The sequence below is a fragment of the Rattus rattus genome, chromosome 10 (genome assembly GCF_011064425.1).
Source record: "Rattus rattus isolate New Zealand chromosome 10, Rrattus_CSIRO_v1, whole genome shotgun sequence".
Lineage (NCBI taxonomy): Eukaryota > Metazoa > Chordata > Mammalia > Rodentia > Muridae > Rattus > Rattus rattus.
In genome coordinates this window covers 23,894,555-23,966,643 of record NC_046163.1, presented here as the reverse complement: position 1 = coordinate 23,966,643, position 72,089 = coordinate 23,894,555, and the positions used below count along the sequence as shown (strand labels likewise).

The window sequence follows — 72,089 nt, the reverse complement described above, 5'->3', positions numbered from 1 at the left end:
CAGTTCCAGATGACCCAGGACCCTCTTCTGTGGGTTCCAGACACACATGCAGAGCACATACATATATCAAGGCAGAACATTCATACACATAAAAGAAAAATAATAACTAAATTTTCAAAAATTTAAATAAAAATTTAAATAAGAAAAGAAGAGATTTTCAGTGATGTAATTACCTGTGAATGATCAATGACCCTGAAAGCATCCTCAATAAACCCATTGGTTCACTAAGCTATACTTAGCCTGAGTCACTCATATGACCTGTTTTCAGTGCTCTACCTGGGGTGAAAACACATGCGTTCTCGTCTCCCCAGGAAAAGTCACAAGGCAATAAGACACAGGGACAGTATGACTTAGTATGTAAAAATGATGTGAGTTGGGTATGGTGTCATTCATCTGTAAAATCCCGACACTCCAAAGGACTTCTCCAGGAGAATCACAGTTTAGAGGCCAGCCCAGGCTATACAGAAAGCTCAACACCAACATGGATTATGAGATTATATCTAAAAACAATCAAACAGGCATGAGTATGTGGCATCATATGTCTATTTTCTTTTTTATTTAAATTTACTTTTAATTCAATGCTTTAGTCTTATTCCAATGTAAAAATATAAAATAGAATGGGAAAAACATAATTTTATATTTAAGCATGAAAACTATTTCCTACCCTCTCTGCAACAGAAAATTTAATTCATAAAGAATTAATTTTAAAAAGTTATGTATATCGCTTCTTAGCCTTTTGGCTAAGATCAAGTGTAAAAAGTTATTTATTATATGTGCATTTGTGTTCTGACTACAAGTATGTCTGCATGAGTATGTCAAATCTTGGAGTTACAGACAATTGTGAGCTTTCATGTGGTTGCTGGGAATTGAACTCGGGTCCTCTAGAAGACCAGGCAGTGCTCGTTTTTAAATTTTATTTAATTTTTTTTTACACTCCAGATTTTATCCCCTTATGGGTCTACCCTCTAACTGTTCCCCATCCCATACCTCCTCCCCACAACCCTGTCTCCACAAGGATATTATTCCCAAAGCTTGGGATACATAAGAGACAATTCAGAGACCATATGAAGCTCAAGAAGAAGAAAAACCAAAATGTGGATGCTTCACTCCTTCTTAGAAGGAAGAACAAAATACTCACAGGAAGAAATACAGGGACAAAAATGGAGCAGGGACTAAAGAAAAAGTCATCCAGAGACTGCCCCACTTGGGGATCCATCCCATATGCAGACACCAAACCCAGTCACTATTGCTGATGCCAAGAAGTGCTTGCTGACAGGAGTCTAATATGGATGTCTCCTGAGAGGCTCTGCCAGAGCCTTACTGATACAGATTAAGATGCTTGAAGCTAACCATCGGACTGAGCACAGGGACCCCAATGGAGGAGTTAGAGAAAGGACTGAAGGAGCTGAAGGGGTTTGCAACCCCATAGGAAGAACAACAATAGCAACCAACCAGAACCCCCACCCTGAGCTCTCAGGGACTAAACCACTCACCAATGAATACACATGGAGGAACCCATGACTCCAGCTGCATATGGAACAGAGGATGGCACTGTCTGCCATCAACAGAAGAAGAAGCCCTTGGTCTTATGAAGGTGTGTTTCCCCAGTGTAGGGGGATTCCAGGGCTTTGAGGTGGGAGAGGGTGGGTGGGAGTAGGAGTATATTCATAGAATTAGGGAGAGAGGAGGAATAGGAGAGGGGAGAAAAGGATAACATTTGAAATGTAAATACATAAAATATCCAATAAAAAAAAGAATAGAAGGAACTATTGAGACAATTGATGGTTGTTAGCTGAAGTTAAGAAATTAGTAGTGATTATGAAGAGACCAGTATCACTGTCATGAAATAAGGGAAGTATTTTCTGAGAGCACAAAAAACCTGTGCTCCTAAGGGGCCAAGGTTGTACCTAATGCTGGTAGCCAGATTTGGTAATATATAATAGTTACCCAGGTGGTACAAATAAAAATAAAAATAAAAACAATGACTTCATGAAATTCTAAGGCAAATGGATGGAACTAGAAAATATCATCCTGAGTGAGGTAACCCAGTCACAAAAGAACACACATGGCATGTACTCACTGATAAGTAGATATTAGCCCAAAAGCTCAGAACACCCAAGATACAAATCAGAGACTATATGAAGCTCAAGAAGAAGGAAGACCAAAGTGTGGATGCTTCAGTCCTTCTTAGAAGGGGGAACAAAATACTCATGGAAAGTAGGGTGTGAGGGACTTGGGAGGATGAATGGAGGTGGAAGGAAAAAGGGGGAGGCAGGATCAGGTATTCCAGGAGACAGGGGTGATATACAGAGGGTCAGGAATTTGAAAAGAGGTGTGTAGCAATGTGGGGTGGAGTGATGGGGATAGCCACCAGCAAGTCCCAGATGTCAGGAAAGCAAGAGGCTCCCAGGACCCAACAGGGATGAGATTAGCTGAAATGCCCACCAATGAGAGGGAGAACCTGTAGAGACCATATCCAAAGTTAGGCAAGGCCTCAGGTTGAGGAATGGGGCCAGCCACTCATCTCCAAATTTTTAACCCAGAATTGCTCCTGCCTAAATGAAATACGAGGACAAAGTGTGGAGCAGAGACTGAAAGAAAGGCCATCCAGAAACTGCTCCACCAAGGGATGCATCCCATACACAGACACCAAATCAAGACATTATTGCTGATGCCAAGAAGGGCTTGCTGACACGAGCCTGATATAGCTGTCCCCTGAGAGGCTGTGCCAGAGCCTGACAAATATAGAGGTAGATGCTTACAGCCAACATTTGGACTGAGCATAAGGATCCCAGTGGAGGAGTTAGAAAAAGGACTGATGGAGCTGAAGGGGCCCTTGGTCATGTGAAGAATTGATTTCCCGGTATAGGGAATACCAGGGTGGTGAAGTGGGAGTGAGTAGGTGGGAGGGAGAGCACCCTCATAGAAGCAAAGGGAAGCAGGATAAGACAGGGGGGTTCCAGAGGGGAAGCCTGGAAAGGGGATAACATTTAAAATGTAAATGCATAAAATATCCAATAAAAATTAAAAAAAAAAACCTATCAGAAATATGCTGGGGGAAAAAAAGAAAGAAAAAGAAACAGAATCTCACTGTTGGCTTGTTACTCTCTATATAGATCAGACTAGCTTCAACTTATAACGACCTGTCTGTGCCTGCCTCTCAAGTGCTAGGATTAAAGACAACATGCTCCACCACATTTCACTCACCTTATATCTTTGTAGTATATATCAAAACTTTAATTGTTTTTATTTTGGTGCTCTAGCATTCTCATTTAGCATGCTTATTGTGATATTATCTGTGTTTAATCTTTCCCATTGTTAGCTGCCCACACTGCCAGGCCTTCATTTTCAATGGCTTTTCTACTGATTTCCACTTCATGAAATTCTATGCCTTCCATTGTGGCTATTATGTTTTACATGACATTTACATAAAATGAATAATTGTTAGTTGCCAAAAGTAACCATTATGGTTGGAATACAAAGTGTCATCCTGAATCTCATGTGTTGAACACTAAGTCCCTTAACTTTAGAGCTGTAGTAAGTAGGTTACTGGGAATGGATCTTTGAACAAATCTTGTTCAACTCTCTCCCTCCCTCTCCTTCCCATCCCCTGCCATGTTGCTCAATCTAAGCACATGAGCCAAGCATCCTCATACTGAACCCTCTGATAAATGATCTCTCCCTTTGTGTCATGTATTGTGTCGTGGTGATACAACATTAACATAGAAAACTTACAGTCTAGAGTGCTGTAAGTTCAAATTATGACAATTCAGTAAGAGTTGGGGCAGCAGAATACTAACAGGAAGAAGGCTTCAGATGGGAAAGAAGGCTCTATTAAGAGACTACAGTGGCTCAAATTACATTACTGCAAGGGATTTTTCTGCATTTTCTAAAATATTTGGTAACACCAAACCCATAGCCCATATGGACATTATAGATGATTCTGGCTACTTTTGGCCTGGTTTATACCAAATTTTTGAAGGTGAAGAATTTGGAAAATAATCTGGCCAAAAAAGGTATCAGACAGAAAAAGTTCCAGTTGTAGACCAAGATGGCATGGTGGTTTATAGTCAAACAGGCAAAGTCCTGGGGGAAAATGCTATCACAGAACATCATCCTTGAAGTAGCTTTTATAACGTGCCATCTAGATATTCTAACGGACTAAAAATAAAGACTGGAGTGAAGTCACAAATCGTAATTGAAAAAAGAAGTCTTTGCAGTCAAATGAAGACAAGCACTTTGTGGAGATAACAGGAAAAGTTCTTGGAGACCGTCTTGGGAATTTGGCAGACCTCTTCCATTGAGAACTCTATCATAAACTCATTTTAAAAGACTTTCCTTTGAGTAAAGATCAGTATGGGGTACCCTGCTCATCGCACAGGGTTACTGAAGAAATGTTCCCCTGTGCTCAACTGGTCAGGCCCTAAGAGGCTTTTGCAGCCACCATCAAAAGGGTCCCCTACAGTCAAAAGCCAGCAGAAGACATTGGTATTATTCATGTGATACAGAATCCAAGAGTTTCAGGTCCACAGAGGCCTAGAAGATCACAGCGTGTATAGCAGGGTCTCGTTCCAGGTCTCTGTAGGCCTTCCCTGATGGAACAACACGTGAAGCTGCAAAGATGGGGTGCATACTCCAATACTGAAGAAATAGCAAGAATATGGACCATTTGCTGAGGAAAGCCACGGGCAGCAAGTGACATCAGCCTGGGGAGGGACCATGTGGGCTGATAATGAAAAGGCCAGAGAGCTGGAGTTACTTACCACGTCGAAGCTCATGTTCTACCACCACACGTCCCGGATGATAGACACAGAGGTAAAAGAATTTAATGATTCCTTGTTGGGGTTAGTTTTGCCCCAAATTCTATTTGATATTCTTCAATTTTTCCCTTTTGGAATGGGGAATGATTACTAACCCATGAGAGCCTAGGAATATGTACCTTTCTGGTTATGTGCCAGCCGGTCACAGCTAGGGTTTTTGTCTTCAGACTCAGGAGATTTTGAACTTTGACTCTTAATGTTGGGTTTTTGAGAGTTGGAAATTCTTATTAGAGACAGGCCAATGCTGAGATGAGATGCCCAGGACCCTTTGGAGACCAGAGATGGAATGTTATGGCTGGACCGCAAAATCATACTCGCTAAATCTACATCCGCTGGCGCTCTTTTGACAGGTCTTGCACCTAATTGTAAGAAGTAGACCTTGGGTTCTTTGGTCTCTCTTATCAGTGGACCCTCTTCTTTTCCTATTGTTTTCTGTCTGCCATGTTCCCCTCTCCATGCAGGATGAAATAATGCTATGGGCTAAATACTCCGATACCACGAGCTAAACTAAATCTCCCCTTTGTCACAATGATATGAGAGTAGTTGGTATATTAATATCGAGTTGGCAGAGGGATTTGAGTGGGAAATCTATTGGCTTTACATTTATCGTGGAATATGTTCCAAGTTTGCTGACTGTGGGTCCCAGCACACTAATTTAAGGTCCCAGATGATGAATGATCCTGTGAGATAAACATCCCACGCCTCGTTCAAAAGGTTATTTGTGAGAACAAAAAGGAGAGCGTGCTTAGCGTACAGCACACCTCATACTAATCTTCATTTCTATTTTGAAATTGAAGTGGAATATCTGAAGCCACCAGGCAGAAATGGGAGCTCTGAAAGGAGTAATTGATGATGGTATAGAAGACATTTCAGAGAGAAGCCAAATAGGCAGGGACTGAGTCACCAGCGTGATGGATGACCGTAGTCACTCCAGCTCCCAGCATTGCTGAACCTGAGCTTCAGGCTGGCATTTCCTGTCCCCCCTTTCAGAGTTTGCCTGGTCGTGACAATGCACCACAGTCACCTAATGTAACCCGAGAAGATGTCAGCCCTGGAATAACCAAACATGCCAGTGGATTCGTTTATTAAGTCAACAAGATTTGCTTTTGAGATCATGCAAAACAAGCATTTCCTTCACAGCCTGACAGAGCCTTTTCTCTTGTGGTGTAACTGCACATCTAAGCTCTTCTTACCCGAGACCCCTCCCTGCCCCCAGCTCCCTGTTTGACGTGTGGTCCATATTGCTGTTAGACTCACTAGCCCACCACAGTTTCCCAAGTCCTGAGATCGCAGGCCTGTGTCAAAATATAAAAGACCTTTTTTATTTTCTTTTTTACAAAATGCTTTGTCATATCCACAAAAAGAAGGTGCTTAAAAGAAAGCTTTGCTAATGATATGGCAAGTAAAAAAATTTCAGTTTTACTGATTCCTAAATGACTATCAATCATCTTTTAAAAAAAAAGTACATGCATGCATGCATGAATGTGTGTGTGTGTGTGTGTGTGTGTGTGTGTGTGTGTGTGTATGTCTGGGTACTGCATTGTATAATATGTATTTGAGGAGAGCAGAGATAAGTCTCAAATGTCCTTCTTTATGAGCCACCTACCTTGTTTTTGGGTTACGATAAACTATGCAGGTTGACCAATGAATGAGCTCCAGACATTCACTTGTCTCCCAGTCCCCACACCTGGCTTTTTATGTGGGTCCTGGAGATTGAACCTGGGTCTTCCTGCTTGCGTAGCAAGGACTTTCACTGACTGAGCCATCCCCCCAGCCCTGGATCATCTTTTTAATTATTTTTTAAATGTACACAGTGAAAGTCAAAGTCTAGTCTTACCTGCTTGGGTATATCTACATCTCATCTGAAACAATGTTGAGGTTAGGAAAGTTCTTCAATCAACCACGCATGCTGGCTCTCTTAGGAAACTGGGGAGGGCAAAGGCTGTGATAACATAGAGTCGTGGTGATTGTCATCAACCTGTAAATTCTGTTTAGTTCTATTCTAACTCTTCTAAATTTCTGTTCTATTCGAAAATTGGAGTTTCTTAAACATCAACAGATTATTACTTTATTGACAAAAACAAGTTCTGCAATACAGCACTACTTCAAAAAGAGACCACAAGTTTGATAAGTGGATTATCACATAAGTTCAACAGTCCAATTTTACTATTTAGGGTTTTTTCATAAGATTTTTTTAAATATTGTGCATAAATTTTCAAGAAATTGAATACTGAGATGTAAGGGCAAAGCTTGTGCTAGTGAGATGCTCAGCAGATAAAGGGTTTTCTGCCAAGCCTCAGGGACTTGAAGTTCATCCCCAAAGCCCTTAGGGTAAAAAGAGAGAAACGATTTGAAACAGTTGTCCTTTGACTTCCATTATGTATGACACTCATATAGAAAATACACACTGAGACACACACAATAAATACATATAAATGTTTAAGGAATAAACTATATAAAATTAACAGTTATTTCATTCTTTCATATAAGTTGATATTTAAACCTGAAATCTCTATTTGAATTCTTACTGAAATGATAAAAATGTGTTTATACTTTGTTTTGTTGGTATGTTCATTTAAATGTATGTATGCATGGATGGATGGATGGATGGATGGATGGTGAATACAGCTACTGTTTTCTAATACACATACTGTTCGTATGGGCTAGCATATCTATTCTAACTGAAATACCTTAAACGAGATACAAAAGAATAAAATTACTTATATAGTTTTCAACCTCAAACAACTTTTGAGAAAAATGCTCAACATTTTAAGATCTGAGAACAAAATATGAATGCAGAATTTAGTAAGATTACATTTATTTACATAGGAAGATACATATGCAGTACATATGTCTGGAAATTTATAAGACAGAATATCTATTCTAAAATGTATAACTATAAATTTTTTGTATATCACAATATTTTAATTAACAAATACCAACCTTCATAAATTGTAGTAACTTTCCTGCAGTCTATTAAGAGTACTTTATGTTTAGTGGGAAGGGGAGATAAGAGAAGGTAGTGGAAGAAAATATGGGGAGAGATTACCAAAACTAAGGGCATTTGAGGGGTTGTGTGGAAACTTAATATAACAGAAATGTCCTAAAATATAAACATATATGAAGGCAATCTAAATGAAATCACCAAATAACGCGGAAGACAGAGTCATGACTGGCCATCTCTTGTCACTGAAGGAAGCTTCCAGTATAGGGATTAGGACATATCTAATGAGTTGTTAACCAAAGTGATAGCATAAAAATCCCCAAATAACTCAAATTGTTGCCAAAACTGTAGGTTGTTCTCCACAAACTGACAGTAAGACCACATTGCTAAAGACCACACCCACACAACTCATTGAAGATAGAGATGTTGACCTGGCGCCCACATGGAACCTCCATCCCTACATTCCAGTAACTTCGCTACAGGAGGTACTCTGCATGCTATCGAAAGAGGAGAAACATAAACACCAAGCTAGCCACAAACCCTTTATCTACAATGATGCAATGATACTGACTACCCGCAGGATTTGCTAAGGCAATGGTGGTGCAGAGCTTGTAGGAGTAACCAAAAAATAACTGATTGTTCTTAAGACCCATTCCACAAGATGGAACCCACTCCCGACCATACCTAGCTCAGGGACCTAGGACAGACCAAATAATACTGTTCTAAAAACGTAAAACAATGGGGGATAAAATGACCTAACACCATTCGGCTATACTCATAGATCAGTGCCTCATTCGACCACCAACAGAAAAGCTCGCTCCTGTAGCAGATGGGAGCAAATATAGAGGCCTGCAGCCAGATATTAAGCAGAGAGTGAGAGACCCTTCAAATATTCAGCCCTAAATGAGATGTCTCCATTAAATCCTTCCCCATCCTCCTAGAGCTCAGGGAACCACTCAGAAGAGGAGAGGGAGAGTCAGGGGTGATGGAGAAAAAGAAAACGAGACCCTTTAGATCAACATGAGCAAAGTTTCTATGAACTCACATAGACTGCAACACTGTGCATGGGGTCTGCATAGGTCTGCACCAGGTCCTACGGGCTTATATAATAGCTTTCAGCTTACTGAGTTTAAGGGACTCCTAAGGGTGTGAACAATTCGGTCTCTGACACTTGTACCTTCTTTGGGACTCTTTTATTTCTGTTCATTTGTATTGTTCAACTTCTAGGTGATAGGTTTTGTTTTATCTTGTAATATTTTATTTTGTTATTTTTTTTAATGAATGATTGGGTGAATGTAAAACTAGTTAACAATAGAGCTATCACTTATATCTCCTGAGAAAAGGAAAATCAGTTTTCTCTAATAGAATGACACTAGTATATCAACTACTCCTGGGTAGGTTTAATTTTCAGGAATAGTTCACCGACCAATAGTGGCCTCAAAAAATGTCTTTATAAGGATGTTCTCATATTAAACACTAGCTACTAGTATAGAAAGAAGTGTTTCATGGGCAGCCTGCAGACATCTGTAAACTTCTATATGTACAAACATAGTAACTAATAGCTTTATACTTCGAAAAAAGATCTCTAATTTTCATTCACGAATTACTAATATTATCTGTAGCCTTTCTATGAAGAGCTACTTCACTATTGTTTTTTAACAACTTCAGATTCAAAATCAAACAGCGCATCTGACACTGGCTTTCACTAGCATAACTCTTTCTTCCTTAAGAGAATAAGAGAGAGTTTATTCTGGAGACAAAGCTGAATGACCATGGCCCAGGACCACAGATTTAGGCTACCCCAAATTCCATGTTCTAAGCTGGAAGTAGCTTCGTGAAACTTTAGAGTTTCACAGAACGAAGAGCGCCAACGGAGAACAATCAAGGCAAGTTTAAAACTCATGAGTAGGTACATCAGAGGGGTGATTAAAAGAAAAAGAGGGAAGCGTTTCTGTGAGTCCCAGATGTTACCTGACAGCATTCTTGGCTTTGGAATTGGTGGGATATAGTGGTCTCCTAAGTTAATAGATTTCAAAAGGGTTTTATCTATTAGTCACAGGATATTAGCTATGACACAGAGGTGGGCAAGGAATAGCTAGCGATAGCTACTCATGGGGCTAACACTAGCCCAAGATAAGATAATTAGCCTCTGGCCCTGCAGCATTCCAACCTCTCCATATCACTGCAATCCTAACCGGTCAGTCAGTCTCTGTAGACACAGCTGGCTTCCAGAGTCTGGGGCTAGTTCTCATTGCTGGTGAGACATCACATTTCACATATCTGAGGGGGCCACATACTTCTTCACTTATTTCTTTACATTTGTATAAATCCTACCATATATCATATGTAAATGTTACATCAGATACAAAGGGCATTGTTTTTAAAAGTCAAATCAGGATCATGAGGGCTTTTTTCTTAAAGTCCTTGATAGCTATTTCTCTCCTGAAGACTGCAGTCCTGCCCACTATCTCACATGCTAGAAATAAGCCTGCTAGCTATGAGGAAACTTATGATATTTAATAACTAGCTTGACTTTTAAGGTCAGCCTTTCAACGAGCAGAATCACACAGGGTCCTGAGAAAATCTTTTGGTGACAACTCAAAAATTACACATGTAGAGATCAAATCCTAGATCATCCATGACTATAATTCGAGGCCGTTTCTTCACTTCTCCAAAGAGCTGTAAACTGGGGACAATGGCTCCTACCTTAATGGTATGCCATGATTTAGAACTTAAGGGTCCCCCAAAGACCCTATATTGAAGCATGAAGATTGCCAGCTTTTGACTCTACTGGGAAATGGTGGAACCTTTAAGAGATGGAGCCCAGTTGAAGGAAGTTAGGTCACTGAAGATGTGGCCTACCAGAGAGATGTATCCTTGAAAGAGAGACAAAAGCCTAAGCTCTTCCTGTCCTTTATTGATGCCCAGATGCCATAAGATGAGTCACCTTGCCTCTTTGTAACCCCTGATACTCTGAGACATGATAAACTTCTCCTCCTTTTAGGTAGATATTCTTAGGTACTTTTGTCACTGGCTGGCATGATAAGCACGGGGAATAAGAAATGGAGAGAATGCAGTTGTTGCTTGGTTAACAAAGCCTATTAGAATTAGTATTGAAGTCAGGGGTGGGAGGGAGGTGTGACCATTGGAATTAGTGTTGAGGTGGGAGAAAGACAGTCTGTTCTCTAAAGAATATCCTTGGAAACCTCAATACCATGTTATTGTCTTCCCATTCTCAAGTAAGTTAAGCCATTCATTCTTGTTTTGCTTGCACCTACATGGGACTGACCCGAGCAAGTCCCTAATATTCAGAAAGAAAGAATCTGTACTGAAAGCACCTACCAGCTCAGAGAGGAAACAGCAGAGTGTCACCTGCCCACATGGCTTTGTGGGAAAGCACAGCACAATGAGTTCATTCTGAATGCTGGACAGTGTGGGTGTCTGGGAGGCTCCCAAGGGGAAGTCTTAGCTGACAAGGGAGGAAGTACCCTAACTGAAGGTGGTTAATCATTAGCAGTCTGGCCTTGAAACCAAATCGCAGTCTCCAAAGCCAAAGTGGACTTCTCACTGTAACACAGCTTCTTTGATTAGATTCATCCACCAAGTATTTTCTTGGCACTGTTTTATGGAAAAGTTTGTCCTAGGTGGTGACAAAGGTGAATAATTATAGCTCTTATTTCACGAGAGCAAAGTAAAACAGGTCAGCCATACAGGTGACCAATGCAAGACATTAAGAAACAGAAAGGAGCACACAAGAAACCTGCTGAGGTCTGCCTTAGCAATCACCTGGCCCAGACTTAGGGTCACAATGCTACTATTGTCTTGTACTCTGTGTGGGAACAGGTGAACAACAGGGACACACTCACACATTCCATCCCACAGCTAGGGGCTAGCTAAAGATATAGCTAGGTGGATATTATCAGTCACCTTATCTGTAAATCATAGCACTCTAGCTTACATTTCTCCTTGTCATAAGCTAAAAAAAGAGTTTCATTTAGCACCAGTACAAGGAAGGAATTTTATATTCCACTATAAAAATATTATTACTTACTTTAAAATATTTACTGGTGGGACCCATTTGAAAGTATTTTAACACTTCCACAGCTTTATAATTAAAATTGGTCTTCGGTTCTCTCTTGGGTGCTTTCTTCTTTAAGCTGTTGACTTCAAGCAGTAATTGAGACTATCACTCTGCTTAGCAGCAATGTGGGAATTGTTTGACCCTGAATGGCTTGATACAGCTCATCTAAACAACCCACTGAATCCTGATGTCAGAACTCAGCATCAGCCATGCTCCCTGCTCAGCTCTGACTCAACTTCAGAATCCTTAACTCAGTCCTCCCCCAAGCATTACACATCAAACATGTTCACTGATCTGTTTTCAACCCTTTTCCTTGAAGAAAAGAAAATTTTTATTGAATTGTTTTCTATATATGACTTTGACCCATCTCAAAAGGTCATGTGCAGTACAGTACCTCACTTGTTACTTCTAGCTACACTTTAGGTTTTATATTTACATCCCCTTTAACTCATAAGACCATTTATCACACTCTCCATGTAAGGTCAAACCTAATAGAAATTTCTCTGGTGAGAGTTGAGGACTGCATTAATCAATGGGTAAAACAATAAGTCAACAGGAGTTAGTTTAACACTCCACGTCCATTTAGCAAAGTAAAAGTAATAGATTCCCCTCCGAGCTCTATAACCAGTCTAGTCACATGCTGTGAGTACCGAGAAGCTTCTATTTGCAGTAACTAGTAATTAACACAGATACCCATCAAGAGGCAAGGTGCAGAGACGACGCTGTAGGATGCTCAGCCCTAAAACACTCCCCCCTCTCAAGCCGCAGGAATCTTTGTAGAATATTAGGTAGAATGAGTGCAATCGCCAGAGGCATTTGATGATTTCAAGAAAACAGTATCTTCCAGACAAAACAAGACAGCAGCACTTAGGAATTCATACCAGTTACAAAAGCTTTCTCGAAACTGTCATAATCTCCAGCCAGACTAAATCTCACCCGGAACCTAGAAGGTACTGGCAGTTGAAAGCTTCTGGGAGAGGGTTGATTTCCCCTATGAGCTTAATCCTTTCTAAGTCCACCATGCTCCAGTGAAAGGCCACACACCCAAGTCTACATGGGCAGTACAAATTTGTCTTAATGGGTGGAAAAATAAAAGCGGACACAAAGTTGTCTGGGGAGGGGAAATGGGGGACCTGGGAGTCATGGGAAAGGGGAAATGTCATCAAATTGTATTACACAACATTCTCCAAAAACTCAAAAATAAGTTTAAGTAAAACGTAAGCAAACATCCTGCATGTGCAGACATTACCTCAAAGTCTGAAATAATTTAATTTAACCCTTGCTTACTGCCAAGGGCTCATATTTAAAATACTATCCAAGCCCTTACAGGAACCACTGAAGAAACTACCTGCTTACATCAGAAGAGACTCTGTGTGAATTTCACACTGACATATCAAGTCAGCTCTGTTTTGCTAAACGTTGGTCCCAGAACTCTCTTTCTTTATTCCAGGATTTCTATAATTTTATAGAGATCAGTGATCCATCTTCCCTCTTTTCCACTAGTTCTATAGCAGTTTCCATCTTTCTTTCCCTTATTATATTATGCTACACTTCCAGGGTTTTTTTTTTTTTTCAATAGAAGGGGAAGCAGGGTCAAAGAGGTATACAGAGAGAGTTAAGATGTGATCTTAAGGAAAATGCAGATTCTTATGTTTCATTGTCTCATGAACAAGCCAGTTGACCACATTTTAAATTTGTTGTCATTTTTTGAATCTTGGAATTTGGTCAAAACTAATAATTTCATATATTGTGGCCATTATAATAAACTTTTTCATCTATATTTGTATAAGAACAGAACCTCAACAATTAAGAACAATAAATGAAAGTCTTTTATAACTATAAAAGCTGAAATTTCTAGGGACTGTTCTAGTCTCTTAAGATGTAATGTATTAGACCTCCACCCATTTACCTGACAAAAACGGTATATTATATAGTGGTCCAAAATGGAAATCTCCTAAACATCTAAGCAGCAAGTCATGTTAATAAAATATTTTTCTTATCCACAAATTTTTTTTATTATTAACTTGAGTATTTCTTATATACATTTCGAGTGTTATTCCCTTTCCCGGTTTCCGGGCAAACATCCCCCTCCCCCCTCCCCTTCCTTATGGGTGTTCCCCTCCCAACCCTCCCCCCATTGCTGCCCTCTCCCCAACCGTCTAGTTCACTGGGGGTTCAGTCTTAGCAGGACCCAGGGCTTCTATCCACAAATTTTATATGTATGTTTTAAGTATATTTATATATAGTTTATATAGTAAGTGTATATAACACTTGACAGTGGAGTAAGAGGATTAAGAACTTTGTTTTCATTAATAAAATAGAGGCAGAGAAATTGGAAAGTGAAACTGGATAGAAAGAAGGAAGCATTCAGGGAGGCGGGAGGTAGTGGGTAGGTAGGTGGGAAAGCATCCTCATAGAAGCAGGGGGAGGAGGGATGGGATAGGGGGGTTCTGGAGGGGAAACCGGGAAGGGAGATAAAGTTGAAGTGAAGATTTAAAAAAAAAATCCAATTAAAAAAAAAGAAGTAAAGTACAATGAACCAGCAGGATAGACTCAATACAGAATTAGAAAGAATAAACCAGTGGTGGCTATTATCTACCTCCCATATTTTTCTCTAAAATTTTAGATACTAGTATCACTCAGAGAAGTAGTTTGAGGACAAAATAAGAAGGAACGAGTTCATCTAAATTGCAGAATGAACTAAACTAGGATAATTAGCCATGAGCGACTGAGATGTGATGAGAGCTCAGCACAGGGATTAAGGAACGTAAACAATGAGAACAGATGCAGAACGAACATAGAGCAAAGACCGCATCTCAGTAATGTCAGTGTTTACAGGACAAAGAAACGCATGCTGCAAAAGAGGCTGGGAAACAGCTCTTCCACACAGAAAGCAAATTTAATGTTCCACAAAGACTCTGACGTAGATCTGAGACATTTATGGGCAAAGTTTTCTGACCATCTTGTATTCAGCTCAGTGAGATGTATAACCTCCCTCTCATTTACCCTCCTCCAGGTCATGTATACAAAAACATACTTCTTCCTTTACATGAACCAGAGTTGTTCTTCTGCAAACCAGATAGCAGTCTCCAGTAGCTCATCAGCAGATCACACATTTAGATGAGCATAGCCCTGAGTCCAAACCTGAACACACACACACACACACACACACACACACACACACACACACACACACACACACAGAGAGAGAGGGGGGGGGGAGCAGTCTTCCAAATTCTAGTCCCAAGAATGTCTCTTTATGTTCCATAAGGTGAAAATAAACATTGAATACTTAAACTGCAAAAGAAAGAAACACCCTCTAAGTTTCCCATTTATCAGTTAGGTAAAACAAAAAGTGCTTCCTCCTGATGTTTCCCAAGTTTTATCACAGACAACCCATGCTAAGGAAGGACCATAGTGTTCTCCGAGGAGCAGAAACCCAGCACCTAGTCAGCTTAGAAACAGAAAAAAGAAGATGACTGAAATTCTGGAGTTCTCAGTCACTGTTGGTATTTCAGAACAAAAATTAAAGACATCATCTCATCTCTGAGTAATCTAGTAGGAAGGATGATAGGCTACATTTTTCCTTCTTCCTGAAAACCAGTATTGATTTACTCTTCCTAGAACACCAACTGCAGAACCAGCCCCCCTCTCTAATACACACACACACACACACACACACACACACACACACACACAGACAAAATATCTGAGTGCTGCCCCATCAGATTTAATTTGTGCAATCTATTCGTACATTTCCTCCTCATTAGAAAAGAAAATGAGATTTGAGAGTTTGAAGGGAGTCCTGGAATCCTCCAGCTACTCTGAACAGGGCACTGCTGTATCAGCATCTTGACCACCTCATCTCTCTAGACCGTGTACCATGGAGTTTCTGCTTCCATGGTCAATAGATTATAGTAATTTCCCAGCCTCTTTTGCAGCAGCATTTCTTCATCCCATAAACATTGACATTACTGAGACATAGGCATCTCTGAGCTGAAGTTTACTAGGCTTTAACCCTTGTTGTGTCAAACACCACAACTATTTTTCACAATGAATGATGAAAGAACTCATGCAGATGGACAAAATGGGCAAATTTGTCACCTGTTACTCTGTCTCTGTCTCCCTGTAGAAAAATATGACTTAACAAAATGGTAAACGTAACATGTTGGCATCTTGTAGTCAAGTAAACTTTGCCAAATGCAAACTATGTAACTGCTTCCCACTGGCTGTCTTCTGCCTCTAACATTAACATGGGAAGGAAAGATGCATCTTTTACCTGGGTTATAAGACAAGGATGAAAGTCACATGGAGCAGGCATGGAGTTGCACAAACATGTACGGGCTGACCTCCATACACATGAGAAATCCCAGTTAAGACCTGCAGAGCCAGCCAGCCTTGCCAAATCCAGATTGGCCAACCTTCAAAAGATTTCAGATGCTTTCATGAGCCTACCCCAACCAAAACGTAATGGTCCCCCAACCGACATATATTCTCATTGTTCACATATTTAAGTTGCTAACTGAGCTAAGCCAGTGGTCTACAAATCAGCCTTGTTGACAACAGTTGACCCCAATAGCTAAAACACCCAGAGACGATCATTCTGAGCAGAAGCACCTAGAACAACTTTAGTAAACCTTTCATCACATGACAGAAGAGTTTGAGAATGACAAGCTTTTCTGGTTGGCTAGACAGTATTCTCTGGACATGCGAAATAAATTTTAAATTCTACTTATTTCACGTTTTTGTTTTTAGATGTGAAATTGGAAAAATAACATGAAATCTTGTTTAGGGCCCTGCTAAAACAGTTCCATGGCATTATTAATTTGATTCCAGGAACAAAAAGCTCACTGGTATTCTCTGATAGATTTTGTAGCTATCATTGTCCTGAAACCCTAAAGTAGTAGTCTAGAAGACTTGATGGGATCTCCTCATGGCTGGGAGGCTCTGCAAACCACAATTCTAGAGGTTCTGAACCAACCAAATGACAACCCCATCAGAAAACCTTAAAGTTTTCACCATGGAAGAGATGGTTTTGTTTACAGTCCTGGTAAGTATTTTAATATTTTAAAACCCATCTTATGCAAGTAAAGTAAATCTAGACACTGGGTGCTGGGGATTTAGCAATTGCCTGGGGTGTGTAAAACCACCCTGAAAAGTCTTCCTGTCCAAAAGAGAAAATCATAAAATTTCTAAACAGTTTAACCTGCCAAAGAATTTGAAGGACTTGAATCAATTTCAATGTAAGTCAAGCAGATGAAGATGTTATTGAAGAGAAAAACCTGGAGGCCATTGATAAGGAGTCAAGTCAAAGCAGTTTTATAGTGGACTTAATAAGGAGAAATCCAAACATTCAGAACAAGTTGAGCCTGACATTACAAGAAATACTCATCTTTATAAAATACATCAAAACAATCCACTATCAAGCATGGACAAGCAAAATGGCTTTCAAAAATCCATCAGAAAAAGGAAGAACACTTTCAAAAGGATGCTTCACATGAAAGTTCCCATCTTCAAAGGTAGGAAATTTTATTTCTGGTTAAGTATAAAACTGTTCTTATTTGATGGTAAAAAGGAAATGAAGTGAGAAAACTTTTTAATACAGAAAAAAACTTTACTAAACAAAACTAGTGCATATGGAACAAACCCTAAATGATGAAGTTAGATCAAACGCATAGGAAACTGTCATAGTTTGTGTTGGTAATTTGACAGAATCTATAATCACCTGAGTAGTAGGCCTCTGGGAACACCTTTAAGAGATGATCGTAGCTAGGTTAACCAATGTTAGAAGAGTGGTCTCAACTGTGAGTGGAATCATTCCCTTTGCAGGGACCCTAGACTATATAAAATGAAGAATGGGAGTTGAGCACACATATTCATTCATTGTCCTCTGCTTCTTGATTACAGATAGATTGTAACCAGATACTTCCAACTCCTCCTTCCATCTTGAGTTCCCACCCTAATGGACTGGGCCCTGAAACAGTGCGCCAGGATAAACCTTTCTTCCTTACGAGTATAAGCCTGTGTGAAACATGAGAAATAAATCCATCTGTAGTTTCATGAAGAAGACAACATGGTTAATGAAAGCTTGACATTGAATTTAATAAACGTGTCAGAAAATGGGCCCCTCTAGAAAAATGAATCCAAAGACTCTTCTTTTGTTTTGTGAAACTAACTGATGTTGCTTAGTTAAATACAGCTTACCTAGACGAAGATTGACAAGGTTGTTAATGCGTCCTCATTTGCTTGCTTTAAAATTTCTCTTAAAACTCTTAAAGAAATGAAACCAAATATACACTATAAAATAGTCACTGAAGGAGACAAAGGGGTTGATGCACTGCATGACCCCAATGAGAAAGATTCAGTACAGTGTGACAAGGTACAGGTAGAGGACAGTCAGAGACTCCAAGTCCTTACTAAAGTGCATTGAGAAAAAGAAATGATGCCTTGCGTGATGATAAACGCCCAGCATTTGGGGAACTGAGGCAGACAGTCTGTCAGAGTTTAAGGCCATCCTGTTGGGCATGGAAAGTTTATAGGCTTGCCAGAACACAGGGAGATTCTGTCTTAAAGATAAACATAGACAGGCAGGCAGGCAGGCGAGCCGACAGACAGCCATTGTAAGCATTTGCTAAACATGAGAGATTCATGTGGTTCATGAAGAAGACAACATAGCAGGCAAGCAGGCAGTCAGACAGTCAGAAAGATAGACAGACAGAAAGACTGTGGTTCATGAAGAAAGCAATAAGGTAGGCAGTCAGACAGTCAGAAAGATAGACAGACAGAAAGACCATGCTTCATGAAGAAAGCAATAAGGCAGGCAGTCAGACAGTCAGAAAGAAAGGAAAGGGGGGTAGGAGAGAGAAGCAAAGGGAAAGAGAGAAGGAAATGAGAAAAACTATATTAATTTTACCAAGTGCCCACTACACCCTAGAAAAATAGTGAATAATTTTGTTGAAAATGTTAATTCTATAAAAAGTTGGACATTACTAACAAATATTTGAGGGATAAGGGATAGCTTAAATATTTCAAAACGTAACTACTTTCCAGAAGTCTTCAAAATGGAGCACAGATCTAAATGTAAAGTATAAATCTGTAAGATTTGTAGAAGGTAATGTAAGAGAAAATCAAGATAGTTTGGGGTTTGACAGTGACTTTTACATTTAAGAGCCAAGGTCCAGAAGAGTGTGCAGCAGTTGGACTAGAAGGGGTTTCAGACCAGTGCAGTCAGCAGACACCGATAAGTCTGCTACATTAATCCATGTAGGTGCTTCAACAATAGGAGGTGCTGATCGCCGTGCTAATATAGGAACAGTCTCTGGGGGTCTTGGTGTTGTCCAATATGCCAGGAACCCTTTGATGAAGCAGCAGTACCTTTAATGCACTATCCTAGAATTTGCCTTGGCTGAGTCTCTTTCCTTGGACAGTTGCTGTCTTGATCTCGTCTGCCATGTAACATAAATCCCTGAGTGAAATGTTGGCACTCGTGGTAATTATGAATGTAATTTTCTGGATCATAGCATGCACCTGAAAATGTAGCATAGGTGTCACAAAAATGTATGTAATTTTCAAAGTCATTTCATTCCAGACGGCAAAAATGATGAAATACTAGGATGAACTTATCTGAAACTAAAGTGTTCTGCTCCACAGAAGACAAAAGACAAAAAAAAGGAGAATAAAGAGAAATGTCTCACAGGCTTAGAGGAAAAACAAGCAAATGCATTTATTTTATACAGGATTGTCACTTAAAAATGTAAAAAACTGGGTTGGGGATTTAGCTCAGTGGTAGAGCACTTGCCTAGCAAGCACAAGGCCCTGGGTTCGGTCCCCAGCTCCGAAAAAAAAAAAAGAATAAAAAAAAATATATAAAAAACTTAAAATATGTATAAAAAACTGTAAAACTCAACAATAGGAAAATAGTCTGATTTAAAATTGGTAAAAAAACAAAAAAAAAAAAACTTTGATACCTTATGAAATAAAACAAGCAAATGCCAAATATTCATACAAAAAGAAATTATGCATCGTATGCTTCTAGATGGCTGAGAATTAAAACCATGACATCGGTGCACACCTTTAGAATTGTCCACATGTGTGACACTGAGAGCATCAGGTGCTGCCAGAGATGCCGAGGAACAGGAGTGCCATTTGGGATTAGAACTTGATAGGTAAAGCCACATTTCGAGACAAGGTAATGTTTTCTTACAATGCTAAACATGTTCTTGTAATTAAGCAACCCAATCCTGGGTATTTAATCAAGGAGTTTGAAAACAGGCCCATGCAGAACTTAAAGCTGCTTTACTCATGTTTGCCAAAACCTGGAAGCAACCTAGATATCCTTTCACGGGTGAATAGCGAAGTACATTACAGAAACTTCAAATAAGGGACTATTATTATATGATATTAAAATAGCTATCAAGCTATGAGGGGAAAAAAGCAATGGAAGCAACTTAGCCAAACTCAAAAGCTCTGTATACTCTAGATGCCAAACTCTAATTGAGATGGCATTCTAAAACAGGCAAAACTATAAAAAAATGGTTTTAAAAAAAGCCATCAGGTGCCAAAGGTATCAGAGAAGGAGAGATAAATTCAAACAGAGAGGTAATTATGGCAGTGAAAGCACTCTGCAGAATACTTCGATGACTGATACTGGTCACTGTACCTGTGGCTAAGCACACAGAATGTACACCAACCAGAATGAACCCTAATGTCAACCAAGGACTCTGGATGGTAACAGTGTGTCAATAAAGGATCATCACATGTGTCATTTGGGTGAGGTATGTTGATAATGGGAGAAGGTAGGAATGAGTGGGAACAGGAAACCAAAAGCTATTCCTTTACCTTGCTTGTCTTCAATTGTGCTGTGAACCTAACTTTGTTTCTTTTTTGTTATTTGTGTTTTAAAACATCTTTTAAATACAGAATCTTTTATCACTAATAATCACTGATGTATCCAACACAGTATTTGTCAGAAGTCAAGAGGACCACCAGGAAGCCCAGAGAGGAAACAGATCACCAATCGCCCAAGAAAGGGTGATAAGTCAAAATGAGATGGCGGGGCACCAAGGGCCAGAGTCAGTTTAAATGCAGATTCAAAACATCAGTTTTCAACACTGTGGAAGGAGAAATCCCATTAGAAGACTTCAGTCTCTGACACACCGGGTCCTCGGTACACCAAGTATAACTTGTCCTGGTGCCCTTTAAACTGGCAGCCACCAGTTTTGATTCATTCTTTCCACCTGAAAGGGAAACGTGCCACCCCAGTAGTTACACCTAACAGTGGACTCTGTTAAAACACCAACGGTAAGAGTAAAACTCGAGTGTCCCAATTATGGACAAGAAATCCATCCAACCTGCTCTGTTAAACATATGAAAAAGAAAGACAGAAGTATCTCACTTTTAGAAGCTAGGAAGTTTGCCGGGAGCTCTGGTGCCATTATCATTGAGGGTTGGATCGTTACAGCACAGCTGTGTCAAATTCTGTTCACCTCTCCGCAAAAGCATCCTCTGTTCAGCTATTTCTATTGGGACTCTGGGATTTTTTATTTATGTGTTAATGTGATCATAGTACCTGGGTGAATGAGGTAACAAAATCAAGAGTTGGGAGACCAGCCTGTGCTACACAGTAAGAAGAGAGAAGGGAAAGGGAAGGGAGAGAGGGAGAGAGGGAGAGAGGGAGGAGGGGGAGGGAGAGAGGAGGGAGGGAAGGAGGGAGAAAAAAAGAGTGAGGAGGGGAGAGAGGGAGGAAAGGGAAGAGAAAGAAGGGATTGAAAGAAAAAAAGGGAAGAAGTCAAGAGGAAGGAAGAGAGGAGGGGAAGGTGAAAGAGGAAGGGAAGGAGAAAACAGGAAGAGGCAGGAAAAACATGAGAAAAAGAAAATGAAGGAAGAGAGCATGTGCAGGGTTATCTATGATTATAAAGGAGTCCATGAATCAATGGCCTCGGACACACATAAAGCAGATAATTGCTCCCTACTCCAAAGTCCTCAGTATACTGAGGATGGGGAACAGTGAGTCAGACATCTTGTTGCTAATGACCCTTTCATACGGAAGGAAGTCACATCCCCAGTGACCGGCAGCTTCTAAGCCTTTGAAACCTAATATGTCCTTAACCAAACACATCAGATTTGAAGACAACAGTAAATGCACTCCAACTAACACTCCACTTTCTTTGGCTAGAAATTAAAATTCCAGTCATAAGAAATGTCAAGAAATCAGTCACTGCCTCTGTACTTTGCAGTCTTTAGGTCACTGGTGCAACTTACTTTACAAGGAAGTATTTCTAACCACATCGTCCCATCAGTTTTCCACTCACGACAAGCAACGGTCCCCTGCTGTAGTCGGCACAAGGCACAGTTTTTAACTCACAGTCTTAAACAACTACTGAACACACCTATATGTGATATTTGGTTGATGCTAGCATTTTTCATTCAAAAAAACATCCTCGGGTTCCTATTATTTTCAGCCTTTTAGCAAGGCGATTAAATTCCCAAATGCCTTGCCTACCTGCACTTGGACTACGTACTCCAAAGCACAGAGGAAGCAGGGGCACAACTAACTGAAACCACCAACACACATTGGTCGAGTGACTAAGTTCTCTGAAACACAAGTCAAGCATTTAAAGCAATACAGTCCTGACAAAAACACTAATTTTCTCTCTTAGCTTCTGGGCACAGAAGTAACTGTTTAAGAAATTAATAATAACTTTAAAATCTGAGATCATGTTAGAGGAAAAGAGTGACGAAGAGAGTCTTGTGAAACCATGTGTTCATTCTGATAAAATATTTCACAAATTAAAGTTAGACAAAATAAAATTGGGGGTGGGGGCAGAAGACCTGTGTCACATTTCTGACTGTATGAACAGTCCTGATTTTTTTTTTCCATTATCTATCCCACCCTTTGTTACATCCCTGTTTTTTGGTTTTTGTTTTTGTTTGTTTGGTTGGTTGGTTGTTGTTTTTGTTATTGTTGTTGTTTTTAAAAAAATATTTCACAAAGGTGAGCTACAGGTTTGAAGTTTTTTCAAATTAGTACCTAAACATATGCCAAGTCTTTCTTTCTTTCTTTCTTTCTTTCTTTCTTTCTTTCTTTCTTTCTTTCTTTCTAGCATATAGTTATACACAGAACGATGTTTCTGTGGGGTTTTCTTAAGCATATATATTGGCTTTAAATTTCTAAAGCATGAGTTGGTATATAAATATTCATAATAATGAATTAAGGAAGAAGATAGGCATTTGGCAAGTGAGACATTTTATTCTTCGTGTTATCTGTGAGATATTGTTTGAGAAAGAAAGAGTTCAGTCTGAGCTCTGGGAGAATCCACCGGAATGTGCTCAGACAGCTCCAGCAGAGGGCATGGCAGATTCAAAATGGAAACCTCCGCTTTGTTTATCAGCCGATCTCAGGCTGTGGCTTTGCCTGGCCAGTCTTTTTTCAGCCCACTGCATTGCTGCTTCCGCCACCACAAAATGGAAACTGTGTGTCATCTTAGTCTTTAGCAATCCTATTTACCTAAAAGCCAACTGTAACAACAACAAACTCTAAAGGGAAGTCACCAGACATGAAGCTGTTACTTTAAATATGTTCGCCAGTCTTGAGGAAGACCTTAACCTGGGGATTTACTTCTGGTGGAGATAGAGTCCAGGGCTCCTTCTGTGCTTAGCAAGCATTCTACCATTATATTCCCTCCCAGCCCAATGTGGTAACTTCTCAAGAAAAAGAGGTTTCTTCTGTCTGTAGTAGGTACTGCCCAAACTCACAGAAATACCAGTGGTTGTAAATGTATGTGATTTTGTCAAGTGATCATAATTTCCACAGAGAAAAATAATTTTTGACTTAATACCAATTGTCAGAAAAGGCTTGTGGGGGGAATACATGTATTAAATACAAAAATCATCTAGGGTAGTCTATTTTTCAACCAGTTAGTAGGGTACATGTCAATTTACTTTGTTAATGTATAAAAAGGACAGAGCTTTTCAAGCTTTTGGTTTATTGTCCTTACTCGTTTATTATATAGACAGTGATTTATCGCAAGCTTGTCACAACAAACCTGTGTTATCTTGATAGTTAATAGAATTTATACATCTAGAACCTAATTAATTTTGAGTTACTTCTTGAGATTTTTTTATACTGAAAAGCTGGCTTGAAAAGCCCCATTTATATGTGCAAATTAATGCATTTTGTTGACATTACAAAATGTCTTAAATGCAGGATTTGCATAGTATCTTTTAAGACTGGTTAAAAAGAAAAATCCTACTGCTGTTATTAGTCTTGAGAGCTAGGGCTCAGGCAGGGGGAAAGTGACTGCCCCAATAGCCACTTAGCAACTACTGGCTAAACACTGGCTCTGATTGCACCTGCCTACAGCCACAAGTGTCAAGGGTCATCTGAGCTACACAGAAACATATATGTTGATGATTTTAATGCCCAGGTTTGTTAAGTGAAAAATATATTCCTGATTTGTACTATTGGAAAAAATCAAATATGCCCACACATTACACATATTTTTAAACAGCAACACTGTTTCCATTTTGCATGCTTAATAAATATGCATTAAATCGTCAGACATTGAAACAAATGTAGGAACAGTGCAGTTCTGCTGGGCTTATTAAAAATCCCATCTTAGCCATTCATAAGTGTGCTTTCAAGTATTTGTTACTAAAATCAAAATGATATTCCTTCTATAATAAAGGCTGTAGCAATTTTCTTCATTAGCGACTGCAGACTTTAGTTTCTGACTCAAACCTGGAGCTCAACTATGCACAGCTTGTAACAATGTGTTGCTTGGATCCCAGTTTGACGGATGGGTCTTCATTTTCCTTTTAGTAGGTCTAGTATGAAACAGAACAACTGGAGCCTAAGCTGTACCTTTTTGTTAGTCTATCTGTTGAGACTTTATGGGAAAACCACTTAGGCATTGCACCGCATCATTCTGGTAACATAGGAAGCTGAATCAGTTTGTAGTTGAAGTCACGTATTGGTTCTTACAAATCAGGGCATATTAAACCCTGCAGGAGCGAAGACGTGATTCTGAGGATATCACAAAAGAAGCTTGTCCAAACAGATTACACCTACGGGCTCTCACATCTAGCTCTAGCCCCCAGCCTTAATTTAAGCAATTGAACATCTGGTAAATCCTAAGCCTGTTCAACTGAGAATGACTCATGAGGAAATCCTGATTCCTTACACCCTGAAACTACAAATGATCCGGGTGCAGCCGAACTGGGAATCTTGGGTTTCCCTTTGTACTTATCACTTATCACTCAGATCTATGCTATGCCCGGAGGGAGATGCCCATCAGGGAGATGCCCAGCGGGTCTCCTGGGGAACGACCTTGCAACGTCACAGCCTGCTGCAACCATGCATTTAAAGATCAAGACTGCAGAACCCTTTAAAACACCAGGTTTTAAGAAACACTTTCTCCTGCTTCCTCCCTGAGCAGCCTGTATTCCCTTAAGGAAATCCAAGGTGCCTCAGAGAGCTACAGAGTCACAGCACCTAGTTCAGTAGCCTGTGTTTCAGGGTTCTCTAGTTGTTGATTTCCTTCTCCAAAATAGGTGGAGTGGCTGAGTGCAGTCAGCAGGACTCTCCCATCCCGGCTTCAGTTTATAGGTGTCCGGATGAACAAAAGACAAGTTGCAAAGGTGGGGGGCACACACCAAAACCACACAGCGCGCACACACACACACACACACACACACACACACACACACACACACACACACACACACACACACACACACACAACAACAATACGGTCTTCACTCAAGAAAAAGCCACAAACTCAGGACCCTTCACGGCTGTGGCCGCCTGAGCTGCCTAACAGCGATCGCTCTCTGTCCCCGCCCGCCACCTCCCACCCTGTGTGCGCACGAGGATGCGGCGCCTACGTCAACAGCGCCCTCACTTCCAGACCCTTCGGCGGCTGCCGTGACTGCCGCAGGCCCGCGTGACCCCGCCCTCGTGCCGTCTGCAGCGGGCCAATCCGCGCCCTCTAGAGGCGTGGCCGACGCCTCCAGGTCCCGCCCCTGCGCCGCCGCCCGCCTTAAAAGCTCGCGCCGCGCTCCCGGCCGCAAACAGCTGCGGTGGCCGCGGGTGTCTGAGAATGCAAAGTGCCATGTTCCTGGCTGTCCAGCACGACTGCGTACCCATGGACAAGAGCGCAGGCAACGGCCCCAAGGTCGAGGAGAAGCGGGAGAAAATGAAGCGGACCCTGTGAGTATGCCCTCTCTCCCTAAGAGTTCCTACCCTGCCTGGCTTTGCTGCTAGGGACCGACCTTCTCTCGATCTCGGCTAGGAATACTCTAGACTGCGCCTCTGCAAAGAAAGTGTGGGAGAGTTGGGGGCTTGTGGGGGAAGAGAAAAAGTTAGCTTGCTAGACCTGGTGGTATGTGCTTTTTCTATGTGAGCTCAGAGAGTTTAAGAACTGTAGGAAATGGTCGAAGAAGGTGGCGGTAGATGGGCTGAGAAGGCGCTGGTTGGCTTTTTTTGTTCTGCATTTAATGTAGCATCAGACTCCTGCAGCGGAATGAAGTCCACCGGCGCCTAGTCGTTGCATTGTTAGTTCTGAGCTGCTTGCATAGCTGCTGGGTGGGGATGTTTGAATTGATTCGCAATGTATGCGATCCGTTTTTAAATCATAAAGTAGGTCTCACCCAGTCACGACTATGGAATGAGTAATTCGCTCTGCAGTATCTGCTGCAGAGCAGCACTGTGGGCGGCCTGAGAAGGGAGCTAGGGAATCCAACACACACACACACACACACACACACACACACACACACACACACACACACACACACACACACACACACACACACCCCCTATGCATTGTCTCTGGCATAGTCCAGACCCTCCTGCCTCCGGTGCAGAAAGGGAAAAAACAGCAGCTGTTCTCAATCATAAAATGTCAGCAAGTTGTAGTCAACCACACAGAAAAACCGCTACCTGTTTATTAGGTCAGAAATAGCTGGTGAAAATGTAAACTGCCTTAGCTCTTACCTAGTCCTATCCTGCTTGTGAAGCTCATTATAGTCAGACTAATGGAGAAAAGCCAGGAGGTGCTGGGTTTAAATGCTAAGGGAATGAGACTCATTGTCTGCTTTGTCTGTAGCTACTGCAGCTGATGATAATTTTACCATTCAAGAATTGCTACTTGAAGTATATTTTCTTTCTTTCTTTTTTCTTCCAGCTTAAAAGATTGGAAGACCCGTTTGAGCTATTTCTTGCAAAACTCCTCTACTCCTGGGAAGCCCAAAACTGGCAAGAAAAGCAAACAGCAAACTTTTATCAAGTGAGTTTCGAATCCTGTAGTTACAGAGATGAGTATCTGGTCAAACCAGTGGACAGGAAAGGGGAGCTGTCATGTGTGGTGGAGCTCATGTGTGGAACTTCTCTTGCAGGCCTTCTCCTGAGGAAGCGTTGCTCTGGGCAGAAGCATTTGATGAACTGCTGGCCAGCAAATGTAAGTTAACCTCTTGAATGTGAGCTCTTGCCGGTATCTCAAAGCCTAGAAATGTTCCCTTCGCACCACAAAATGAGCAGTTTACAAGAAATGCATTAGACATTACCACCACCGACAGTACAAAGCCTGTTTCTCTTTCCCTTATATCACTAAATTTAATCATAGGGAAGCAAGAGGTATTCAACTCAGGTGGGGAAGAAAAATTAGCCTAAAAATTAAAATGCCAGTTACTCATAGCTATGATTGAGTCAGCTTTTCCATTACATAGAATATTTTCAAAAGCCCTAGTTCCTAGTGCACTTAGAGTCGTCCTGTAAATACTGGTCTTGGCATTGACAGGGAAGTTAAGTATACTTTTTGTTGCAGACTACAAGCTTAAGCGTTTTGCTTACTGGCATCTCAGTGCTTAAAGAGCTAGACTTCCAGAATGACAGGCTTGAATGAAGTCTAGGAAACTGATCATTTTGTACTAGGAGAGCTGTGTGTAATTCGGCCATTCCATTCATATTCTTCATACCGCGTCTCCTTGTGCTTCCAGATGGGCTTGCTGCATTCAGAGCGTTTTTAAAGTCCGAGTTCTGTGAAGAAAATATTGAATTCTGGTTGGCTTGCGAAGACTTCAAGAAAACCAAATCACCACAGAAACTGTCCTCAAAAGCAAGGAAAATATACACCGACTTCATCGAGAAGGAAGCTCCCAAAGAGGTAAGAAAGCAGGTTCCTCAGATCGTCTTCAATACTGAAGGGAAACACGAGACTTGAATACACTGCGTTCATACTCAAGTGAGAGCAGCCATGTATGGCTCTCCTAACATTTAAGTTTCTCCCAAAACTGACAGTTATAACTGATCACAAACTATACCTTCATATTTTATTATTAAGCATCGATCTGTACCATTGAATAGCAAATAAATGGAGTTTTCTTTTGTTCTTTCAGATAAACATAGACTTTCAAACAAAAACTCTGATTGCCCAAAATATCCAAGAGGCTACAAGTGGCTGCTTCACCACAGCTCAGAAGAGGGTGTACAGCCTGATGGAGAACAACTCTTATCCTCGTTTCTTGGAATCCGAATTTTATCAGGACTTGTGTAAAAAGCCACAGATCACCACGGAGCCCCATGCTACATGAGACAGGGAGACCCCCACTGAGGACATTCCATTCTGTCTCCCGAGAGCAAAGGCTGTAACCTGCCAGAAAAAAAAAACAAAACTGACCTTGAATTCAGCCTGAGTGTTAGGAAAACATCGCTCAGAACTATTGATTCAACGTTGGGTAGTGAATCAGGAAGCCAGCAACCTAGGAGAGTCTCTGTGAGAAGTTTCCCTTGCTGTGTGAAGAACAGAGGGAGGGAACAGGGTTCTGAATGGGCTCGTCCCTGTCAGGAAAGCAAGGTCTGAGATGAAAGATACAATGGAATGTTGTTGGAGCATTTAAAATCAATAGGTCTGGGATTATGTGGCCTTAGCTAGCTGGCTGTACACCTTTCCCTGAACTAGTCCATGTTACCACGTAGTGGTTTTAGTTCTAGTTTTAATATTTTAGTACTAAGTAACATTATAATGTTTACTGTGTGCAAGGGTGTTGACTGACGTTCTTAGGACTACAGACATTAGTACTATTGTGTCATGTATCACTGAAACTGAAAAGCGTGTTTGCATTGTTAAATGGTGTGTGTGAGATGGAGTGAATGCTGTGCCGTGCTGTAGAACCAGCGTCCGTTCCGAGTGCCAAAAACTGTCTTGCGGGCAGCTAAACTTTGAAGTGGTTTTTGAATACTTTTGAATAAATTTATTTTGCTAAATAATGTCATTGAACATTTGGAAGTCCAGATGTGGTTCTGTTGTTCGATTTCAGTAACTGGAAACATGTCAGATATAAGAGAGAATGACTTTCTAGTAAAGAGGTATCAGTGTGGGTTAATTGTTGTGCCTGTCCACTGAGAAATCGACAGCCCTGAGAAGTGAGGAATGATTGCTTCCGGGAAGATGTTCTCTTTAATCCTATAGACATGATGTAGTCTTAAGAAAATCAGATCACATTCCTAGGACCATTCATTGTGAAAGTCAAATGTGTTATTTAATAAAAGAAAAAGAAAAAAACAGCATTGACCTGTGTGTTAAGGACCAGCTAAAAATTAGTAATTAAAGTTACACAGCCTGATAGAAGGAAAGGTTCGTGTGAATGTGGGCCTGCCTGGTGTATTCTTGGTTCCAGGCCCCTGACATGGGCAGGACATACCTGATCAGCTCTTTCTTCTGTGATGGGTCAATACAAAACATCCTAATTTTCCTGCACCTCCTGCCTTTGTTTAGCTAATAATCTGTGCTACTCTGGGTAACACTGAAGAAAGCAAATGCTTTGCTGGAGCTGAATGCAGGAATATTTTCTAGCTGCAAAAAGCCCTCATTCTAGCTAGTTTGGACAAATTCCCTTTCTGAAGCAAACTTTCTATATCTGGAACAGTTTTAGTAAATGGGAGGAGATGGGGGGGCACCCTCAGCTTGAAATTGGAACACCTTTGTTCAAGTAATGACATCCCATAGCTTCGTGACCCTAAGAGTACCCATTTTATGCCCTTGTCCCTCCCTGAATACCTCTCTGCCTATCTCCCTGATATCTCTACACAGTAAGGGGTCCTTCAGAAATGGGAACTACTGAAAGGTGACTTTTTCTATTTGCCAAGGAAAATGGCCCACAGTATTGCGAGTGCTGTTTCTTTGTGGCTACCCCTAATTCACACTTTTAACCAGATGTCTGAAACAAGCACAAGTACAGGAGGGGCAACTTTGTTCATTTTAGGATCACCAGCAGCCAGAATGGCATGTAGCAGGTCCAGGATAAATACCATTGATGTAAGTGAGTTCTGAATTCATTGAAACAGTGAGACTGTAGTGGAAATATGGCACAAATGTCTCAGGTCTGCACAGTGCTTAACTCCTATTAAGGCTTCACCTAACAAATCTACTTTGCCACTAAGTCCTATTCACCTCACATTCTGTCCAGCTTTTCCTCAGTCCCCAGTCTCATGGAAGATGCCACCATGCCTGCAGTTAACCCACCACCATCTGCTCTCTCCTACCCCTAATATATTGCCTTCTCAACTCTAGAGATGTTTGCAACACACAAACCTGATCTGGCCTCCTGTCACTTACTGGACAGGTCTCCAGAACATTAAGATGAAAGCATCCCTAATATAGCATAGCCCTGCAGGGCTGACTTCCTCTTCCGTTCTACCCTTGTACACAATCCCCTGTGCCAGCATCGCTGGTCACCTTCCATTTGCTTGAAGATGCTATGTCCCTGGGCCCCAGGGAATCTTTCCGTCTAATGGTTCCTCCCTGCACAGTGTAATTTTAGTTCTTGCTCACCACACACCGAACGATGCAATTGCCACTTCCCCAGGGAAGTGGACTCAGACCTCCGTACCTAGACCACATCTCTTTGTAGATGTTGTCAAGCACCAGGTTCTGTAATTTAGTACTAAATAGAGGCATTTCTTATTGCTTTTACAATTGTTTGATAACTTTTCTGGTTAGATTATGAAAAGCACAAGTGAAAATCCTGTGCTTTTTTTTTTCTCTCTACTCTATACTGATTCCAGCAATGGTTATACAACATGAGCAGAATGGATGGATGGATGGATGGATGGATGGATGGATGGATGGATGGATGGATGGATGGATGCATGGATGGATGGATAGATCGATGGATGGATGGATGGATGGATGGATGGATGGATGGATGGATGGATAGATGGATGGATGGATAGAGGGATGGATGGATGTTGGAAAAACCTGTATGGAATTAGTGAGATAGAAAGTATCTGTTGACACACAGAGAGATAAAGACAAATTTTACTCGGGATTTTTTTATTTGTTGTTAGGTGGGTTTTTTTGTTCGTTTGTTTAAAGAAGAAATCAGATTATAATTTCCAAGCTAGTCCAAAATTCCTAGGCTTAAATGATTCTCCTATGTCAGGCTCTGAGGTAGGTAGACCTACAGGCATATTTGACTATACTCAGCTTTTTTTAAAGTGCAAGTTTTGAAAAGTCCAGTCTCGAATGGGAATGTAAGTATTTTCAGAACTTTTTCATTTGACAATCAATCAATAAATATTTTTAACCAGACATATTCCCCATGGCATTTGACCTTTGGTAGAAAGAAAAAGCCAGCAACAAAAATAATAAATAAATCAAACGTTTTGACTTGCAGAGCTTTGGAAAGCATACACTTTATTGAGATGGTATTTTCCATGGCCTCTTGTGTGGAACAAACTGAAACAGATTTCAGATTAGAAACCACATACCTCCACAAATAAGTTTAACTTACTGTTCCAGTTTCCCACAGTTCAAACACTCGGGACAGACAGTCCATTCATTTCGATAATTCTTCATTGTGAATGTATTCTAATGCCAAAGATTTTTCAAAATATAGTCATTTCACAAGTCACAATGAAGTAAATATAGCCAGAGTTGTTTTTATCGTCATGTGAGCAGAGCGAGCAAGACAATAACTTTCAGTGAAATTACCCAAAATTTAATGGGAAAGACTCGTGTAGTGCTTTTGTGTTGTTGCATTGTAGTATTCCATCATTTGGGTCCAGAGAGTAATAAAAGGCAGAGGCTGGGAACTTCTGTTAGGAGGAGGGTTATTCCAGTAAAAACGCTACGATTCTAGAAAATGAGGAGATGAGAAACCTGCCCTGTGCCGAGCTCTGTTTCCCTAGATTGATCTGAAATTGCATCTGAGGGATTGGTCTGAGCTATAGAGAGCATTGCCATCACCAAAAGGCACACTTTGACAGGTCTGGCTCAGGGACTTTTTGACGTATGTAGTCCCTTTTGTCAGTGAGTCTTCAGTAATCATTGGTAATTCTTGGCTGAAGAGCAGCCTGGAGTTACTTAATGTGATGATAACAGCCTAGAAGTTCTGCTGTGACCTACAGGATAAAAGAGGTAGTCTAAGGCCACAGCACAATAAAGGAAGGCCTGGGGATCCATGACCCAGCATGGCCAACACACAATGTTAAGAGTAGGGTGCAAAGGGTAGAACAGAAGGTGGAGGGCCTTGAATAGTCAAGGTTAAAATTTTCTCATGAGAGCATTAGACACCAAACTTAACTAAAGTTTATGGAAACAACTCAGAACAGCAATATGAAGATTGAAAGTATGGAAACTGGAAGTTGATTAAAAGATTACAGTCTGAGGTCAGATGTGAAATTCTATCTGTCTACCCCAGAACATGTGCAAATAATTGCATTCAGCTTATATTAAATTACACATTTATCTATTCTGTTCAAGGCACTGATATTTGCCACATGGCAATTGATGGAAAGATGTGCTCCCTGTTCTCTGAGTAGCACCAATTAAGTAAGTGATGAAATAAATATAAAAAAAAACAAAATATAACCAAGAATAGTGACATGGTTAATATTAACACTTTGCATGATGACAGAGTTGAGAGTTCAATTGTCTAAAAGGAAGGAAGGAAAAGAGGGTAGGAAAGAAGAAAGAAAAGGAAAGAAAGAAAGAAAGGAAGGAAGAAAGAAAGAAGAAAGAAAGAAAGAAAGAAAGAAAGAAAGAAAGAAAGAAAGAAAGGAAGAAAGAAAGAAAGGCAGAAGGAGGGAAGAAAGAGAAAGAGGAAACTTTGTGTTGAAATAACACGACAGATTTTGTGAATAGAGGATCTATTCGGGAGGAGAAAACATCTAAAAGAGGAACCACAATACATCTTCATTTTAAGATGATAATTTGGAAGGCAGGTATTTTGAAAAGGGATACATATTTGAAGATTACTGTTGACTTTAGGTTTGGCAATATTTGTAAAGGTTTCCTGAGTACAGAACATATACAAGAGTAGACCAGATGGCCCCCTGTTGTGAGAGGCAGATGCAAAGCAGAACTCAAACATTGCATTTAATTTTGTTGCTTAATTTTTATACATTTTAATTAAAATAGAACTATACCACTTTCCTCCTTCCCTTTCTATCTCTCTAGCCTCTCCCAGGTACCCTCGTTTCAACCCTTTTCATTAACTCCAACCCAAATCCTCAAATTAAGTGCCTCTTTTCTTTATTAGTTACATATCTATATATGTATTTATATGTGCACAAGCATATAAATTCACCCTGCTGAATCTGTTTTTGTTACTTATGTGTATATAGTTTCAGGGCTGACCACTTTGTATGAGATAAGTCATAAAAGGACTCATCTCTGAGAGAAGCTAATTCTCCTCTCTGGGGAGTCATCAGTTCTCTTTAGTTCTTTGTCTAGGAATGGGACCTGTGACATTTATACCCTTCCCTGTAGTTTGATAGATCTATTGTCCCAGTTTTGCTCATGCAGCCATTTCTAGAGGAGACTGTTTAACCTAAGACTTTCGCGTATCCTGGCTCTGACAATCTTTCTGACCTCCCTTCTGATATATTTCCTGAGTCACAGATTCAAGAGCTGAATCTGCTGGGCCTCTGCTCCTCCTGCTCCATTGATCTCTGTACTGTGTCCATTGCAGTTCTCTGTGGTAGTCTCTATTTGCTGAGAAGAGAAGAGATGCTTTTATGTAAAATGTATTAGCTATTCTTATGCCCACTATCTGTGTTCATATAGTACTATAGTACGGAATTATATGCTGGTCTAGTAGAGTGATGTTAGCAAGCACTTTTTTAAGGCCCATGACTTCAGTAGCCCTGGGAATTTGATTGGATTTATAGTACAAGGCATTATTTCTCTCCTGTTGAATGGGTCTCGAGTCCAATTAGACAGCTGTAGGTTACCATCTATATTCGAGTGCACCTTTCCAGTTATCTCCCCATGCTGGTGACTGCTGTGGTTCATAGGTGTTGCAGCTGGGCTGGGCTATGAATTGCTTCTTTAGGGATAGTCTCTGGTGCACTGTGAGGAACATTCACCTGTCAGTAAAAAGATAATTGCTCAAGGAGCTGAGACAGGATTAGAAGATGGACCAATTTGGGGGGGGGTATTCTGGGAGAGAAACAGGCATGGGAGGAGAAGATTCAGCCCCATCACATGTAACGGACAACCAGGTAACTGGCCATGTGGCAGAACGTAGAATAGAATAATGAGACTATTGAGATCTGAGCTAGTCAAGGACAGAGCTCTTGCTTTTGGCCTAGGCTTTTATTCATATATGATAAGTCTCAGAATTGTTAACTGCTGAATCTGGGCAGTTGTGGGAAAAGCCTGCCTTTACATACAGTGCCCAACATGGAAATCTTAGAGCCTAAGCTTAGAGCCTGAGAAAAATTTCCAGGGTAGATGACAATTTCCTGGCCAAGGAATGGCTAACTTCCAGGAGGGTGAATTTGGAAATACAGACCCTTACCTCCCCTGCTATGCCTCCCTACCCCATCCCCCTAAGTGCAGCATGGCTGACTGCTGGGGAAAGTGGAGGCCTGTGAACAGCTGGATGGAACGGAAGGGGCAGAGTGAGCCACCATAGGCACATGCTGGTCTGAGGAGCCTACAGATGAACAGAAGGGCAAACGGAACCTTTTCCTAGAGCTGTGGTAGGACTGAACAGCTGCAACCCTCTAAACTGGTAAGGTATTAAGTTTGAAAACAGTAAAGGAGGAGGAGGAGGAGGAGGAGGAGGAGGAGGAAGAAAAGAAAACTGAATATAAAATTCACAGGAATAAATAGTTACTTTGAAAATAAAAAAGTAATATCTCGGAAGGAGAAAGGTAGACATGGAAAAAAGGTACTTTTTCCAGTAATTATTTTTTCCAATAATAATTACAATTTTGTTTATCCTCTTTAGGAGAGACCAGAAGAAGACAGACTAAAGAGGAGACTGAGAAATTACATGCTGGATTAGAGACCATAGAACAGAGGTTAGAGTATAAATACACAATAGCCTCAAAATGGAAAACAGGAAGGATAGCTGTGGGGGAAGAGACTCTGCTCTTGTTTCAACAGGAAGAGAAAAAGCTTTAGATTCCTTTCAAGTTGACAAAAGTCAGATATGACAGAGGGAGACCCCCTGAAGATCTTGAGTACAGACAAGAAAACAATCATGAAAACCAATAAAACAGGTAACGTGTATGCTGGTCCTCCTACATGCAAACAGCTCTGAGACTGGCAGAGACATGAGAATGTCTCCAGCTAGAACTTGAATAAATCTCATTAGCTGCAGAATCCTCAGGACTTGTCAGGCCATCCTTCATAAAGCATAGATGAAAATATGTATTACAGTTGAGTACACACACACAATCCAAAGCAACTCATAAAGAAAGGTTTTCACCTGCTCTAACAAAGAGCAAAGTATCATCCTTAACTGATTTGTGCAGACTGCATATTCCACATTTATGTTCATGCAAAAAAGTACAATGCCTTTGAAAGTGTGTATGTTCACAGAGGAAACAACCAGAAAAGCACCCCTGACAAGAAACACCCTGAGGATTCTGAAAAGGATGCTGAGACACTGAGACATTTTATTCCAGCATCCTGCCTGATCCAAACTCAGATCAGAACCTGCCTTAATAGCTGTTTCATCAAAGTCTATTTCCAGGACAGCGTCAAGGAAAGCTGCCAACCCCATTTGGTGCAGCCTTTCTGATTGTTCCAGTCGGGACTTCATTTAAGCCTGCGTTTTCACAGCATGCAGAGACTGGACAACAAATGCTACAGCTAGCTTTCTTAAGACTATTACCCCAATTTGGAGTAGGGGTGCAAAGGAAAAATGACACCATAAATAAGCAGGAAGCAATTTTAGGAGAGCAACTCCCACATTCCCAAGAGTTGGGGTAGATGATTTTTGGTCATCCACAGGATAGTGGATGGTTGTTGTCACTAAAGGGGGGGTTGTTTGGAGTTTGTTAATGATCTCGGATCAGGGAGAAAAGAAAATATAAGCAGTTAGACTCATGGATTTCTCTCTTTCTTTCTCTCCCCTTTATCCTTCTGTCTCTCTTATCTAAGTTTTCGGGAAGGAAAGAGAAGGGATGAAGAGAGAAAAGGGCGATATAGAATAAGAATAATAGGAATGAACAGTCGATTGCTGAGTCCACTATTAAAGTATGGAACTGTTACAAACCAAAAACCCCACATTGGTACATCTTTGTGTACTGATGCGAAATCGAGGTTATATTTTGCTACAACAGACTGCTTGAGGTATTGTACTTAGGTGATTTTTTTAAATTCAATATTAAATTCCAGGCCTTTTTAATTTTATTTTTCTTGGATATTTTGTGTATTTGCATTTCAAATGTTATCCCCTTTTCCCCCCTCTCCCATGCCCCCTCGCCCTGCTTCTATGAGGATGCTCCCAATCCCTCATCCCACCCACTCCCACATCAATGCCCTGGCATTCCCCTATATGGGGGAAACCGAGCCTTCACAGGACCAAGGGCTTCTCCTCCTATCAATGCTGGACAATGCCATCCTTAGCTACATATGCAACCGGAGCCATGGGTCCCTCCATGTGTACTCATTGGTTGGTGGTTTAGTCCCTGGGAGCTCTGGTTGACACTGTTGTTCTTCCTAAAAATTCCAGTTCTTTTAAAAGCTTCTATTACAAACTGTTTAGGATAACTAAATGATGCAAGTTAAACTTATGGTCATGTCAGATAGAAGTTAATTACAGAAATATGCTTCCAAGGTTGAACAGAGAGTAAATAGCTAGTAACAAGCAACACTTGTCAATTCAGATATACTAGATAAATAGTCTTCAAAAGCCTGGAACCTACAGAAAAATGGCACTTTAAGATGTTTTATTATTTTAAGGCCTTATTGACTATGAGACATGTCAGCTCCTGGCAGCTCCTATTTCTACCTCAAAGAAGATGATAAGCATCAAAGAATATCCTTATGTGGTCTCCTTCAAATGTGGCAGGCTGCCACTGGGCAAGAAACTGCTCTTGCTTCTACTGCAGACAGAATGCTGTCCAAAGTTGACAAACGGGGTACAGAGAAGTCAACTGCTGAGCTTTGCAAGAACAAAGTAGGCAAAACCTGCATAAATTCTTGCTTTACAGAAAAAATCTGTCAGATATACTGGGCCAGAAGGCTGAAGATAGATGCTCCAATGTCATAGAGGAAATTTGGGGAACTGTACAGACACCCAACCATCTCTGTCATTTCTCTGGTTTGGAAGCTGCTTACCTGCACTCCCTACATTCTCAGATAATATGTGTTCATTCTCAAATCTCTCATTCGGTTGAAGACTAGATAGTATTAGTCTCACAATAAAAACTTGAGTTGTTTAGGATTTAAGAAAATATTTTTAGGTATAAAAAGATGTTTTTAGATTGTTTTGAGTTCCTGTCCTGACTTCCTTCAAGGCTGGACCAAAATGTGGAAGTGAAAGCCAAATAAACCCTTCCCTCCCAGCTTGCATTTCTGGTCACGGTGTTTCACTGGAACAATAGAAACCCTAAGACAACAGCTTAAAGGAAGAAAGATGTATTTTGCTCAGGTTTTCAGAGCTACAGTGTCTGATTGCATAGTTGCATTATTTGTATTTTCCATAGCAAGGTGACAGAAGGGCCAGGTGGAAGGCAGCTTTTTATACCATAACAAGTGAGGAAGCAGACGAGAAAAGATTAAACCACCCAAAAATGTGGTCAAGTTCTGGATCCAGGCATGTCACCTGCCTGAGTCAGTGCTGTCACTTCCTTCTTCAGCTCCTGGTCTTACTGAGTGCTCCTTATGCATAGACCTGGTACCTCTTTTATGAAGGAGAAGTCAAGGAGACTGGCACATACCATGGCCAAAAATTAATTAACTCACAAGGAAGGCATCAAGACTAAGAAGAACAAACATATTAGTTGGAAGGTGGCAGAGCAGGACAATTATAGGAGGTAATTGAAGACTAAGGGGGATACACTACTTAATAAAGTAATAAAAGCTTGGGGTGGAGGATAGGATTTCTCAGTTAAGTAAATAAGATTCAGATTTGAAGGTAACCAATCAGTGAACGTGTACACTGGATGGAAATGGGCAATGAGAACACAATTGATATGTTCCACGGTAAGTAGAAGATAGCTATTTAAAATAAAGACTACTACTTTGAGTCTCCAGAAAGGTTTTATAGATCAAGAATGTGAAAACTACAATTTGTTTCTATCATACCCTAAGATCTATATCTGGTTCTCTCTATTTGGTTTTTTCATTTTTACCCTTCCTGTTTCTTTATAGTATATAAAGTAACTGGTATATGTGTATCAAATATATATATATATATATATGTGTGTGTGTGTGTGTGTGTGTGTGATATGTTATATGTATATGTGATATGTGTGTGTATATGTGTGTATATATATATACACACACACATCGATGAGTTTCATTGATTCTTTGGGACTCCTCATGACTGGTCACCACTCAGGGTTGGATCTGCTATGTAGAAGCCAAACCTTCAACAAATGAACCTTTGCAGGAACACCACATGTCCAAACACATATCATAGACATGTGCTTATTCTACATTTCCACTCCTACCTAATGCTTAACAGACCCTAGATCCTACACCATACTTCCAATCAGTTGCCTAGAATAACTATTTGAATATTGGTATTCTCAAGCAACACAAGCAACTTTTACACTCAGAAAATTTTAAGAACTCCCTGACATGGTAAATTGATGGGCCAAAAGCTAAACATTTCTAGATTTTGGTTTGACTTTTCTGCCCATTTAACCTTACTTCCTGATACCAACGAGAAGCATTTGGTACTGGGTTTTCTTGTCAGTTTTCCACAATAAGTAGATGGAACATCGCACCTTGCATGCAGCTGCTTTCTCTCCCCCTAAATGTTACCTATTCTCCAAGGTAAAGATGAAGTTTCAGCTTTGTGAAAATTTTCCTAAATGAACATCTGTTTTACACTCCAACAAAATGATCAACAATGACTGCTATGACTTTTTGTGCTTACTTTTAAGAGTAACTAGAATTGTCTAGATACAAAGGGCCTGGTCCGAATAATATGTGGGTTTTGATGGAGTAATGAACTCATGAATTCTCCAGGAAGTATGTATGCAATAACAAATGGTTTCAGTTAAGCCTGCCAAACTCATTTGCAAAAGAAAATAAATTCGTGAGCCTACCTAATGTTTCCCCTTGACTCTATATGCCTGCCTCACAAGTTTAGAAAGCACTAAAGCATGTGGGTCTTGAATAAGGTCTAAATGTTTGGGTTTCTCAAATCTCAAGTTCATCTGTTGTTTATATAGTTTAAAAAGTTCACTGAGCCATATGCGAACTTCCTAGGGAACAAGGGTAAATAAAAAAGTGTGTTTATTTAGCTTGAGTATATCTTAGCGATGTAAAGATGTCACATCATAATCCAAATAATAAAAAACGAAATATTCCAAAAAAGAGTAAAAAGAAGCTATTTCCTGGTGACTGCTTTTGGAGTTGGGGCAAGCCCAGAGTGGTAGCTGTTGTTTTGTTTTGTTTTAACTTTTTGTGTTGGTGTTTAATTCACTTGGAGCTTCCAATCACTTAGGCCTATTGCCAGCCCTATTTTGAATCACTCTCGCAGTCTTAAGCTTCAGAATGCAATCTCAGGTAATCAACAATGACAGCATTTTGAGACCGTGCCACTGAGCACTGTTGAAAATACTACATTTACTGGAGCTTAGTGTAGTCTGGCAAAGGCAAGATAACAAGCTTTGGCTCGGAAAGAGTGGTATTTTTTCCCATTGATGAGGAAGCTTGAGATATTGATCGACATTTGGCACAGAGCCTCATGGAGGGTAGCTCTCATAGAAGTAGACATTAATCACTGGAACATAAATGTCAGGACTGCAAGTTCTACTTCTTTCTAATGTTTTCAATTTGTTTCAGGTTCCAGAGACTCATAAATTCTGAAAGATTTCATAAAAATACAGCTAAAACCATCAACATTTTAAGGGTAATGTAATGTAACCATGTAACCATTTTAGAAATAATTTTGATCATGACTCATTTGAAGGAAGTGATGGTTTTGTGAAGAAGAAGAAGAAGAAGAAGAAGAAGAAGAAGAAGAAGAAGAAGAAGAAGAAGAAGAAGAAGAAGAAGAAGAAGAAGAAGAAGAAGAAGAGAAGAAGGAAGGAAGGAAGGAAGAACGGAAGAAAGAAAGAAAGAAAGAAAGAAAGAAAGAAAGAAAGAAAGAAAGAAGGAAGGAAGGAAGGAAAGAAAGCGAGCAAGCTTGTGAATATCCCACAGTATCAAACAATGCTAAATGCTAAGCTGCTCTTTGGACTGATGCGTTTATCATAACGTCACTGAGCACTTAGCTCATGACTGTGCATTTGGGGTTCCAGGATGCTTCTAAATTTGATCCTGACTGAATGAACTATTGTTTATATCCAGTCAAGCATGGCTGGGAAATGTTAGGTATGGCAGCTGCATGTTTCAGTCCATTGGTGTAAGGGGGGGAAGCAAACTAAATTTTCCAGAGGAGAGGAGCTATGCTAATAAAGTATGACTGATCTAGTTTTTCCCCCTCAACAGAGAATTTGGTGACAATAGAGAAGCATCTGTTCAGGCCATTTTAGTTGGATTACTGGGTATTCACATGAATCTTCCATCAAATGTGTGCTTTGCAATATAGTCTTGTTAACTATAGTTTGTTTCCTCATCCAAACAAACATTTTCCGTTTCTATGAACTCTAAAATTACCTATTTTTCATCTTACGAATTTTGCTCTTGATGTTAAGCCTATAGCCTTGTCTAGCCATAGGTCCTAAAAATTTTCTCAAATTTTTATATTAAAGTTTTACATAAAACTTAATTCCTTACATTTAATAAGATGAGTCATTTGTATTAATTTTTACCTAAAGTGTGAAATGTTATGATTGTTGTTTTGCCTATAGCTGTTTGGTTATCTAGGCAATATTTCTCTTTAAAATCTCTCCTTACCTTCTAGTCTCCCAGAAGCAAGGCAGCACTCAGAACAGCAATCCCTAGTGAAGCAAGAAATAGTTAAAGGAGGAAAAATGGTTACAATTGGATGTTGTAAAAGAGATGCAGACCCAAACCAGCAAGAAATAGAACTGGCCAGAAAGATGCTCAAGAAGGAGTATGAAAGAAGCAAGATGCCCTGTGTGTTTCTGTGCTAACAACTGCCAGATCCTAGGGCTTGGAGGCATGACCTTGCCTTTGAACTGTTGAGTTTAGACTTTGGAGTAAAACAGAAAATGGAGCTAAGTAATCACTTAGAAGAAACAACTAATCAGATGCCTGCTACGTTTAAACAAGTGGAAAATATTTAGAACAGGATGGGTGTAGCCACCAACTGCTGATTAGGACAAGTAATGTGACTTAATTGGGTTTCTATTGCCTGGATAAAACACCAAGACCAAGAGCATCCTGGAGAGGAAAGGGTTTACTTCATCTTTCACTTTATAGTCCGTCATCCAGGTAATCTAGGCAGGGAGCTAGAGTCAAGATCTGATACAGAAGCCATGGAAGATCTTTGCTGGCTTGCTCAGGCTGGTTTTTTTTTTTTTTTTTTCCTGTCTAAGTGTTTATTAAATGATATTTGTTCTTTTTTTTCTCTCTTCTTTTTTTATTGGATATTTTCTTTATTTACATTTCAAATGTAATCCTTTTTCCCAGTTTCCCCTCTGGAAACCCCCATCCCATCCTCTCTCTCCCTGCTTCTATAAGGGTGTTTCCCACACATCCTCCCACTCCCACCTCCCCACCCTGGCATTCCCCTACATTGAGGCATCAAGCCTTCACAGAACTAAGGGCCTCTCCTCCAGTTGATGCCCAACAAGGCCATCCTCTGCTATGTATGCATGCGGATGGAGCCATGGATCCCTCCCTGTGTACTCTTTGGTTGGTCGTTTAGTGCCTGGGAGCTATAGGGTGTCCGGTTGCTTGATATTGTTGTTCTTCCTATGGAGTTACAAACCTTCTACCTCAGTCCTTTCTCTAATTCCTCCATTTGGAACCCTATTCTCAGTCCACTGGTTGGCTCTGTATTTGTCAGGCTTTGGCAGAGCCTCTCAGGAGACAGCTAAATCAGGCTCCTGTCAGCATGCACTTCTTGGCATCAGCAATAGTGTCTGGGTTTGGTGGCTGTATATGAGATAGATCCCCAGGTGGGGCAGTCTCTGGATGGCCTTTCCTTCCATCTTTGCTTTCTTATAGTACTCAGGACCCAGGGGTACACTATCCACAGAGAGCTGAGACCTCTCATATCAATCATCAATCAAGCAAATGCCCACAGGCTTACCCACAAACCAACCTGGTGGGGATATCTTCTCACTTGAGGTTCTCTCTTCCCAAATGACTCTAAAACTGACAAGCTGGGTTTGTCAAGTTTGACAAAAAACTAGCTGACATAAAACTAGGCACTGCATAACTGTTCAAATTAATCCATAGGGGAAGATCAAGAGTCTGAAGCTCGAAGACAGCATGCTCACCAGGCAGTGGAAACATTCTGGGTTAAAGCTTTTGAAACAGTAAAGAGAATAGTTAGGGAACAAGTATCACGGGAAAGGATCCCCATAACTCATAGCCCAGATGCAAAGCACAAATTTCAGAAGAAACTTTCAAAGTAGAAGATCCTGAGGAGAAGTCACCCTTTACAGGAACAGACAGGTTTAGCCGCTACTCCCTGCAGGGGTGTCGGCTATACCAGAAACATGGCAGCCTAGCAAAAAAAATATATGTGAAGTCTGCAAGTAACCCTTCAGTGATACTACAAAGAAGTGCCCCTCATGCAAGCATCAGGCCTGAGGATTTGCAGTCCCTGTTACAGCAGCTGGTGAAGCAATATTCTACCAGCCCATCCTAAGACGCAAGTTCAAGATCTGAACCAAAGCATTCACAATGGGCTATTCTCTACTTATGTTAGAGGTCAGGATCCTCCAAGATTCCATCCTTAAAATCAAAGAAACAAAGAAAGCAGAGATGGCTTAAATAAACCATCCGCATGAGGAAAGATAAGGTGCTCTGGGAATTTTGCTCATTCTCCATACTAACTGTATAATTTCACTCTTCTAATGCTTCTTTTTCTAAATTAACAGAAAGGAAGGAAAGAAGGGAGGAAGGGAAGAAAGGAAGAAAGGAAGAAAGGAAGGAAGGAAGGAAGGAAGGAAGGAAGGAAGGAAGAAAGGAAGGAAGAAAGGAAGGAAGAAAGGAAGGAAGGAAGGAAGGAAGGAAAAATCAGTTCTTTCCCCTTTTCCTCCAGACATGTTCATAAAAACTTGTAGAGGTAAAGGGATGTTTTTTCCAAAACTAATTACAGAAAATAGTCTTATGTATTCAGTGACAACCAAAAAGGATAAACACACACACACACACACACACACACACACACACACACACACAGAGACAGAGACAGAGACAGAGACAGAGACAGAGACAGACAGACAGACAGACAGACAATCAAATCATCTTCAATTTGCTGAATGGATACACACTGGAGGAAACTCTGAAAGCAAATCATATTGAGAGATGCATTTAGCACGGAGGAGCTACGGTAAGAATCCCAGTGGACCTTCAGGTTAGACCTCATAAAAATAGAAAGAAAGCGCAATGAAGTAGTTAATGTGTTGCAAGAATTAGAAACCCCTTCACACCGCTGTCTCTATCCAATAAAACTTATTCTTCCTACATGAAAACAAAGTAAAAACCTTATCAGGCAATTAAAACATGGACAGAATTTGTGTCTAAACAGTCCTAGTGGGTATGGAGTGTTAGCATACGCTTTTCAGAGAGAAGGTGAATGATGTAAATCCAAAGCTCAAGGCCCAGAAATGACCACAGAAGAGGAACCAATGAAGATAAAGTAAAATTGTTTATTGTTCTTATTCTTAACTGGTCTGAACGATAAGTGCTTCCTTACAGTAATCACAGCAACCACGGTGGGATGATTATAGTTTATGGAGAAATGAAAGGAACGCCGGTGTTGCTGTTGGGGACAGAAGCAAGACACTAGGAACTCCTCCCTAACTTGGGCACACTGTATATAAATAGTGTGTTCATGCTTGATGCATCAATGGTAATTGCTTTAGATGCTTTGTAAATGCATGTTAGAAGTATAAGGGTGAAGTTACCTGTTTCCAAAAGAGAATAATGAACCATAAAGGAGGAGAGGGAGGAGGATCTTCTAACGTTCATTTAAAACTACAGAAAACCGAAAGAGAAATAAAGCAACAAGCACAGGTCATGATCAGGAGACAGCCGTGAGTGGGGAAGGCAGTGTTGACGTAAAAAATGTATCTCTCACCTCTAAGGGGATAGGAGGTAGTGTATCCTGGAGCCAAATATGAGTGGCCATGGCGAGGAACACAGATTTAAGTGACCTCAAACTTCATGTTCCATTTGTCTGTCCACTGACGTTTTACATCTTACTGACGTAAGAAAGTCATAAGTCAATCAAGCACTTTTCAGATGCGTTGGTGGGAACTTCAGAGGCGTGAGTTACAGCAAAGCTGAGACATCACTTTTGTAGGCTTCTGAGGCTCTCTGATGGGATTCTTTGCACTTTTGTTTGTGGAAGTTCTTCATGTGCTAAGTTAGTACTGAGTTTCACACAGTTTCACCTGATAGTCAGAAGAACCTTATATCAGATACGGAGGCGGGTCTGGAATGGCAACTAAGGGGCTGAATGTTAGTGCAAGACAAATGGTAGGTAAGCTCTCGACCTGCAACATTCCAACCTCCCCACAAACACTGACGTTCTACTTGGTTCAATCAGCCTCGCAGAAGGTTAAGTTTCTGTAAACTTTTGTTCAACAGAGGGAAACTCACCTTAAGTATTAAGAAGTCTATTATCAATAACCCGAAATTCCATTCTGAGAAATCATAAAAGCTGAAGCTGAAATAGCAGGTGAAGGGAAGAAACAGCAAAGATCAGAATAGGGCTCATTGAGGCGGAAAAGTGACCAAGCAGCATTAAGGTACAAAAAAAGCTTGCTCTGAGATCAGCAAACTGGATGTGCTGCAAATTAGCTGCATAGAGGGATAAAGGTGACTATATGTGTCAGCTACTAGCCACACATACCTACAGATAGGAATCCAAAGATTCAACAACATACAGGCAATAGACTCTTTCTTAAAATTCACAAACTACCTAAGTTCCCTCAAGAAGAAATAATCTCAAGTCTTGCATGTGTGAAAAACTGATTTCATATGCAAAAATCACTTCCACACCTAAGCTACAGATCTGACTGGGCCTCTGGCAAGTCGCATCAAACGTCAAGGAGGAAATAATAGCAAATTTGCATAAAGTCTTTCGGGCGTTTTCATTTTGACTTTCAAATGCATATAACTTAGGCGATGCTCTGACACTGTGTGAGGCTTTTCCCTCACAGGGACAAACAGCTGAAGGTAACCATTTCAAAGAGGAAAGATTTCGGTTTGCTCAGTGGGAGAGAACTTAGCTTGTCATCCTTGACAGCATTGCCTCAGGGTCTGTGGTGAGTCAAAGTGTCAAGGTAGGTGCTTCAGGGTCTGTGGATAAAACAGGAAGGTGTGGTAAAGAGCACTATAGAGCAAAGCAGCTCTTGTCTCCTAGGAGTTAGGAAGGAGAAAGTGACAGGAAAAGGCCATAGACAAGAGGCTTCTTTCCATGTCACACACACAATAACCTACTTCCTCCAACTAGGCTCCGTCTTCCACACTTCCTTCAGCCCACCACTAGGCTATTCAGACTTTCCCTTAAGGACCTACTCATTTCTCCAAAGTCCCATTTCTGAACACTGTTTGCATTGGGGCCCAATCCTTTAATTTACTTCAGTTCCTGTTGTGGTTTGCCTTGAAATTTTCTCTGAATTTGTTAAATAAAGGCAAGAGCGTGAGATTTGGACAGAGGGAAAAGTCGGGAGTGAGAGGGGGATTAGATTCAGAGACTAGGGTTAGAGAGGACAGTTGGCGATAGTTGAGCCAGTGGAACCTGAGCAGGGGGGAAAAGGATGGGACAGTTGAAAGAGTGAGAGAGAAGAGAAGGAAGCTAGGAGGAAAAGGGGACAGTTTAGAGATACGATGGGGAACTGAGAAGAGTTAGAGGAATCAGGGGAGGAGAAAGAGAAGAAGCGAGGAGAGAGTCGTCGTGGCAGAAGAAGAAGCTGGAGACTTGGCAAATAAAAGGTGCAAGGGATGAGGGATTTGGGAACTAGGAATAGGACAGTGTAGGGTGGATCTGCCAAATCTAGACGCTGGATTGTTTTCACATTAATTGAGTTGCGTTTTCTTTTATGTAAGAGTCTGAGTGTAAGAAAGTGTGTGGCTGGGCTGTGTTTCCGCCAAGATATCTAGCAGATATCTGGGGCACTGAGGTGTAGGACTGAGCAGGGTAAAAGACCAAAAACTTTTATCGTTTCATTTTTTTTATAAATTTACAACAACAAGTTCCAAACATAACAGACAGCAAAACACGAACAAATGCTTTATAAGAGGAAATACGGAGGTGGGCATGGTGGGTGCATGCCTGAGACCTAGCATACAGGTGACAAGGCAGTAGGATGGCAGGTTTGAATAAATGGCCCAGGAGGTGGCTCCTATCTGTAATCCTAGTACTTGGTAGGCTGAAGCAAGGGATCACAGCAAGGTAGAGGCCAATCTGATCTATACAGAGAGTTCCAGACCAGTCTGGGATCAGCCTACAGTAAGACACTAATGAAAGAAAATGTATGAAAAAGGGGAGGAAGGGAGGAAGGGGGAAGTCAGGGAAGGAGAGAGGGAAGCAAGGAGGAAGTGAGTCAGGAAGGCAGGAAGGAAGGAGGAAGGAGGCAGGGAGGAAAACAGGGACATCTCCTTCCTACTCAGATCAAGATAAAGTCAAGGAGATCCACTCTTGCCCTACCTGTGGCTGCTCAAATGAGAAAGGCTAAATAAAAGGTACGCAACTATCTCCTGAAGCTAACATGATATTGTCCATAGAATCTCAAAAAGAGGAGGAGGAGGAGGAGGAGGAGGAGGAGGAGATAGGACAGAGAAGTCAGTCAGTAAAAGGGTTCGGGCTACAGCATCAATGTATATAAGTCAGTTTTACTGATATATCTCAGTACCTTGCAATAAGAAACTATAAAAAAAAAGATTGTGACAGGCAGTATTTTTGAAGATCTAAACACTAAAAACTACTGAGGAAATTAAAGGGGCATAACTGGTTAAAGAATCCATTCCTGTAGAAGGCACAGCCTAGAGTAAGCCTTGGAGACACCATAATTATTGAGCATGAAGGTCTGTCGGCCTTCTTCAACTGAAGGAGGAACAATGCCTGGTCACCTGGAATGCTGGAGTGAGTAGGGTTAAGCCACCTGGTGATCCTTTGCTATTCTATTAGGGGCCAACCTCCACCTGAATTTCCCCAAATCCTGGAAATTGTTTAGGCCCTAATCCTAGTCTGTCTCTCTCTCTCTCTCTCTCTCTCTCTCTCTCTCTCTCTCTCTCTCTCTCCTCTCCTTCCCTCCTCCCCCTTCCCCTCTCTCCCTTATCCCCCATCTCTGTCTGTCTGTCTTTCACTTTCTCTGTTTCTCCTCTGCCTCTCTCTGTTCTTCGGTTCCCTCTCACTCTCTCACTATGTCTTTGTCTCTCTGTGTTTCTCCTCTGTCTCTCTGTGTTTCTCTCTGTCTCTGCCTGTTCTCCCCACCTCTCTCTCTCTCTCTCTCTGTCTGTCTGTCTGTCTGTCTCTCTCTCTGTCTCTCTCTCTGTCTCTCTGTCTCTGTCTCTCTGTCTCTCTCTCTGTCTCTCTCTGTCTCTCTCTGTCTCTCTCTCTCTCTCTCTGTCTCTCTCTCTCTCTCTCTCTCTCTCTCTCTCTCTCCCTCTCTCTCCTCTTAAATTTATTATTTTTCTTGACACTTTGTTTCTGCACTTAAAGACCCACTGCCAGCCCAGCACTTGCTGAACATCAGGAATGATCTTACGCGATAATGAGGTGTCAGTGCAGATTGACTGAAGGAAAAGCTAACACCATCATAGAGAACATGGGAAGGACATTGATAATGTCAGCGGGGGAACCGGGCATATGAGAAATCTCTGTACTTTCAATTTTGTTCTAAACCTAAAACTGCTCTAAAAACTTGAAGTCTTTAAAACAAACAAATAAAGCCCTAATTACCTCGGATATGTTAGTGGACTGCTCTAAATCTCGATTTCTTCACTCATCAGATCAAGGCAATGATGTCTCCCTGAGCAGAATGGACTACATGAACTAACACCGAGTGTCTAGGGCACCCCTTGATTCATAGAACTAACAGGCAAAATAATTAAAGGTATGAGCTGAGATCTGGAGATTTCAGTGAATCACTCAGTCAGTACCTATGTGAGTCTGTCCAGGGAAATCCTCCCTTTCGCCAAGTCCAGCTTACGCTGTTATCCACTGCCACCAAGTGCATTGCAGAAAAGCCCCCACCCCCTCCCCAACATCAGACTGTACTCTCTGTCTCTATCTTGTTCCTTCCCTCTGTCTGTCTCAATTTCTCTCTCATGTCCCCTCCCAGAGCAAGCCTTCCGTTCTCACCAACCCTCCAATAAACCTCGTGCCCTAGATCTGTTGCATGGTCTGTCTCTTAGCGACACACCTTAGCCCTGAACCCGCCAAAGATATTTTTATCCTAGTAGCAACCCCTGAAAAACAGCCAGTGATATGGAGTCTCCCCTTGCCTTGCCTTGCCTTGCCTTGCCTATGACACTGTTCACCTCGGAAATCAGCCAGTGGCATCCGTAAAATTTATTCCGTTGGAGGGATATGCTTTAGTGTCGCTAATCTCTAAGATACTTTAAATTTATAGTGAAATATTTTTTCTGTGGGAAGTTCTAACGTTTTTCTTCTCCTTCCTTCAAAAGTATGTGGTTTTTTTTTTTCAGAATACGAGGAGTGTATAGGAAGTAAACCAAATACATTTCGGAGATAACAAGTGTCCTGATACTGATAAAACAATACTGGGGAGAGGATTTTTGACGGAAGTAAAGGAAGATCTTTGGGGAATACTAGAAAACACCAGTCAATCAGACCAACAGTGAGGAGGGACAAATGACACTTTCCTTCTATCACACTGAGAAATCTCTCCTTCACTTGTATTTTGATGCCCGGAAGAATCATGGTAAGGACCATTGGATAATCGAGCCTCATTCTCAGAAGTCTGTATTTGTTTTTAGACAATTTCTTAAAGAAGTACAGACACACACAAAGAAACTTGCTTTTCTCTTTTTATAATGCAAAGAACATTTTGGCAGGGCACGGTAGCTCTTAGCTGTACAGAGGTTCCCAGCATTTGGAAGGCTGAAGTAGAAGAATTGATGCCAGGTGGAGGCTATCCTAGGCTACACAGTGAGTTTCAAGCCAATCTGGGCTACACAATAATAAGATAAATATTTTATGTATAGTTTATGTTCAGATATTAACCAAATCTCATAGTGGTAGCTACAAGAAAAAGTTCTACTAAAATAGTTATTTTATACTTCATTGCTTCTGAATGTAACAGACATTATCTGTTTCTTAGTTTCCATGAATAACTCTTATTATTTTAAAGTCTGTAAGAGCTTTCAATCAAATATTTTATTTGCCAGATGAATTGAATGAGGTAAAAATATGAACTAATTCCAGGACTTACTATGTGTGAATAGTTATAGCTTAGTAAACTCATTTTCAGGTAAAAATATCCTTTGTGGAAAATATAGGTAATCCCCATAGCCTAAGGTGCATCACAATTTAGCAAAATACAGTTTTGAGAATATTTCAGGCCAGTTTTCTTTCAGGTGCAAGTCAGAAAACTAACTTGATCCTTCCTTAATGGTTGAGGGACCAGGGGGCTTATTTCATGAGGGTGGTGGCTGTGCACCTGCTAGAATCTCAGATTCTTTCTGCAAAGTTCCTTGTGCAATTGGAGATACAACCTCAGAAGAGAGGCTGACTCTTAGAGAGTTCATGTATTAGAACAGTTAAGCAAGCGAGCCCCAAAAAGGACCTAATATGAGCAGCTTAGGGCACATGTGAACTGTTTAGTTCAACTAGAGCACGACGATAGAACTGCCAGTCTACACAAAATGGCATCTGCACAGGAAGGGCCAAAATGTGTTAAGGGAATCTAAACTGGGTAAGGACGCTAGAGGAAAACCGCCCATAATGCTTTGAACTCACCAAACACTTTCATATAGACGAGAGTGCAAGTTGCAATCTTACCTACATATAAAAGAAGTGAGACAGGAAGTCTAAATGGAAACCTTCTGAGATCTCCATTATCGCTTTGTCATAGTCTTAGTGGTTTATGCCTGTGTACTTCTAGTAGTTTCTGTACCGTGGATGGGTCCGAGACTTAGTTCTCAAACTGTCTTGCAGGGTGCTTCTTGGATCTATTAACTAATCTCAGAAAGCCAAGGAAAATGAACTATATGATGACTGAGGTTGACAAGTAAGTGTCATATTTATTTGAAAACTCCCATTATATTTAAATATTCACCGACATTTTATAATATGCTCTGTGACTTTCCTACTGAAGTTTAGGATACAGGCTTAATTTAGGATGTTGTTACATCAAGGCTGAGGTTGTAGTATGTGACAGACCAGTTGCCTACCATATACAAAGTCCTAGGTCTAACCTCCTACACCCCAGGAAATTAAAATGAAGTACACACACTCACAACTAAACCATGACCACTCAAGAGAATGTGCCCTGTATGTTTGGTTTTAAATAATTCAGAATAAATACCAAGAAGCCTTTCCACATTAATAACTTGCTACCATGAGAAATAGGTCATTATGGAGAAAGTATGTCTTGATTTCTTAGCTGTGGTTTATTTTAGAAGCAACTTTAAGTCACCAAGAGGCAAAATGCCAAGTGGCACATGAGGAACAACCAGCTCCTTGCCAGAGGTGGAAACTGTCCAAAGGTGAGTGAAGGTGACCAGGATGGAAAGAGCTCTTTCATTCAGAGGGCAGGCTGTTGCTTTGCTGTTGTTCTGTTTTGTCTCTTTGTCCTTTTGAGACTCCAGAACTCAGCTTGTTTTCCATAGTTGGTTGATTTCCTCGGACTTATGTATTAACCTTTGAGCCCTATAATTGAACCTTGAGACTAGGAAAACTAGAAAGGACCAAACACTGAATTTCTATTGAAAACATTTTCCTATACTTGCAATACATTCTCCTAGTATTTTCAATCTTTCCAAGGACTTTGATTTACATTATTATGTACTAGGGAGATTATAGATTTTAAAATGAACTGCAATATTTTTGAGCAAAAAAAAAAAAGACATGTTATCTGCTGCTTGTTGATCAAATACTCTGTTGACAATCTGAACTTTAACTGCGAAGATTTTGAAATGATGAGAACTAAAACATGAAAGAATTATTTATTACCCAGACTATGTAAGCTTCAAAGGATCCAACTTTCCTACTATCCTTGATAAGACATTCAAATAATCCATCTGAAATCAATGAAGATAACACATATTCTATAACAATATGACACTTATTCCATAGCAGAATGAACTGTTAGGACAAGGAGCAGTTACCATTAAAAAGCCAACAGACCCCTCTGAAGGGGTTTGCAACCCCATAAGAAGAACAACACCCCACCAGAGCTCCCAGGGATTAAACCACCAATCAAAGAATACACATGGAGGGACCCATGGCTCCAGCTGCATATGTAGCAGAGGATGGACTTGTCTGGCATCAATGGGAGGAGAGGCCCTTGGTCCTGTGAAGACTTGATGCCCCAGAATAGGGGAATGCTAGGGTGGTGGTGCAGGAGTGGGTGAATGGGTGAGGGAGCACCCTCGTGGAGACAGAGGCAGGGGGTGGAATAGGGGTTTTCAAAGAGGAAACCAGGAAGGAGGATAACATTTGAAATGTAAATAAATAAAATTAAATAAATTAAATAAATAAGTAAAAAATAGTCAACAGACAACAAAGAGAGGTAAATGCATATTCTGAATTCAGAGTGAATTTTTACAAATAATGACTATTTCAAATGTTTTAACTTAGTCTGTTTCATACTTTGTAAAAGATTCCCTACAAAGAGGACCAAATTTAAAACCAATTATATGAGACATGAATTCACAGCTACTTTTGACTATCTACCAATGTCATGACCTTGGGAATACTCCCTCAAACTCCACTAAAATAGAAATAATGTGATCTATTTTTCTTCATTAATTTATTTATCTACTTTAAACCCCAATCGTGACCCGCATCCCTTCTCTCCTCCCAGTCCCACCCTTATAAATTTGTTCCTCCAATACCCCCGCCCCTTCTCCTTAGAGAATAAGAAGACCTCATTGAGTAGAACTGCACCTTGGGAGATTAAATCCCAGCATATCTTCTCCCACTGAGGCCCAAACAAGTAGTCTAGTTAGGAAAAGGGGATCCAATGGCAGGCAACAGAGTCAGAGACAGCCCCTGCTCCATTTGTTTGGGGACACAAATGAAGACCAAGCTGCAATCTGCTACAAACATGTAGGCTGCATAGGTATAGCCCCTGCATGCTCTTTGGTGGTTCAGTCTCCACAAGCCCCCGTGGGCCCACCTTAGTTGACTCTGTAGGTCTTCTTGTGGTGTCCTTGACCCCTCTGGCTCATTCAATTCTATCCACCAGTCTTCCAAAAGACTCCCAGAACTCTGCCTGATGTTTGGCTGTGGTTCTCTGCATCTGTTTCCATCAGCTACTGGATGAAGCCTCTCAGATAAGAATTAAGCTAAGCTCCAATCTACAAGCATAGCAGAGTATCATTAATAGTTTCAGGGATTGGTTCTCTCTTATGGTGTGTGTCTCAAGTTGGGCCAGTCATTGGTTCACTGTTGCTTTTATCTCTGTTACATCTTTATCCATGTGCATGTAGTAGGTGGGAGAAATTTTGGGTTGAAGGTTTTGTGGGTAGGTTGATGTCCCCCTCTCTCCACAGGAAGTCCAACACAGCTACAGGAGGTGACCACTTAGGTCTCTATATCCCTCTTCTGGTAGGAGTCTCAACTAAGCTCACCCCCCATAGACTCCCCAGAGCCTCCCCCATCCCAAGTCTCCAGCTAGTCCCAGAGATGCAGCCCCCACCCTCATTGATTTCCATTCTTACTCCCAGCCCTCTCTGCCCACACATATCTCGTCCCCATCCTTGTTCAGGCACTCAGATCTACAATCAATAAATGGGACCTCATTTAACTAAAAGGTTTTGCAAGGGTAGAGACACCATCAATAGGGAACATGGCAGCCTACAGAATGGAAAAAGAACATCACCAATCCTACATCCAAATAGGACTAATATTCAAAATATATAAAGACACCAACAAACCAAATCAACCAATTTTTAAAATGGGGTACAGAACTAAATAGAGGATTCTCAAATGTCCTAGAAGCACTCAAAGAAATGTTCAACATCCTTAGTCATCAAGGGAAATACAAATCAGAACAACCCTGAAATTCTATCTTACACTGGTCAAGATTAAACACTCAAGTGGCAGCACATGCTGGTGAGGATGTAGAGCAAGGGGAACATTCCTCCATTGCTGGTGGGAGTGCACACTGGTACAACCACTCTGGACATCAATTTGGTTGATTCTCAGAAAATTGGGACTAGTTCTACCCTAGCTATACAACTCCTGGGTATATACCCAAAAGATGCCCCACTATACCACAGGGACACTTGCTCAACTATGTTCATAAGTAGCTTTATTTGTAATATACAGAAACCAAAAACAACCTATATGCCTCTCAGCTACACAGTGGACTACTATTCTGCTATTAAAAACAAAAAATGGTCATGAAATTTGTAGGCAAATAGATAGAGCTAGAAAATATAATCCTGAGTGGGGTAACCCAGACCCACAAAGACATGCATGATATGCACTCATTTATAAGTAAACATTAGCCATAAAGCACAAGATGCTACAATCCACAGACCCAAAGAAACTAAGAAATACGGAGGGCCCAAAGGACAATGCTTGAATCTCACTCAAAAGGGAAAACAAAATAGTCATCGAAGGTGGATGGATGGAGAGAACCAGGTGGGAGGGAGTGAAGAGATCTATTTTTATAATTAATGAATTTGGGATATGATAGGGACATGGTAATAGTTATAATTATTAATAACATGATACATTAGTTTATGATATGAGGTATAAATTATGCATGAAGAATCACAAATAAATCAACCTGAGAATTCTATATCTGTATTAATAATAAAAGTAAAAACAACACAGATTAAAACATGCCATACATATTGAAATCTTAAATTTTATATTCTGATAATTTCATGTATAAATGTTGGTAGGTAGGTCGTTTAACTTCTGTGCATTCACCAACAGGATAATATAATTTTTCCAGTGAAGCAGAGTTCGTGCTAGAGAACCAACTCAACATTTACCTAGACAGCTGATGTCACCTCCACCCAGTCACGTTAGTCTTCACCAAAGGAAGAGAAAGACATTGTATTGTTCAATAAAAAAATAAAGTAAAAACGATATGTACTGCTTTTTGAGTTTCTGGGCCCAGAAACCCAGACAGGTGATTTTAAGTTCTCTCAGAGGTATCTCACCATGGAGAACATGACAACTGCTCCAGAGAAGAATCCAGTGAGGGACCTGTTTAGTTCTGGAGTAGCCTGCTTTACCTGCCAGTTTCTGGCACTGTATGAAGCCTAAGGATATGAGTAGATCTTCACTTCCTGTCATTTCCAAATATTTCCCTATAAATGTGTGAACGCAGCTCTTGATGTAGGGTGCAGAAAGGGTAGTTTACAATGTGGAATTACATTAACTTGGACCTTTGGTGCATACAGACCTCTGTTGGCATGTGGCTACCATCTTTCCAGAGAATTTGTATGAATTCAATATGTAGGATGTCAATTTTGTCTTGGGCAAGTGTCATGACTATGTTACTTTAGCTGAGAGACCACGGCTGTGCTAATGGGCTCTTTTATATCGCATTTCTCTAGCTCTGTAAAAAAAAAAGTTATACAAGCAGTTAGACTTCAAGTTTCTGGTTCCCAAAAGTACCAGTTAACTATGAACAGCAATAACTTCTTTCCTTTATTCGTATTATGGTTGTTTTGTTATTATTAAGTAGGACACATTACAACTTTTTTTTAATTTGGCAGAAGTGGTGATTTATTAAAATAGTCTAGAAAGAACTCAAGAGTTTGGTTGAAGTATCTGTTCAGCCTGTAGGAGTTCAGTTTTACATACACCATAGTTCCATTATACTGTTAAAATTTTGGCTTTCTCTTTTGTCACAATACTTATGATTAACATAACCATCTACTATGATAGCTTAAAAGAATATATCTATTATTCTTACAAGAAGAACTGGCTTTTATGACTCAAATGCAGCTTCCACAGAATATGTTGTTCATTACAATTCTTTTTCCTCAGCTGATTTTTGTTCCATTCGTTCATGTTGGTTTCTTCCTTGCTTAAGTTGCAAAGCACTCTTTCAGGGAAGAGCCCCTGGCATAATTCCATTGACACAATTATTTGTTCACAGGAAAAAAAACACTAATTTACATTTATATCAACATTTATATTAATGGTAAAACTAGAGTTCAGAATTTTATTAAAATATCCATATAATGGTATTTATCTACTTTACTAAAGTTGCCATTCGGCCAGTTATTTGTTTTAAAATCTGATTATTTAGGAATAATTCAACAAAGTATAACATATTTTAATGGTTCTGTTTTGGGGGCATTTATAACCAAAGTTACATTTAAGAATTCTTGTGACTCAGTGACCTCATTTATCTAAGCCATTCCTGATTCATTCCCTTTAACAAAGAATTGAACCATGGGAAAAGACAGAAGACCAGTCCATGAGAAAAAGAAAAGTGACAGGTTTATCCATTTGGAATAAGAAACCTAAGGCTTGCATCCACTGAAGGAAGGCTGGCTTGAGTATTTTATGGGGCCCTGGGTCATCTAAGGCAACCTCTTGCTCCTACTGTTTCTTCTGGAAATCTTGTGGGAGCAAGAGGCTGCCTTAGCCTTCCCTGCCTACCTGTTTTTCTCTAAGCCCATTTCATCCTACTGTAGAAAAGCCATAGTAAGAGCACTGACTCGGAAAACTACCTCAACGCTGAAAGCCAGAGAAACATGGATAGATGTGATTCATACAAATCACTTTAAGTCATGTGTGCTATCCAATGATGGAAGCTGTGCCCTGTAGGGGTTTAGCCTGCAAAGCAGCCCAGCTAGGAAGCCCCTTTTGTCAAGCTATAGACCCATTTTACTTTCTTATAAAGCAACACACTTTGTTATTACATGCATTCCTAAATATAACCTGTTTAGTTTGTCTAGTGTTACTTGTATGTATCTTTAAATCCCCCTCCCCCAAAAAAAGTAATTCTAGGTTCTTAAAATATACTAGGCAATGTCCTTTCTTCCTCTCCCCATTCTTTCTGAGGGTTAAAAGTCCAGAGCAATCACCCATCCTTAGAGATTCTCAGAATCAGAGTCTGTGCTCTTAGTCTAGCCACCATGATGATCAATTTAGACAGTTATTTTGGTCAAGTTAAGAAATATCTAAAATGCTTTGTGATGCATTTGGGAGGGCTTTTTCCAGAGTGGCTTAGCTAATGGTGTGAAGACCTCCGTTAAATGAATGTCACCATCCAATGAGTAGGTGTCCCTGTCAAATAAGAAGGGGAAAAAAGAAGTCCGCTGAATATCTGCATTCTGCTTTGGCTGCTTCCTGACCTGCCCAGATGTGAACACATCATGACTATACAGTTGCCATCACTATAGACTCTGTTCCTGACTCATAAGCCAGAATCAGCCTGTCTCCCCTTACACAGCTAATATATATTGGATGTAACTATTCATCCACCTTTTCACACATTCCCTACTTCTCCTTTATTCCTCATATCAGCTCAAATATTGATCTATAAATAATTTATATGCTAAATTCTATTGGTGGTCAAAGAAACATCTATCATTGGCTGTTTAGGTATTATTCACAATAGAAAAGTCTTTGGTATAAGGAGGTACCATGTATAATAAACAAGTTATATTGATACTTCTTAATGTATTGAAGTGGTATTTCCTTAACAGAATAAAATTGTCACAGCTTACCTATTGCAAGTATATGGTGAATATCCTCCAATTAGCTGGGTATGGTTGTACTTTTCCTCTACACCTAGCACTCAAGAGGCAGAGGCAATCAAACTTTTTGCATCTGAGGCCAGGTCATACTAAACAGTGAGTTCTAGGTCAGCTAGGGCAACATAGTGAGACCCCATCTCAAAAGTTAAATACCCTCAAATTATCTAGTTTCTCTCTTTTATCAATGAAACACATTCCAACTAGTGAGAACAGCAAAAGCTTGCAAACCATATCTTGGGACAGTTGACTGATACCAAGGTAAAGATGTCTTCCTTTTAAAACAAAGCAAAAACATAAAGATAAACAAGAACAATATCCAAGTGAGGGTGGTTTGTGCTTTAATTCCAGCACTAGGGAGATCTCTGAGTCAACAAAGTGAGTTCCAGGACAACCAGGGCTACACAGACAAGCCCTGTTTAGGAAAACCAACCAACAAACAAAATTCATTACCTAGAAGTTGGGGACAGAGCTAAGGGGGAGAACATGAGCTTTAAAATCCCAGTTTTCAATCTCTTACACCAAAAAATAAAGATGACAATGAAACATCACCTGGTCCACCCAGGGCACAGAAGCAAATCATCTTTTCATGAAGACAAAAGTGAGTGTTCCCATGTATTCTATGAATGGGCATGCACAAAGCTGCAATGGAAACTGAGAGATGAATGGGGAGGGCATTATATGATGAAGGACTTCAAATTAATGTTTTAAAAAAATACGTAGTTTTTTAATATCATGTAAAATGTAAGGTTTTAAGGGAAAAACCCTTGAAAGTCAAAGAAAATTCAAGAAGAAAATAATTTTCTGTGCTTCCATACTAGAATGTAACCACTATCCATTTTAAAGTGTACACCTTTGATATTCTGTTACATACTTTTTTCCTAATAGCAATCCCATTGTTTCTTCTTCTCTATAGCTTTTTTGCCACTCGCTATAAAAAGTAACTGGATTCTACTTTTATGATGTCTTAGTCAGTGCTTTGTTGCTACAAAGAGACATCATAGCCACAGAAACTCTTATTTTGAAAAACAGCATTGAATTGGGATTGATTACAATCTCTAGGGTTTAGTTCCTTTGCCTCATGGCAGGGACTGAGACGACACACAGGCAGACACAGTGCTGGAGAAGTGGCTGAGAGTTCTACATCCAGAGGCTCAGGGAGCAGGAAGAGATGATGCTAGATTTGGCATGGGCTTTTGAAACCTCAAAACTCACACTACGGGCATATTTCTTCCATTTCTCCACACCTATTCCAACAAGCCCACATCTCCTAATCCCTCTTAAGTAATGCCACTCCCTGATCCTTAAATATATGAGTTTATGTAGACCATTCTTATTCAAACTACGTCACATCACCTTGCCATAATTTTTTTTAAAAAATCATATTATTGGACATCTGTAGACTCTGATTTTTCACTATTATGAACAGAATATGTTTAATTATCTCCTAGGATAAGTCTCTATAATTATATAAAAGTACTTGCCTACCAGGTTTTTCTTTTTTCTTTTCTTTTCTTGAATATTTTATTTATTTACATTTCAAATGTTATCCCCTTTCCCAGTTTCCCTTCTGGAAACCCTCTATCCCATCTGCCCTCCCCCTGCTTCTATGAGTGTGCTCCTCCACACACCCAGCCACTCCCTCCCCCCTCCCTACTCTGGCATTCCCCTACACTGGGGCATCAAGCCCTCACAGGACCAAGGGCCTCTACTCCCACTGATGCCAAACAAGGCCATTCTCTGCTACATATGCAGCTGTAGCCATGGGTCCCTCCCTGTATACTCTTTGGTTGGTGGTTTAGTCCCTGGGAGATCTGAGTGTCTGGTTGGTTGATATTGTTGTTCTTCCTATGGGGTTGCAAACCCCTTCAATTCCTTCAATCCTTTCTCTAACTAACATTGGGGACCCTGTTCTCAGTCCAGTGGTTGGCTGTGACCATCTGCCTCTGTATTTATCAGGCTCTGGCAGAGCCTCTCAGGAGACAGCTCTATCAGGCTCCTGTCAGCAAGCACTTCTTGGCATCAGCAATAGTGTCTGGGTTTGGTGTTTGTATATGGGATGGATCCCCTGGTGGGGCAGTCTCTGGATGGCCTTTCCTTCAGTCTCTGATCCACACTTTGTCTCCGTATTTTTTCCTGTGAGTATTTTGTTCCCCCTTGTAAGAAGAACTGAAGCATCCACATTTTGCTCCTTCTTCCTCCTCCTCCTCCTCCTACTCCTCCTCCTCCTTTTCTTGAGCCTCATGTGGTCTGTGAATTGTATCTTTGGTATTCTGAGCTTTTGAGCTAATATCCACTTATCAGTGAGTGCATACCATGTGTGTTCTTTTGTGATTGGGTAACCTCACTCAGGATGATATTTTCTAGTTCCATCATTTTGCTTAAGAATTTCAAGACCTTGTTTTTAGTAGCTAAGTAGTACTCCACTGTGTAGATGTACCACATTTTCTGTATCCATTCCTCTGTTGAAGGGCATCTGGGTTCTTTCCAGCTTCTGGCTATTATACATAAGACTGCTATGAACATAGCAGAAAAACTTTATGTTGACCATTTTTTCTGAGGAACAGCTCTTAGTAATATCTCACTGGACAGTTAAGCAGGCTTACCAAGTGCCAGATATGAATAGCCTGTCTATATTTTACAAGTTGCTATATTATTCAAATGAATCCAGATATCATTCATTGCATGTTTTGAAAATAGCCAGGAAGATCCAACGTTGATTTTTAAAAGTCAAAGTTTGGTAGAGCTGATGACATCAGAAAGTACATAAAGGGTTATCCATCCAGAATCTTTTCTCAGTCACAGCTTTCTTCAGTTCTTCTATGAATGGAACCTAAACCGGAAAAATTGTTTGCTTAAAAGATGGCAAATTGGCATTGTAAGCCAAGCTACTACGTTGTCTGCTTCCAGGAAACATAATTTCAATAGTTACTGAGGGAAAAGCAGAGCATTGCAGCACACTTTTTATTTGATCTCTTTGGTATTACATGAAAGCAGGATGTTTCCTACAAAGTGCTCTGGCCAACTGAAGAATAAACCACAGGAAAAAGTCGAACTGTTAGCAGTGTAACCCTGGGGGACGTTCATCTAAGACACTGAGCTGATTTTCATTTTAACTTCTACATGTGAGTCCGAATACCCTAAGTGAAGTATTCATCCCATTCAGTTGATTACCCACAGCTCAGTGGGTCCCAGATCACTCTATAAATACCTCCTAGAGCATTTCAAATGAAATGGGTTTTTTCCTTCCTCACTCTTTTCTTAAGCAACAGAAAAACATTTTCATGTTCACATCTAACCAGACAAATTTGGGGATGCCAGCTACCGTGTCTGCATATCTTTTCCCTCTTTCTTTCTGCTACTCCAAATGCTCCTCTGTGTACTCAGCTTTGCTCCCATTATTTAGTTCTCCAGTGTACTTTGTCTTCTTAAAACACCCATCCCTTCTGCACCATCTCAATTTGGTAACCTACTATGGTCTTGGTTATCCTTCAATATTCAGCTCCTTATTGAGCCTTGTAAATCTCTCTTTAAAGTACTCTCTTCCAGATAAGAACTCCACAGGAAGCCTAACAGAGTCAATTAACCTGGACCCTTGGGGCTCTCAGAGACTGAACCTCCAACCAAAGAACATCCATGGGCTGGACCTATGTCTCCCTGAACACATGGTCTTCGTGTGTGTGTGAGATAACCAGAGCGGGAGCTATCCCAAATCTGTCGCCTGTAGAGGAGATACGTTCTCCTAGCTGGACTGGCCTCAGTGGGAGAGGAAGTGCCTAGCCTCACAGAATCTTGAAGTACCAGTGTGGGCTGATACCCAGGGGGCCCCCACCTGCTCGGAAGAGAAGAGGGAGGATTGTAGAAGGGGTAACCAGAAGAAGGAGTAGAGACAGTGGTCTCCCTTCCAGTCAGACAGTGGTGGCAAATACCTTTAATTCCAGCATTTGAAAGGTAGGTAGACCTCTAAATTTGAGACCAGCCTACTTTACAGAGAAAGTTCCAGGACATCCAGGACTTTCATGGAGAAACCTTGTTTCAAAAACAAATCAACAACCCCCTTTCCAACATTTCAAATATATTTTAATGGTACATGTGCTTCTTCATGTTTAACCTTCCATAGATCCAGGATTATTGCCTCGGATCTTTGAATGACATTGTAATTAGTCACCACAGGATCTAGGAAGAATATACTGGCACTAATGTTTCCTTGGGGAATGAACAAAAAAAAAAATGAGTAGTTGAGTAAAATAGCAGAAAATGCAAAAGAGCCAAGGACTCCTTTCAGTTATGCATTAATACATTCCAAGAGGAGACAGAAAGAATGTTTTAACACCTTAATGACATTCAGCTCCCTGTGACCAAAGTGAAATATCGAAAACAATCAACTTTGTAATAAAGAAATGTTTATGAAGCACCCAATTTTGAGTGTTAAATTCAAGACTGGGGGTGGAGGGCTTTGCCAGGTTGGCCTTTGGTGAGAGTGACAAAAGCCAATGACAGGAGTACCTGTCAGAACAAGCAATCACAGCTCCAGCCAGGAAGCAGAGAGAGGGCAGGCTGGGTCCCTCAATCCCTTTGAAGGATACAGAGCCGAAGACTCAATGGCTTCTTGCTAAGCATTGCATCCTGAGGTGTCACCACTTTTCAATAGCACTTGGCCTCAGCAGCCAGCCTTCAATCATGTGCCATCAATACCCATGCCAACAGCAAGCATCTGATCATTTCTCTAAGTACCTTTTCATATTTCTACAAGAGTAGGCACTGACACTGTGGCCTTGGTGGATGGAGGCTCTGGGGCCTGGGTCTCAAGTCTCAGGTATATATGTATGAATATTAATAGCTAGCACCTATTCCTGAGGAACTCTAAACTGGGAAGCAGTGATTGCCAAAGGCCCCAGGCAGGCTTCTTAAGTAATTAGGAAAAGGAAAGCCAGAAAGGACAACAAGAGAATCTGCCTTGACTGTGGGCCATGAGATAGAGCAAGCTTGTTTCTCTTTCATGACTTCAGACTTGTGGGGAAAAGAAAATATTTTGGTGGTTATTATATGTCTTAAAATTACTCCCCTTGAAAATTAAACTGAATTTTCCATCAGCCAAACTAACGATTCAATGGACAGCAAGGTTTATCAGGCTGTCCAACTTGAAGACCGTGTGCCTCTTGCAGCCCACAATAGTTACGAATATAACCCAATACAAAATTGCAAACTTACATACAACATAATGAGATCTTTTCAATAATTTTGTTACTAAGTTATGCAGTTTGTAGATATCAAGGTCATCTCAAGATGTCAAAAGGTTGTCTACCCTGAGGATTACTGAGATCCATCCCAAGAACTGCTGACCATGTCTGAGATAGAGCCTAGGACTCTGCATACTAACATATTACTAATGTATGTGGCACGGGCAGTATATTATAAGATCTTTTCTCCACAAAGACATTAAAGTCATCCAGAGGGTTAAGACAGGAATAGAAATACTTCCTCAGTTTCACATTTGTATACTATCTAAGAGTATGGCTATAGGAAGGCTTAATTAAACTCTTGAAAGTGCTGGCCTGAATGCATCTGTAAATTCTGCAGATGTTTCAGTGGTGATTGACAATGAATAATCCCATAGATGACAAATTAACTATTGTAGAGAGCTGGCACCGACCTATGCTTTCAAAGAATTTATTCCACATAGGTGATAAAGTTTCCCTAGGAGCCATTGTGTTAAATCACTGAGCACAGAAAAGCTTCCTTCAAGGAATTGAAAAGGGTAGTCCAAGAGACATCCCCAAACAATATAGGGTAGTGCTCTTACCATTATCTGCCTCCTAGTACTTGAAGGCAAGACCGTATTGCAGAAGGCACCACATACTTCAGATGCAGGACTTAGAGAAATTATGCTGGGACTGATTGGGAAGCCTCCTCCCTAAGGACTAGCACAGGAAGGTCATATACAAGCTGCCAAGAGGGAAGAAAATCAGTCATTAGTTCTAATCAGTTGCAAAGCCTACAAACCACAGTGACTGGCCTAGCTTGGTGTCTCCAGTGGTACAATGACCACACTTACATCCTGGGGTAACTGACAGCTGTTTTGCCTTAAAGTCAGCCTTAGTAGGGGTGTTCACTCCTGCCACTGTACACCTAGCTAACTGCCTGTGGTGGTTTGAATATGCTTGGCCCAGGGAGTGGCACTGTTAGGAGGTGTGGCCTTGTTGGAGTCGATATGGCCTTGTTGGAGGGCGTGTGTCATTATGGGGTGGGCTTTGAGACCCTCCTCCTAGCTATGTGAGTGTCAATCCTCTGTTTACCTTCCAAACAAGATGTAGAACTCTCAGCCCCTCCTCTGCCATTCCTGCCTGGATGCTGCCATGTTCCTGCCTTGTAAACCAGCCCCAATCAAATGCTGTTCTTTATTAAAGTTTCCTTGGTCACGGTGTCTCTTTAGAGCAGTGGAAACCCTAACTAAAACACTGCCCACAGCTGAAGAGATCACAGAGCATAGAAGAGAAACTACTATGGCCATTTGCCTAAACCAATATAATTTCTAACTATATTATAAATACTTATTTTCAATCCCACAGGTAAATTGCAGCTCTCAGCCCTCATCAAAAACATTTATTTTTAAAACAGAAAACTACTACAGATATCACTAGTCAAAATGCAAAGGAATGGGTCATGGGTACGCAACCATAACTGATATAACTACAACACAAATCCACACACCCAAGGCTCACTGGAAACCTCAGAAGAATGGGTGGAAAGGCTGTAAAAGCCAGAGGACCAGTTGCCTACTATGAGGAAGTAGTGTCTTTCAGATACATGTGGGAAGACACACCCAAGAAATCTCAACAATATGCTTACTAAAACAGCACCTACATAATGGCAACATCCATTAGCAAGCCAACTTGTATGACAGAAGTTTCACAAGGTCCTAGTTCCTAAATAAAGAGCTGCTGGCAGGAAATGGCTGCTGTGAGAGAGAGAATCAGTTTTCTTCAGGAAAAAGTGCCCTGCTAGCTTATTCAACCCCGTGTGCTCAGCCCTAAATACACGTACAAACCAGCAATGCTAAATGGATTCTGGTATTAAACGTACTCTGGTTAGCAGGTTCTTCATCAAACCTTGTTTTACCTTTTTTGGCATTGCAGAGTAATAAATGCCAATTTGCACAAATTTATGACACATGATAGTGGTTGCCAAGAGACATTAACTTCCCCACTGATTTGTTGATTTGTTTAGCCCTAAATAAGTTGGCGTGCTCTCTCTCTCTCTCTCTCTCTCTCTCTCTCTCTCTCTCTCTCTCTCTCTCTCTCTCTCTCCTCTCTCTTCTCTCTATCCTGGGTCAGGGAGAAAGCAGGTAACACAGACCACCCATGTCAATCCCCTAATAATAGAGTGCAAACTTTGACAGAATGTTGCTCTGTACCTGAGTTAAGCATACAGTGTGGACAGCGATGTCAACCAGCTTTCAAGTCAGAGGCTGGAATTCCTTCTCTTCAACAACTATAGATAATGCTGAATTAGCTAACCTTTCTAGGATATCACAACCCACAGCCACATTCTAAGAGAAAAATCCTGCTATTGTGATACTCAGTGAGCTGGTTTATGATGGTTGCAAACTTGAAACGAAGGGAACTGTCTGATTGGTGGAAGAAGAGAGATTTCCCTTCTGTCCCCAGCAGCTGGCTGCCTTTGAGCACAGAAACCAGGAGGATCTCTGAAGGTCACTAGACAACTATTCCTCCATACTGCCATTCATTCGTTATCTTCCCTCCAGATACAGCCCAGACTTCAGCCTCCTCCAACACAGCTCCCCTACCTCAAGAAAGAAACACAAAGACAACATTGACAGGCTTGTCGGCAAGCGCTTTGTCTTGGGGCCAGTCCTACACAAAACCAGCAGTGTCCTCATTCAGGGTCTGGACAATCACGGCACCTGTTGCACCTCACTGCTTCTGTAAAAGACTAGCAGTGGGGAGGGCCACTCTCCTCACAACACTATCCTGCCTGCTTGGCGAACATTTTCATAAATGTGGAACTCCCAGCATGAGTTAACATATTAGTTGCCCTAGAACTTCTGCTGGAGGTGGTACTCAACAATGGACAGGATGGAAACAAACCTCACGGCAGTCTTCGGGTATCACTCTGATTTTACCTACTTATACTCCTTTCCTCGCCAATTTGCCCATTGGGAGTGCATCTGAGAAGTTACCCATATGCAAAAGATCTTGACGTTCTAGTTAATACTGATAGTTTATTGTTGTCCATATAATCTAGTGTTTGGCCACATTAGCAAAACTAGAGTAGGATAAGAGAAGTGATAGCCCCAGTCTTCTGTAACCTATCCTAGCAGGCACATTTGAAGACTTCTGGAATCTAGTCTATGAAAAGATGTCACCCTTAGAGTTCTTCCTAAGGGCCTCTTCTTAACTTAGTACACCATTCTCCCTAACCATGTCCTCCCTGTCGTCACGTACGGCTAGGAACCAAGTAACCTGGATATAGGCACCAGAGATGTAGCAGGTTCAACTTGGTGGAGGGAGGGATCCAGCACAGCTGCCTGGGTTTCTGTCATAGCCAGATTTGAATATCACTAGTGTGCTAGGCAGCATGTACCTCTGCAGCTCACCTACGCGCAGGGCTTTGGTTGCCATCTACTTATCATTGTTACCTGAAGATGACATCTGCAGTTGCTATGTGACAGGGGAAGGTTGAGAAGAAGTTTCTGAGAAAAATAATCCCACCTCAATTTTAAAAGGAAGATGAGAACCTGTCTGTGCATGATGCTAATAGGAGTCAGAAGCTCCTTTGCTCCCTCTACGTGGAAGGGAGGCAAACGTTCAATGTGCTTAAGGCTTGGCTTCACAGGGAACTCCCTGCCATTGGGGTGGGAAGTATCACTTCCAGAGACACGGTGGTGTCCATACTGATTTATACCGCACGTTAAGTGTTCCCTCATCCAACATGACCCAACACGTGGAATTCACAGAGCTCTCAAAGCCTCAGGCAAGCACCAAGATTGTGTTTGTGCCTGTGTATCAGACCAAGAAGAACCCATGTTTATTAGTTGTTTGATATCTTGTGCTTAGAACCAGATGATGTTCATGCTACATGACACACCACAAAGGTAAAGATGTAGGTTTACTTGACTGTAGAGTCAACCAACCTTTAAGACCACCCCCAGCTCCCACTCATCTTTTATATGAACTAATAAATTCCTAATGTCTCAAGTGAGTTCTGATTTGGATTTTTAGTGACTTGGTTAAAAAAACTACATCCTAAATAAATCATCCTGTGTTCTCTACTGGGTTTCTGATTGTGATGAGGACCATGTATTGAACTTCCTGCCTATATTTCATAGATCACTAACAGGTTATACCTACAGGTTCTTTTAGTCCATTAGAAAGGTACCCTAAAGAGCTGGACAGATGGCTTAGTAGATAAAATGCTTGTTGCACAAACGTAAGGACCTGAATTGGATTTCAGAGTTCTATAAAGTCAGACATGACAGTACATGCGTGTAACTCAGCAATGGGGTGGAGAAAAGAGGGCAGGAAGATCCCTGGGGCTTGTTGGCCAGCTATCTAACAAAACCAATGAGCAACAGGTTCACATAAAGACATTCTCTCAAAAAATAAAGGGAAAAGCAATTGAGAAAGATGCCCAACATGAACCTCTGGCCTCCAGACATAGATGTACACACATGTATGAATATTTGCACATACACGATCACTTACAGAGAGAGAGAGAGAGAGAGAGAGAGAGAGAGAGAGAGAGAGAGAGAGAGAGAGAGAGAGAATTCACATACAAAACGAAAGGTGCCCTGCCTACAGAGACAAACCAGGAGGGGGACTTTTGAGTCTTTTATGTATGATTATAGCAGAGAACCCAAGAGGGTTGTGAGAACCACAGCTCTACTGTCAGTAGCTGTCTTACCCTGACAAGGTTATTTGGGTTTTATGACCTCCTTTTCTTCAATTTCCAATTAAGACAGTCATAGCACTTACCTCAGGGTCAAATGAAATGAGTACCAAACCAAATAGATAATGAAAACCAAGACTTAAGCAGAATAGATTTCTTTTCATTCAAGCATTCAAAGATGCAAAGTCTTAGGAGACACTGGCCCTCTCTACCTTGTTATCACACAAGCCATTCCCTGGTCTCATCCCTCACATTCCATTCTGCACTTGTTACTGTGGCTGGCCTGTCAAAACAGACTCGCAAAGATGTAAGGGCAATGCATCTTAAAGAACCTGCAGTTTGAAACAAGGATGTTCAAGTCCTGAGACGCTAACACTCTGAATGTATACTTCAGGGTATGAAACTGTGCCTGAGTAATAAACACAAATTTGATCCATAGGCTTAAGCAGAAGAATAAAAGGTGAGAAGGAATTGCATTCATTTATTCACGATCAGATAGAGAGAAAAATGCACCCAAAGAGTGGTCACATCCAAAGTTCCCTTTGATATTTGGTGAGTGGCTCATAGAGCTCCAACCATTAGTCCAAAATCCTCATAAAAAGTCAAGAACAGAAAAGAAGGGCCTTGCTGTGACTCTGGGGTAACACAATCTAGAAATCATGCACAGTGCTACCACAGCTGAGTCCAGGTACAAAGCAAGAGATTTATTCTGGAAAAAAAAAAAGGTGGGGGGGAAGCATCCAACTTTCATCATAACCTGTGGAATAGGACCATTGTGAAGAGAACCAGAGTCAGGTCAATTCAGGGCAGTTGTTCTTAAAGAAATCTCCATTTCTCTCTACTCTGTGTGGTTCCCACCCTAATTCCCAGCCCCTCACTCTACTTCTGCCAAAATTCACCCTATCTTTTAGGTTCATCAGTGGTTTGTTGAAACTAGAAGTCATCAAGGAAGCACACTGGAAGCACAGAGCCACTCTCTTAAGAATCTCACTGTTAAGCAAAAGATGTTACGATCGTGGGACCACATTGTGGAGCTGTGCCTGGTTCACACCAAGTGCTCAGACATTCTTTACAACTACGACGTTTGTGGTTAAATGTAGACTGAGGGGTCAGGAGGGCTGGAACAATTGAATTCCTGCTCTCCTACTCCCCAGTTGTGAAATCAAAGGCAAGTCACCAAATCTGCCTGTGTGCTAGCCCTGTTTCCATTCTTCAGACAGCTGCGTTCACCTCCCATTTTATGTATTAAAAGAAAGAACATTGTGTATTGGGATTCCTTTCTAAACTTGACATTTTAGTAACAACCCTTTCAGACTACAGCAAGGCAAGAAGTTATTGTCCAGAGCCTGACGTCTAAATGTCACTATATGAGTTTTGCAGACCTCCCCAGTTTACCAGCAATTCCGAGAACCCATCTTGTCAAGTAGCAAAGGTTCCAATATACCAGAAGCTTCCTCAGACAAAGAACAAACAGTCTGGAAGATGCATAAACTGTCTTTATACAAACTTGTTCATCTTCCAAGTAGAGATAAGACAGCTAACACTGTGACCATGAAGTTTAGATGTTCAAATAGCTTCTTCATAAAAGGCCAGATCTCTCAAACATAAAATAGAAAGAGGTAGCTTGAGTTTCCTGTCTTGTGTCCCACTAACTGGCAATTTGAGTTAAGTGAGAGTAAAGATTTGATTAAATTGTTTAAAGCTCATTCATTGGTTTCTTTCATTAGAGATTTAAAGATAGGTCCATGTCTCCAGTAAAAACATACTCTGGATGTATCAGATGAAAAAGGAAAGAAAGGGACTAGAAGAAAAAGACAGGAGGGAAGAAAGAGGATGTAGACTTTTTATTTATAGCAAACTTGGTCATAGTGTGTCCTTCGACAGAGACTTGTACACCTCTGGTTGGGCTGATGAAAAGATTCCTTGTCGATTCTCAGGTGGAACCTGCCGAACAGGAAAACTCACATAGTGGCAGTAACGGTGGTCTCAAATTAGCAGTCATGTTGACTCCTTTTTTATCATAAATAGCTAAGTTAAAACTGAGTCCTGCCTACAAGGTGTGCAGGGGTAAAGATGGAGGAGAAACTGGGGGAAGGACCAACCAATGACTAGTACAGCCTGAGACCCAAGTCATGAGAGGGAGTCCATTCCTGATGCTGCTAATGATACTCTGCTATACTTGCAGACAGAAGCCTAGCATAATCATCATCAGAGGGGCTTCACCCAGCAACAGATGGAAACAGGTACAGACAGCCACAGCCAAGCATTAGGTGGAGCTTGGGGGAATCCTGCAGAAAAGGAGGAGGAAGGATTATAAGAGCCAAAGGGGTTATGGACACCACAAGAAAACCTACAGAATCTACTAAGCTGGGCTTGTAGGGACTCACAGAGACTGAACCACCAACCAGGGAGCCTGCACAGGACTGACCTGGGCCCTCTGCACTTAATGTTACACTTGTATATCTTGGTCTTCGTATGGGACTCTAACAGTGGGGGCAGGCGCTCTCCCTGACTCCGTTGCCTGCCTTTAGGAACCTTCGTCCTACTGGGTTGCCTCATCCAGCCTCAATAGGAGAAGAGGTGCCTAGTCTTACTGCAGCTTGATATGTCAGGACTGATTGATATCCATCAAGGCAGGCCCTTTCCTGAAGAGGAACAGAGAAGAAGTGAGTAAGTGTGTGGGGAGGGGAGGGGAAGAGGGAACGAACTAGAAAAAGAGGAGGGAAGAGAAACCAGTTTGAATACAGAATAGATTAATCAATTAATTAATAATAAACCAGAAAAAAAACATTGAGATGTAATTATATGTGCGGTAAGTGGTAGCCTGCTTCAAGAGATGCGACAAGATGATTGATATTTAGTTGAGACTCTAAGATACCTTAGCTACAAACATTTTCTTTAAAATAAATAACACCAAAGAATTCTGAGACTATTCAATTTCCTAAGGACACCAAAACTGCATTAAGAGTTTGCTAATCACACTACCCAAAGACTATATGGGACTGACCCTGGACTCTGACCTCATAGGTAGCAATGAATATCCTAGTAAGAGCACCAGTGGAAGGGGAAGCCCTTGGTCCTGCTAAGACTGAACCCCCAGTGAACGTGATTGTTGGGGAGGATGGGGAAGGGAGGGGAGGGATGTTGGCCCGAAACTGGGAAAGGGAATAACAATCAAAAATGTAAATAAGAAATACTCAAGTTAATAAAAAAAAAACGGAAAAATATATAAAGTAATTAAAACATGTAAAAAAAGAGTTTGCTAATCAAAAAAGCACATCTGATTCTCTAGTCTCGCATTCCGTTCCTCATCTGTCACTTGTGACCTGTCAAAACCAAGTCTCAGGACACATAAGAACAATGTACCTCTCAGCAAATAGCCCAAAAGTGAAGGCAGGTATAAGCCCAGAAGGATTTTCAGGATTCACAATGTCAGCAAAGAAGAAAATATTGTGAATTCCCTGGGTTATGATGCTTTGGCTGAGTGATAAAAGCAAATCTGAATCAGGGGCTCGAACAAAAGAATAAAAACACAGCACAAGGGGAAAGCAGGTAGTGTGGACTTCAGTCCTGATTGGACCCACCTAGCTGCCCTGTTAGAGTCTCTGCCCCTCAACTCTCTTCCCCTGCACCGGCCTTGTTCTCTGGATTCCTCCCTGTGAGAATGTCTGAAACAGCTTCAGACCTCGTGTCCCAGCCCACATTATCAGAAGAGAGCTGTTGTCTCCCAGCTGTAGAGACTTTTATCAAAATCTCTCAGCACCTCCTCCTCTTGTCCACTTACGGGGACTCGGACTGGGCAGGTAGTTCCCCAGGGTCTACCTTCGACCCAGCCACTTGAAGACTTCCCTGGTCAGCCACCAGCAGGCTGCCCTAGACCTGGCGATGAAGTAAACTCCACTGCCCTCCCTTCAGAATACTTAAGATTCTTGAAGTACATAGAAACAAGAACTTAATGCTGGCAGGAAGGGAAAAAGCAGGCGAGAGGGACTCAAGGACAAATTCCAAGGAGGTAAACAGCAGACATTCACTGCGTATGGAAGTGCAGGAACATGGTTCTGACTAATGGGAGATAATAGCTTGTGAAAAAAAAATCCTTGAGCTCAAATATGAATGCTATAAAACTTCTCCAGAAAACTCTACGGCAACCACAAAGTCACTGGGATTTCCAGTCCCCTTCTGTTGCGACTGCATGTGGCTACGAATTTTTCTCCTTGTCTATGGCCCTCTTTCCTCTATTTAAAATCTCTACAGCAAAGCACGCCTTCAACAGCTCCTGGTAGATATGGGTGTCTCTCCTAAGAACAACCAAGCCCATTCTCTGGGACCCAGTTCTAGGGAAGAGACTCTGAGTTCGGATCATGTGACTCTCCCTGGGTAGGAGTCGGAGATATGGTCTAAAGAATTATTCCCAAGGCTCGACTTGTGTAACTTTATGAACAGTGAGATCACTTGGCAGTTCCCAGAAAAAGGATGGCAGAACAGGCCATGCCGTGAGAGGCTGGTGTTTACACACTGATATGTTTTCATGATACCGGGCCCACGAAACACTTAGAGTACAAACTTTCTTCTCAATTGCTACATGAAATGAAAAGAAAAAGAACAGGAGAGGGAGGAAGACCTGGAGCAACACTGGGCTTCAGACTTGGAAGAATCAAAGCTCCGCTTTCTCCCCTCGGGTTTTGGCTTCCCTATTTCTGGCATCTTCTGTGCTCCAGTAACACTTTGTGCCTGTGCCTACGAGCACAGAGCATCACAGTGCCACAGTTCTTTCCTTGTGAGTTCCCTGAAAGGACAGCATTCTCTTAAAACTGAGAAGGTGTTTGGTTATTCGTGCACCCCAAAACTACACCAACTGCTATACATATCTTGGAGTTAAGGCTTAATCGGATTATCCT

General features: G+C 41.0%; 1 protein-coding gene and 1 long non-coding RNA gene across 2 annotated transcripts; both read left to right on the top strand.

The window, feature by feature from the left end:
* Positions 1 to 25,904: 25,904 nt before the first annotated feature.
* Rgs2 (regulator of G protein signaling 2) lies at positions 25,905 to 29,411 on the top strand. The gene is made up of 5 exons (XM_032915251.1): positions 25,905 to 26,054; positions 27,031 to 27,132; positions 27,242 to 27,303; positions 27,842 to 28,008; positions 28,241 to 29,411. The coding sequence occupies exons 1-5, from the start codon at positions 25,945 to 25,947 to the stop codon at positions 28,433 to 28,435; spliced, it is 636 nt and encodes a 211-aa protein (XP_032771142.1). The 5' UTR covers positions 25,905 to 25,944; the 3' UTR covers positions 28,436 to 29,411.
* A 19,751-nt stretch (positions 29,412 to 49,162) lies between these two features.
* Positions 49,163 to 54,579, top strand: LOC116910874. The gene is made up of 4 exons (XR_004389288.1): positions 49,163 to 49,304; positions 50,540 to 50,612; positions 51,004 to 51,090; positions 54,497 to 54,579. It is a non-coding gene; the product is annotated as an uncharacterized LOC116910874 (long non-coding RNA).
* Positions 54,580 to 72,089: the final 17,510 nt, after the last annotated feature.

What these genes read in the sequence shown, in the direction of transcription:
- Rgs2 (XM_032915251.1), top strand. Translation starts at nt 25,945, where the DNA reads ATGCAAAGTGCCATGTTCCTGGCTGTCCAGCACGACTGCGTACCCATG. An exon ending in GAGAAAATGAAGCGGACCCT is followed by an intron (nt 26,055 to 27,030) that starts GTGAGTATGCCC and finishes TTTTTCTTCCAG; the next exon opens with CTTAAAAGATTGGAAGACCC. An exon ending in AAACAGCAAACTTTTATCAA is followed by an intron (nt 27,133 to 27,241) that starts GTGAGTTTCGAA and finishes CTTCTCTTGCAG; the next exon opens with GCCTTCTCCTGAGGAAGCGT.